This window comes from Clupea harengus, chromosome 17, assembly GCF_900700415.2.
Source record: "Clupea harengus chromosome 17, Ch_v2.0.2, whole genome shotgun sequence".
Taxonomy (NCBI): domain Eukaryota; kingdom Metazoa; phylum Chordata; class Actinopteri; order Clupeiformes; family Clupeidae; genus Clupea; species Clupea harengus.
Genome location: NC_045168.1, coordinates 26,918,243 through 26,990,331, shown reverse-complemented (window position 1 = coordinate 26,990,331; position 72,089 = coordinate 26,918,243). Strand labels below are relative to the sequence as shown.

The window sequence follows — 72,089 nt, the reverse complement described above, 5'->3', positions numbered from 1 at the left end:
GTCGGGAGCAGACGAGAAAAAGAAAAAGAAAAGGAAACTGCGGGATGACACTCTCACATCTGGTATGTTCAAAGGTATTAAAACACTGGAAAATTAGCCAACACAATGCATAAGAATGAATTAGCTAAAGAAGTTAGAAACCTAAGATCTTTTAGGATAGATTTATTGTTACAAGCCGAGTCTATGGGGCAAAAAGCTAACGCTAGCCAGCATTTAAGTTCGCGAGTCTGTGGTTTGACACATACCGACATCAGTCTCTCTTGCTTCAAATGTAACTTTAGCATCTCATCTGATCTGTCATCCTTCGTGGTATAGCGCGACTTGTAGCAGGGGCGACAGTGGTACAGGAGGTAGAGAAGTCGTTTAGTAAGCAGAAGGTTGCTAGTTCGATTCCCCGTCGAAGCGTCCTTGAGCAAGACACTGAACCCCTGATTGCTCCTGATGGGCAGTGTGCCATCAGTGTAAATGTAAAATGTGTATACATTGTAAGTCGCACATGTGTAAGTCGCTTTGGATAAAAGCGTCTGCAAAATGACTAAATGTAGCACTCCTAAACCCAACAAAGACAAAGCTCCATTTTTCTTTAAGTGAATCATCAGATACACAGTAAACAAAGAATCTTAGGATGAGCAAAATACGTTATTTGCAATTTCAACTGAATAAGGAAAAGAATATCTGTATAGCCTGTAAGGCTATATAGGCCTTTCATTTACTTTAGTTATTTGGATGAACATTCGTGTGGCTTGTTTTTTGTGTTTTATATGTGTGGATTATGTTAATTGTGCTAAGAGATTCACATAACTAAAGTTTTTTTCATAGTAAATAAGGCAATTCTGCTCAGGGCACCCAAATGGCCAGCAGCAGCCCCGATTCAGATACAGACCCCCCCCCCTCTCTCTCTCTCACTCTCTCTGTCTCTCTCTTACCTCTCGCTTCCTCTCTTTCCCATACATACGCACTTACATTGCCACATAGACACAAGAACACATCACCCCACATGGGCACACACACGCACACACGTACAAACACACACACACACACACACACACACACACACACACACACACACACACCGATGCAGAGAGCCCTTGACTAGTGCAAAGAGCTTTATGGTGGTTTTGGCTGCATTCATGCTCGCAGTCAAATGACAGGCATTAGTCTCTCCTCTTGGCCATGTTTCAAGAGCCTTGTTACCCATTCTGCATTCCAACCACTTCTTTAATTACTTGCTTTTCCTTTTTCCTTCTTCTCTTAATGATGTATATGATCATGTATTGACAGGTCCAGGTCAATCAGGATATCAGATAGAAGCCACCTTTCACATAACCGACAAATCTCATAGCCTGGGGTTACTCCTGCTTGTCCGCCCACACAGTTCCCCAAGATTGAACTGAAATCACTGTCAACATCCCTCTGGTTTAGGCTAAAAATCCCATAGAGAGACTGTTCAGTGTCCCAGACCATTTTTGAATAAATATTTTGTCACATTTTTATGAGAATTTGTTTACTGGCCATAATGACCACAAAGAGATGCTTTTCCCATTAGTAAAGTGAACACTTGGGCATCGGTCGTGTTAGTGTGTGAGTCAATTTAAATACTCCATACTGGGAATGTTCTGTGTATCAATATATTTCTATCCCAAAAGATCATTAGTAATTATACTGTTCACATGTTTGCCATGATTTACTCTGCGCCTTCCTAAACCAGACTAAGCAGACGCATGCTTCTTAAATCATTTTCCTTATTACTGGATGTATTGATAAACAGAGGGTATCTGCTGTTTGTAAAATGGAATTGTGTTGTCCACTTTCATTTGCAAGTTCCTCATAGATTTTCATTTTAGGTCAGAGGTCTGTCACAGTCTAGCGGTCAAGTGAAACGCAGACCTTGCCCAGCTCATAAACAAAAGCAGAGCGAAGAGGAAGAGGAAGAGGAAGAGCATGTATGGTCCATAGACATGAGGTTTGTGTTTAATCGTTTAATTGCCACTGCATATTTTTTTCAGTTTGCCTCTCAGGCCATGGATTTCAGTTTCCCAGTTTAGAGGTCAAAGATCGTGGAAAGCAATTTTCTCCTTCCATTTCTCCTGCTTTTCTGCTTACGGTGACTCGCAAGATTACCCTGCGATGGATCTTCCGAACAGGAGACTCCATATGGGCTCGTGCCACTCGTGAGCACTGATTTCCCCACGCGGTGGTGTGTTCCGAAGAATGTGACGTGCATCCATTCACCTCCCCCTGTCTCCTGTCCTCACATCCATACCTCGGCACGCCTTCCATTCATAGACTCTCAGAGGGCCAGGACGCCTTTCAGAAACCCTCCTGCCCTCCCTTGATTAGGTTTCTGTGGAAGTCCTGAAGTGTTTCTTGGAAAGCCCCACACAGTCTTTTGTGTGTGGGAATGGGCAGGGCGGGTATGTGGAGGTTAATCGGGGGAGAGGGGTGAGTCTCGGGGAAGAACATCTGCAGCGCTGGACGTTCGCAGATGGCCATGTCAGTACTTATGGGCCTGAATGTCTCATATGTAATCAGGTGGAGGTAGTTTTTTTTTGTAGTCCCATGGGAGGGGGGAGAAGTGTGTGTGTGTGGGTGTGTGTGCGCGCGTGTGTGTAGGTGTGTGTGTGTGTGTGGGCAGAGGTGTGCCTTTAAATGGATTTCACGGATTTGATGAGGGATTGGAGCCACTCACCTCACATCATCACCATCATCACCATCACCATCATCACCTGACACCAGCTGGCGAGGGGATGGGTGCTGGCGCTGATTAGTTTACTCTTTCATTAGACCACAGATGGAGATAGTCATTCCTACAATTTTACAAAGGTGCACTGCAAACCCTTACACTCATGCACGTATGAACAGAAACGTTTGCACATGTTTACGCACTCACACACACACACACATACACACTGTTTAATGATTATGCCATCATTGTGTGTGTGTCTGCATGATGACAGTTGCAGTTCCCATGCTGCCAACATCACCAGGCTATGGCTGGTCTGTTCTATACCTATTTGTGTTTGTAGTGATAGAGTCCTTCAGATAGTTAACCAATGGTCACAACACAAAGCTCCAAAGTCTCCGCAATTGGGTCCAAAGGTCCATGTAAGTCTCAACAGTCGTATGGACCACACGGCTCTGTCAAAGGGATTTAATAACACGGGGATCATGTGGAGAGGTGTGAATGTATTACTCTTAGATATTGGATCATGGTGGAACAATGGACCATGTGTGGAAGTGACTCATTCATATTTCACAGAGCTTATGAAATCATAAGTCATCTCTAGAATTGTATTGTGTGTGAAGAAATGTAGATGCTGGGATCTTTACTGGAAGCCAATGCAAACGAATGGGAAAAAAAACTAATTTGTTTAACTGCATTGTGTATGACATATCTACATCTTTAGGAGGGTTGGTGGGTGTTTTGTATACGTACACTCATCCATGTGCATGTGTTTCTACACACACGTCCCTTATGGTTGACCCATCTCGCACCCAGGACAAAGATCAGTGACACCATTAACCCTCCTATTATGTTTGGGGTCAATTTGACCCCATTCAATGTTTAACGTCTCTAAATAAATGTTTGACATAATTTTTTTTGCTTCATATTTAATGACTTTTCCTTATGTAATGGGGACAACTGGGTAAAGACAAAATTAACATGATGATATGTTTTCAATGTCCTGTACACATACTTTACGCATAGGTGTTGTTTGGGGTCAATTTGACCCCAGGCTGTTTTAATTGTATAAAATATATAAGAAATATCAACTTTTTTCATCACATTGTTACTTTTCTTGATACAAGAAATAGTTTTGTATTCCAAATGTTATAGATAACAACAATATGTACTTAGAAATAATATGAAGCCATAAAAACACCAGAAGGATATTTCTTTCCAATTTTAGGTCAATCAGTGAGATTTTATGGGGATCTGCATATTTCTCCATAGTCGCGTAACATGTATTCTAGATGTATAAAGGGGGTGGGTGGGGGTATGGTTTTATTTTTAAGGGCTATTTAGGTAGTCAACAAGCAAACCTAAAGTACCTGACACAAAAACTTGGGTAAAAAAAAAGAATTATGATAATTTTTTGGAGGTTTAAATTGCTGGGGTCAAATTGACCCCAAGCATAATAGATGTGGGTAAAAATTGAACATAATAGGAGGGTTAAGGCGGGAATTCTCAATGCTCTTCTAAGGAGGAGCCAAACATGAGATGCCACTCATTCAGCCTACTCTGTGCGCTCCGGGGGACCAGGCGTACATTAACCTTTGACCTCAGGCATTTCTCCCTTCCTCCTCCAGCAACATGCGAAGTAACATCAGCCTGGCGCAACTCTCGGCTGACCTTGACGAGCCTCTTCTCCTCTCCTCTCCTGTCCTCGCATCCCTCTCTCCTCTCTCCACTCCTCCTCCTGCACCAGCAGCGGCAGCAACAGCAGCGTCTCCCCTGGGCTCTGGCCAAAGCGCTGGCACTACAAAAGAAGCATTTCTCATTCGCCTTGCTGCCGCTTATGCGTGAATTGCGACTGTCGCAACACATTTCCATCAATATCGTAGCTGTTTCCTGTCCCTCTGAGATGTCCCTCTCCACTGGCCCCCCTGGCTCTTCATAACAAGGTTATTAACTACACCTAAACATCCCAGGATAGGCTGGGAGAGAAAGAAACAGCACAAACAGTACCGTACTTACAAAATAACACCAAACTAAATGTAGCAGGCTGCTGCCTCCTTTCCATCAGACCATGCGGCTTTGCTCCTCCTCGGGCAAGGCAAGCACGTGAAAGAATGAAAAATGTCCACCTCTGAGATCACAAAACGTGCCACAAATCACAGCGAGATCCTCAGCGCTGACCTGGCTCCTCTCAGTGACCCGTCTTCCACTCCTCAAAGACTGTCTAGTGCGAGGCAATGCGATGTGACGTTGAAAACTCACAGTGCCTCAGTGATGTGTTTGTTATCACCGGGAGAGGCTAAGGTGGTGGTGACACATTCAATTTCCTGCGAGCATCAATTCCGCTCAAGGTCACCATAATGAAGTGTGATTAGCCAAGGTAGTCGGGGTACATGAGGCAGAGAAGCCTTGGGATCACTGGGAGGGGAGGATTTGTCTTGTACAATCATAATTAGCTTTCCCATAGGGCTGCACATTCACTTCAGACACATACCATTATTTGCACACATGAACACAAACACACACAAACATCTTTGATTTATCATGTCAGCAATGGCACTGACTGGCTATGGACCCAGAACTATATTTAGTGCACTACTGCCACGGAATTAGATTCCGTACCAATAATTTGAATATTATTGGTCTGGAATGTTTTTTTTCCCATGTGCTGTTGTCACGGGCGAATTTTCCGTCGATTACTTTCTGTACGGTGAACTCCCACTCCGTAGCGTTAGGGAACATGGTGTTTGTGACCTAACGCAGTGCTGAGTCTCCCTCCGGGGCACACCTCACACGGTCCCATTTGAAGGTCCCAGCCGACACTTTTTTCTGTGTTGGCCACTTTGGTGGCCATTTTGTTCAGTGTGCTCTGTGTTTCTTTTGACGTGCCATGTGTTTGTTGCTCCGCCTCTCACCTTGTTTTTGTCAACTTCCTGTCATTGTTAATTTCCCGCCAATTTTGATCCTCACCTGTTCCCCATCCTGATTTGTGTTACCCTTCCTATTTACACCCCTGCTGTGTGTCCTTGTCAGATCGTCTTGTTTCATGTGCTTGTTCAGTTCATGAACCCAGTTTGTCCTGATCACAGCTTTGTCAAAGCTTCTGCCCGTTTGTTTGCGATTCTCTGTTGACCTTTGCTCATTTGACCTTTGCTCATTTGTTTTAGTTTCTTTTGCATGTTGCCGCTGTTCTGGATTCTGTGTTGGTCTGTGCTCTGTTCTGCCTGCCTGGTTTTGTACCTGTTTTCATTTCATAAGTAAAGCTGAATTATTCTGATACCTTTTGCCTTTAGTAGCAATAGTGACCTTGTCAAGCAATTTGTCACAACACAAGTTTCAGGGAGTATCCGGTACGTGGGAGGAAAGAGATCAGATTGAGAGTCTCACATGCTGAATAATCACATTGTCTTGTCCTGTGATCTTACCAGAATAATCCTCTAATCTCCTCACACCTATGTTGCATTTATTCTGATATTAACAATTGGTTTGCGTTTCATGAGGATATCCACAGAAGCAACACTGTTCTTATTGCAGCTCGGTTAATGGATGGAAGGCCAAGTTAGAGAAATCTTCTGTGGTTGGGATGTTTTCATTCAGTCAATGATGTTTCCCCTTCTTAATTCAGCTTGCCTGTGATACTGTGGCATGGGGGTGGTGTGATGTCTGTCTACGATGAGAAGGGCAGCGGGCGTGAGAGGACGGGATCCAGCTGGGCAGTGATGTGCACTGACTGATCCTCTGCCTTTGGCATGAATCCTGAATCCTTGAACGAGCACGGACACGGGTCAAAAACTGTCTACTGTCTACTGAGTGTATGGGCTGCCGGCTCAAGTATTGATCACGTGATCAATTGGTTTGTTTACATTTACATTTAGTCATTTAGCAGACGCTTTTGTCCAAAGCGACGTACAAGGGAGAGAATATTCAAGCTACGAGCAATAGAACCTGGTGTAACAATAAATAAATACTACTTTACATAAGAAATATAACAAAATGAAATAAAAAAGAAAGAAAGAAGTTTGTTGAATAGTTGACTACATATGGATCTAAAATAAGCCTATGTGATTGAAAGGATCTTAGGTTTTTACAAGCAGAAACACTTGTAGTATGTTTAAAACATATGCTAGTCTCACTCCCCTCAGGTAGACACATTTATTCATGTAACACTAAGACCTCATGTCTTACGCCTTTTTTTTTTTTTTTTACAGTACTCTTTAAATAGAGTTGTTTGAGAAATGGAGCAGAGGATTGTTATCGCACATTTTTTTTCTGTGATAAAATGAAACTCTTCCCTACTAATTTAAAATGGAGGGGACTGTTGTCAGCCCTGAACTTCTCACACAGCGGGGGGGGGAGCCAAATGAGGACTTTGTCTTCATGCGAATTTTGCCACCAGTTCTCCAGGGATATGGACTTGGACAAGTGTTGGACTACTTTAAAAATAATAATGGTGTTGAGGCGGACACAGGTCATGGAGGGGAGCCTGTGGTTATTAATCACGCTCCTCTTTGTCATGTAAAGGTGGGGTCTGTGGAGGCAGGACACTCTGCACTGGGCCCCGTCAGGGACCCGTCACACAAACCATGGCTGACACTGGCACTTCAAGACCACTTTTGGTAACTGTCTCTCTCAGCTGTATGCATGGCGTGTCTATATAGTGCATGGACAGTAGACAGTAGTGTGGGTGACACTCACACACACACACACACACACACACACACACACACACACACACACACACTGCAGGGTCACATGGCATTTCAGTGAGTGAGAGAGAGAGACCCAGAGAAGCAGCAGATTGATAAGAAGCATATACTGTAGGTGAAAAACCATATATGGTCCATGAAATATTCATCGGTGACAACAGAAGGAGTTCATTTATGACCAATCCACGCTCCTCTGCTTCTCCATGCTCAAATGTGAGATGACACATCATGCCAGGCTGCTGCAGATACTCAGCGCCTGAGTGATCTCTCAAGGCAGCCTGCTGCTCCCCTTCTCTGGAGGTCTGGAGGTGCTGGAGAGGAGAGGAGAGGGCAGACCTAGGCAACACTTCCTAGCAGTGTTAATTTTGGCAGCTATTTTAGATTTAGTCTTAGTCTTTAGACGAAAATGCATATTAGTTTTAGTCACTTTTAGTCATTTTTATCCTCCTTAGTTTTAGTCTAGTTTTCGTCGACGAAAACTCAGAACATTTTAGTCGACGAAGTCTCATTACATTTTAGTCTAGTTTTAGTCACATTTAAAAGTCCATCTTATAGCCACATTAAACTCCTTTACTTCCCTTCTCAGGCCCGGGGACCCCTTGTGTTGTGTCTACAACTGCATAATAGTCAAGCTTGCAGTACTTAAACTGTGGATGCAATTAGTCTCTAAAATACAGATCTCCTGGTATATGCCTACAGCTGAATTCCAATGAATTCAACGTAAATAATAATTTTAAGGCAATACTTAATTAACAGTATTATCATTAAAATATAAGAGAATATCAAGTCTAGATTTTGAAGATTCAAATGATGTGATAACACAATACAACTACTATGCCTACCTGGCCTTAGTTAAATCAACCACATATCCTCCATATGAATTGCTGTGCAATCTGATAACCAACATATTTAGCTAGACAGATAGTTTGAGAGTTGAAAGTAATGCCAATGATAATAACAATTGCATAAATAGACAAGGATATGTAAACCAATCACGTATTCATTTATTTTTTCTTGATTAATGTCATGCGTGGCCTGTCCTATAGTCCATTCTGCAATGCGTTTACTAGCTAGTTATCGATAGCTAGTATAACTTAGCTAGTAATCGATAGCTAGTATAACTTAGCTATGCTACCTCATAGTTAGCTAACGTTAGCTAGCTAAACGTTTTGGAACTCATTTGCCTAGCCAAACGGGAGGTTTCAATCGAAAATGACTAGCTAGTTGTACAAGCTGACACAACATATACACTCGACTGCCCTTTTGAAGTTAACTTAACGTTGGCAAATATATTCTAATAACTAGTTAACATTAGCTAATTATCATTGACAGTTACTAGCTCATTTACCTTGGCATAAATGGCAGGGTTGTCTTGTGCGCTTTCAGGTGACTCTTGTTGTGTTCCTCCCACCTATTTTGAAGCCACAAGGTTTCTCTCCGGTTATTGCGGTGCATTGTGTTTTATTTTCTGTCAAGTTATAATTAAAGACTGTCCAGATATCTATTCTTATTTTTCTTCCAGTACCGAGTGCTTGAACTTCAGCCATCATAACGTCTGTTAGGGCGTAGTGATGTGTCGTTCGTGAACGATTCGTTCATTTTGAACGAATCCTTACAAGGACTCGAGAGTAACGAGTCCTTTCAAAAAAAAGATTCGTTCATTTTCTCGTGGCCACGCATTGGGACTTGCATAGGCTCAGCCAAGGAAACAGAAATTATTCGTTGAATGCAGGTCACGTGGGAAATGATCCTTCTGCCAACCAAGTGGTACCAGTGCTGAGCCTATGCAGGTCACGTGAAAAATGAACGATGAACGATGAACGAATCATTGATCTACTCGCTACCAGTGCTGAGCCTATGCAGGTCACGTGAAAAATGAACGATGAACGATGAACGAAAGATTTACCCGAAGACTCGGTTGGCAGATGAACGAAATATTGACCCGAAGACACGGTCGGGAGGTGAACGATTCGTTCATCTGCCGGATACAGATCTTTAGATCATGTTTTTTTCAAAACAATTGTGACTTAGTCAACCACCAACATTTTCGTCTCGTCTCGTCAACGAAAGTTAAAATAGATTTAGTCATAGTTTTTATTTATAAAGATCCGTTTTCGTCTCGTCTTAGTCCCGGGAAAAAGGTCGTTAACGAATATTTTTCGTCATAGTAACACTGCTTCCTAACCACATGCTCATCCCTCTCTCGAGTGAAGATGTCCTGTTAAGCCAGAGACACACCAAACTGACATCAAAGAATTAGTGACGCCGAAGGCTGCCTGTTGCGTCGCCTGTGTGGGCTAAAATGTTGTACTTGAACACACCGCAAAGACTACAGCCAACAGCCATTGGCCAACTAGCCCATACGTTCCGCAATATTTATTTACAGCTGTGCTTCAGTGCAAAGGCGAGCTACTTCTCTCCTTGGATACATGGGAGTGTGTTAAATTAGATTATTTGCATTCACAACCAGGAACAGCATGAACACTCTAAACCGACAGAGCACTTATTTGATTTTGAGCTGTTGTTGTCTTGTTAACCAGTCCTGTTCTTGTAGAGTGTTCTTTTAAACTTGGACATTACATTGAAAACCATGTCAATTAAGAACAAGATATTTACAAACAGCAAATGTCTTTGTCTGAGGGATATAATACAATATTTCTACAATATGTCTTTATCGTACTTGTTGAACTGCCAATCAGAGGGATATCTCTCTCCATCGGGCTCCTTCACCGCAGACGCTCACCAACGGCCTAGCGTTGGCCGAAGGCACAAGGGCTTAAGAGGCCTGTGACTCATTCCTCTCGTGGAGAGTGTGCGTGTGTGTACAGTGGTGGTGGCTCATGTTTGACGTGCGGGGTCAGGGCCGGGGGCTCCGTCCGTGTCCGCGGGGCTCAGAGGAGAGCCGCTCCTGGGGAATCTGCAGGCTTAAGCGGGATTTGCTGCTGTCGCTCTCACTGGCTTCAGCAACGGTAACTGTGACAACATGGACAATATGGAAGAAAGATGTGTGCAAATGTGAGGTGAGATGTATCACAAGAAGATCACGTCATCTTTGTGGGCTTTCACTCAGGAGAGAGTGGATGCTGTTGGCAAAAGAAAACTGAACAAACTCTCTGTCAATACTCTAGCAATGTCATTGTCAAATGACAGTTTTTGTTGTCTCTACATCTCATCTTAAGTATAAGTCTACTTCTTTACAAGGGATTCAATGTCAGAGTAGTGGGGTAAAAAAGTACCCTACCCCAGAGTAGATGTTATATCCTCAAGTAGAGCAAGCACCATAATTAGTGTGTCTTGTCATTTTACTGTGAACTTTCCAGGACAGCACCAATTTACCGTCACACTGGACCTATGACTATCGTCCACAAATGAGCATATCCATGCACTGCATGCAGAGCTCTTTATACACTCTCCATAATGGATTCAGAATGCTTTCCCTGAACCCATATGCAGTAGCCAGTGCTAAACCATGAGTCAAGAGCAAAGCATTATCAATACTTCCAGGTAGACGAAACGCCATGAAAAACTGAGGTCATAAATGTAAACAAACGTACCTACCGGAATGTTCTTCTCAACTGTCAAATCTTTGTATCAGTACAAATCTCGATGAGTAACAAAAGAATTTAAATCACTGACTTTGTGCAGCTGGGAGGCCTAACAGAGTGTTACTACAGACCGTGCTATAGGCCTAAGTACAGTTGATCTATACTGGTGTTCTATACTGGTATTCTATACTGGTGTTCTGGTGTTCTATACTGGTATTCTATACTGGTGTTCTATACTGGTGATCTATACTGGTGTTCTATACTGGTGTTCTATACTGGTATTCTATACTGGTGTTCTATACTGGTGATCTATACTGGTGTTCTATACTGGTGTTCTATACTGGTGATCTATACTGGTGTTCTATACTGGTGTTCTATACTGGTGTTCTATACTGGTATTCTGCTGTTCTATACTGGTATTCTGCTGTTCTATTCTGCTGTTCTATTCTGGTGTTCTGCTGGTCTATACTGGTGTTCTGCTGTTCTATACTGGTGTTCTGCTGTTCTATACTGGTATTCTATACTGGTATTCTGGTGTTCTATACTGGTATTCTGCTGTTCTATTCTGCTGTTCTATTCTGCTGTTCTATTCTGGTGTTCTGCTGTTCTATACTGGTGTTCTGCTGTTCTATTCTGGTATTCTGGTGTTCTATACTGGTGTTCTGCTGTTCTATACTGGTGTTCTGGTATTCTATACTGGTGTTCTGCTGTTCTATACTGCTGTTGTGGTGTTCTATACAGGTATTCTATACTGGTATTCTGGTGTTCTATACTGGTGTTCTATACTGGTATTCTGCTGTTCTATACGGGTATTCTATACTGGTATTCTATACTGGTATTCTGGTGTTCTATTCTGGTGTTCTATACTGGTGTTCTATACTGGTATTCTGCTGGTCTATACTGGTATTCTGCTGAATTCCCCAATGGGGAATAGCTTAACCTTAACCTACTGTCAGTCCAAACTTTAGTAAGAGTGCCCTGGTTACAAAACAGTTTTGTTAGTCTTCAAAACAAAAAACTTTATTTTTAATTTCTACAGCTAATTAATACTTAACCGGGGCAGGGAGTTTAATCAATCCACTACAGAGTATGTCTACAAAATAAGTATGCGGTTGTGTCTATGCTTCAGTAGATTAAAAAACATATTAACTGAAGTGCAGTCCCATACAGAATACTGCAGCGATAAATATTAATACATTTTTATTTGAATTGTTTTAATAATTACTTTTGGATGGCTATATATTTAAAGACACCATAGGATAAAAATAAAATTAAAACATGCTTCAGGTTCATTTAGTGTACTTCACCACAAGGACAGACATTATACGGTTATTTAATAACCTTCTGTTTTTTTTTCTCCTGTGTTCTGTTTGCTGTTTGGTTTTCAATATTAATGTGTTCTGAAATCTCCTTTTCATCTCCCGAATCAATCAGAATAGCACCCCCACCATTCATTCAGTTGTTAAGTAACTTAAATCAAAACTCCATCAGCCAGATTGAGCAGATCTGACTGAGGAAATGGATGTGTTAAAACATCAAGGAGAAGACACCTGAGATGTCCCTGTGAGGGGGGCACCAGGACCAATAGAGATAAAAGGATTCTCTTTAGGCTTCACTGAACAACAATGTAACAACTTTCAAGTCAACATCTCACGGCATAATAAACAGATAGTTTTCCCTCTCTCTCTCTGTCTCCTTGGATTTGCGACGAGATCAGACTCTGTCTGTCTGCACAGTATCACCAGGAGGATGGTGAGCGCAACCACCCTGGCACCAGCCCAGTCTAAGCCTACGTGCCATGACTCATCAGTTTCCTTTAAAGCTCAGCCCTGTCACCCCATTGACTTCCAACTTCTCAAGGTGTTTTTGATTCATGCACTGTCACATGAATTACAATGCTATATTCTGACCCCACAACAACCCACAGGCCTTGTAAACCTTGGCACTTTGAAAGAACTCTTTCAAGGTATAAAAGTGAAGAGAGAGAGAGAGACCACAGAGGAAGGGACAACAGCGGAGAACTCGAGACTACTGAAGCAGGGGCCAAAGGGGGAGCTGAACATCCATTTTTCAACGGGAGAGGAGCTGAGTGCTCAGCCTCTCAGGGACTTGTTTAGGCTGCAGCTATGTGACTCTGTTTAGTGACACGTTAGCATCCATTTAAACAGACCATTACAGGCATCTGTCTTCATTTAGGACAGGGCTAGGGGAAGTCCCAGCAGGGAAAGTACAGCTCACAGAGGCAGGGAGAGAGAGAGAGGGAGAGAGAGAGAGAGAGAGAGGGAGAGAGAGACAGAGAATGAGAGAGAGAGAGGGAGAGAGACAGAGGGAGATAGAGAGAGAGAGGGAGAGAGAGACAGAGAACAAGAGAGAGACAGAGGGAGAGAGAGACAGAGGGAGGGAGAGAGAGAGATAGAGACAGAGAACGAGAGAGACAGAGGGAGATAGAGAGAGAGGGAGAGAGAGAGAGACAGACAGACAGACAGACAGAGGGAGAGAGAGAGGGAGAGAGAGAGAGACAGACAGACAGACAGACAGACAGAGGGAGAGAGAGAGGGAGAGAGAGAGAGACAGACAGACAGACAGACAGACAGAGGGAGATAGAGAGAGAGAAGACAACTAGTAAATATGACAGATAAAGAGAGTGAATATGACAGATAAAGAGAGTGAATATGACAGATAAAGAGAGTGAATATGACAGATAAAGAGAGTGAATATGACAGATAAAGAGAGTGAATATGACAGATAAAGAGAGTGAATATGACAGATAAAGAGAGTGAATATGGCAGATAAAGAGAGTGAATATGACAGATAAAGAGAGTGAAGGAGGAGACATTCTAAATGTACATGTAACGCACACAAGCATCATGCACGCACATTTAGGAGGTCTTTTTCTGAATCTAGGGGTTAGAGTGTTTTCATTACCAGAATCCATTTGTTCCCAACGAGCCTTCGCTCTCCCACTCACACACACACACACACACACACACACACACACGGGTTTTCACTCTTCCCCATTAGTCTCAGCAACATGTGCTCAGAACAGAAGAGCCTTTTCACACTTTGAGAATTTAGAGTCACACATACAGCAACACCAGATGATAACGTAGGTCGGTTGTTTTTTTCTGATCGAGTTTTTTTTATTTTTTTTTATTATTAAAACCAGCTGAAGAGCACTGGACAGGATGAAGTGAAGTGAAAAGAGTGAGGCACTCACACAGTAACACCCTGGGGATAGAAACACAACTCAAAATGTCCCCATTCCGCCCATAAGTATTGATGTCTATTCAGGTTTAATGGCTAGTCCAAAGCAGACACGGGAGGAGAAGGAAGGGAGTGTGAATGGAAACTTGCTGTTGTGCAAGTTTCAGCTTCACCTTGTGCAGGAATTATCCAATTTTCCACATCAAAGATGACTTTGATGGCCATTTTGACACCTATCAGAAATCTTTATGTGTAAATTAATTTTCTGCCCCCCTTGTCATTATGCGCTAATGGAGGCCAGAGAGACAGACTGGGGTTTTGTGTGAGGGGGAGCGGATGATGAGCAAATTGCAGTTATCTCTCTATGTGTGAAGATGAGCGGTTTCTTTTTTTTTTTTTTTTTTCATAAAAGTTACAAGGCAGGCATCCCTTTGAACTCAGGTCACTTTCCTATCTTAAGAAGAGCCATCTGTGGCTCTGTTTACCCCGGATTTCATGTGCGTTTGACACACACACACACACACACACTCTGTTTACCCCGGAGCTCACCGCCTGCCCCCAAACCCGAGGCAGACAGTTTGATGCCACAAATTACCTGACTGATATTAAAGGCGGACGAAAATGTCATTACTCAACCTGAACGCCCAGCAATAATGGTAGGGAGGAAGGGAGAGATGAACAGACTGACAGACAGTCACACAAAGAGAGAGAGAAATAGAGAGAGAGAGAGTGAGAGAGAGAGAGAGAGACCCAGGTAGACCTAAGAAGCCAACCTAATCCCGAAGCTTGAAGGTTGTTGAACTGTTTTTTTTTTTTTTTAGTCATTACTTTCATGGTTCATTTAATTTTGCCAAGGGCACAGGGTAGAGTGCGGAATGCAAGTCAACTAATGCTGTCCATAACACTGATCTATATGCCCAGGCTTAAAGAGTGACGGAACGAGTGAACAAAACCCCATTGGTTTGGTGACACTGGACTGCAGTCGTGTCATCTCTTCCCCTCTCCCCACTGGAGGTGACGAGGGACCACAGATTTTCTGCCCAGTTTGCAGACATCGATCTTTTCCGGTTCACCAATAAGTCAGAGCACTTTTGTCTTCTCCCGCCTCACTTCGCGTTCCTGGATATGGCCACCAGACATCTAAACAAGCTCTGGACTTCGCCACTGGGAGTTACTCTCAATGTAGTCTTGGAGAGGTAGACCCGCTGACAACGTTTTCTCATTTCTTTTTGTAAAAAAAACGAATTCCCTCTTCCACCTCTCAACATCTCTAGTAGTCACAGACTGAGAAAATAAAAAAATTGAGAAAGTGAGACACAGAGAGAATTCACATCATATTTGGGCAAGTGACGTGTACTAATACATGGTTGAATGCTTCGCAGGACACCGGGCACACAACAACAAAGACTCACCAATGTGAACAATGATGAGTAGAGTAATGCACCAGTGGATAATGGTGCACTGGTGTGCTGGAGTATGTGATGAGAGAGAGAGAGAGAGAGAGAGAGAGAGAGAGAGAGAGAGAGAGGGAGAGAGAGAGAGAGAGAGAGAGAGAGAGAGAAAGCAACAACAACAAGACGGAGGATCAGACATGTTTTTCTTTTGTTGTATCCCTGCTTCTTCTTGGCAACAAAACAGAGATGGAATTAAAGAAAAAAAGGAAACAAAATCATTTTCCTTTTGTTCTGACACCACATGATGAAGGCCTCTCATGAGAAGAACAAAGCTTAGATCATGAAATGTGTTCAGAATTATCTACTTTATTCTTTATAGTTTCCAGTTTCTATTATTAAATGGCTTTATTTTTCTTTCTTTCTTTGAATTTTCCCAGGATTCTTTTGACCTCAACTTCCACTTGAGAGAAAAAAAAGCACCAACAAGCCAAACAAAACAAATCAGCGATGCCCTTGAAATTGGTATGTCCCAGTTACACTTCCAATCTCCCACTGTGAGCGAGACGTGATGGAACACTTTGATACCATGCCGACTGGATGGACAACAGTAGAAGAGACATCGATGGAGAAAAGAAGACACAGAAAAGAATGTGAATGAAAGAGAGAGAGCGAGGCCGGGACCAAATAAAAGGCCATGGACTTTGGAATTTGGGTGTTTTTCTAGGCACCACTTCACTCCAAGGAATGACTCAGCTTTATTTTGAGGGCGATAACATGGAATGACTCAGCTTTATTTTGAGGGCGATAACATGGAATGACTCAGCTTTATTTTGAGGGCGATAACATGGTATTAAACAGTGGTATACTTGTCTGTCAGGTGTCATACTGATACACTGATACTCATGGTAGACATTTGTTAGTTATGATATTCTGCACCTCTGAAATTTCAGTGGCAGTCAAATGACTGTCATTGTGACAGTGGAATGAGGGCTCAATGTGCTTGAACAAATCCTTTTGTCTAAACCAAAGGGCTGTAATTAGTGAACGCTTGTGTTTGTTCACGGCATTCAAAGTGATGAGTGCGTGACCCTTTCTGAAAACAGATCAGGGGAGTTAACTTGGTCTGTTTTGGCAGCTGATGAATGGCCTGGTGAGGCGGCAAGAAAAAAAAGATATATATATATGTATATTGCCACAAGCGGTGGTCCTAGGGGTCCAAGCGGTGAAGCACGGTGAAGTGGCAAAGCGTTGAAGGATTTGACAGCTTCACCAGGTGAAAGAGGAAATTGGTACTGTAGGAAATGTGAGCACATGGGGTGACGTGTAAGTATACCAAACTACTGATTTTTGGCTTAATTGGGCCTTTAGGATATTGCAATTTGTCAGTTGTAGCGCCCCCTATGGATGAAAGTTTTATGAAATTTGGCATGCATTAAAAAATAGTAGTAATGGAGAGTGTCAAGTTGGGTTACATTTTGAATATTTACATGACAAGGTATTGGCCATAGAGTCATTATAGGCCACTCCTTCAGATTTGATTGACGGGTAACCTTAAAATGGTTTGACAAATCAAGATTTTGTTTTTGTAGGATGGTCTGGAGATGATGTACACCAAAATTTGTGACGACTGTGACGCTTGTTTTCCCACCCTTTTCATGAAATTGAAATGGCAGGAATACCTTGGGGCAGAAATTGGACATTTCATTTGGGAGTTTTGGAACATAGCTTGTATGTGCCATTATGAATGAGCCTATGAAGTTTCATGAAGATTGGCCATTAAATATTGGCAAATATTACTGCTGACATGTGTCAGTTGTAGCGCCCCTTATGGATGAAATGTTGCGTATTCTAATGTACTAAAAAAGTACTTCAATATCAGCAAGTACGTTTCTAGCACAATATGGTTTTTCTGCTAAATATAAGTGCAACAAATATATATTACAAATATAGTGATTACAAGTACATTTCTACCGCAGTAGGACTTCAGTATACTAATTAGCACTAATACTTTGATGTTTAGTGTATTAAGATAGAGTATACTACCTGCAAAATACACAGAAGTGTTATTATTAGTGCATTACATAATAGTGTGTTTGAATGCTTTAAATATGAGTTCAATTTAAGTGGATTGTCATATACTATTGTGAAGTTCAATTTTAGTTGATTTTCAAGAAAATATATTACAAATGTACTAATTACTACCTCAGTAGTACCTCTGTGTACTTAATATAAGTACACTAACAAGCACTAACACTTAAACTGATGTTTACTATTCAGATAAAGTATCCTACCCCAGAAATATACAGAAGTGTTTTTATTAGTTACACTCGTGTGCTTTGAATGCTTTGAATACAGCCTAAATTCAATTCAGCAGCATATACACATAGGTGATTTTAGCATTCCGAAAGTGTGTGTGGTTTCACTGCTAAATATTAGTGACTTCAGAGTAACCTTTTCTTCTCCAAAACCAGTGTCCCTACACAATGAATATTGATGAGTTAGGTTTAAACACACCTGGGACACCTGGGTCAAAGACAGTGGCTTTTAATGGCCCTGGAATGTCTTTGTGGCTCTCTAGCCCCCACACGATTTCTTGCCACGTCATGACCCAATAGCGATCACTGAATTACCCTCCCTCATCATATGAATAGCCCTCATTTGCTAATGGGCGGTCATTAAGAGCCTCACTCAGAGTCTGAAATGTGCAAGATTTTAGTTATATTCTCCTTACAAAGTGCTAATTTCTTTTTTAGTTGTATATTTGACTGTACATATTTGAAAAGTAAAAGATTCAAGGTTTGTGGGGGTGTTATTTCTATGTCTCAAGGACTAAAACCCGCAGAGCTTTAAAGGCATATCGACAAGAAGACCAAAATATTCCTCCAAAGGAATTAAGGACTCCCAAGTGCTAGCTACATTATTTTGACAACTTTTACAAAATGCAGAACTGCATTAATGTTTGGATCCTAGTAAGCCAACTTATAACTTAGCTGTCAACTATCAAGCTTTGTGTTATGTAGCACTGAACTGAAGCCAAGAAAAATCCTTGCAATTGTTCTGATTGCATGGAAACCATAACTGTTTAATATATATCAGTTATAACTCCTTAATTATGGCTCCTTATCAAAATTCAAAAAGCACAGGATGTGCAGGGTTGTGCAGGGCAAAAACTACTGTTGCAAATGTTTACTTGACTTGTTTTAGCATATCTATAGGAAGGACCAAAGATTTCATGAGTAGCAAGGGCCTACATCTCGTCATTCTGTGCATGTTTAATATTCATACGCATATATGCATGATCAAACATACATATGTTTAATATTCATACGCATATATGCATGATCAAACATACATATGTTTAATATTCATACGCATATATGCATGATACAACATACATATGTTTAATATTCATACGCATATATGCATGATACAACATACATATGTTTAATATTCATACGCATATATGCATGATCAAACATACATATGTTTAATATTCATACGCATATATGCATGATCAAACATACATATGTTTAATATTCATACGCATATATGCATGATACAACATACATATGTTTAATATTCACACGCATATATGCATGATCAAACATACATAGGTTTTATTTTCATACGCATATATGCATGATCAAACATACATATGTTTAATATTCATACGCATATTATGCATGATACAACATACATATGTTTAATATTCATACGCATATATGCATGATCAAACATACATAGGTTTTATTTTCATACGCATATATGCATGATCAAACATACATATGTTTCATTTTCATACGCATATATGCATGATACAACATACATATGTTTTATTTTCATTTAATATTCATACGCATATATGCATGATACAACATACATATGTTTTATTTTCTTCAAGAAGATTGATCTCCACTGACTCATCGCCATCCCTTTCCATTCCATTTCACATTTTGCTTTTGCCAGGTGTCTGTTCCTGGTCTGTACAACGTTCTGATCAGGCTCTATTTGGTGTCATTGAACAGATGGGGGAAGTAAGGCAAGAATAACCTCCAGGTGCCAGCCAGGTGGTCGATACAACTTCTGCACATATTCTGAACTCAACCTGTTTAATTGTTTTGGCACTTTTTATAAATTGAATTGAATTGAATGGAGGAACATTTTGAAAATTAAGCCCTTGGTGGTGACTTCTGGTACATTTCGGGGAAACAAATTGAGACTTCAAAAATGATGAGACTAACCTGACAGCCAGGTGGTTGATACAACTTCTGCACATATTCTGAACTCAACCTTGCCGAACTTTCCAGGGCTTGATAAAGTTCACTGCGTAACTCATTTAGCTGTTTCCAGCTCTGTATCTGCATCGTCAACGCTGGGCATTAGTTGTCTGTACTCCGATTTTATAGTTTCCCCATTTTAATAAATATGCGTTCATGATATATTTTTCTTCTTCTCGTGGCACTTTTTATAAATTGAATTGAATTGAATGGAGGAACATTTTGAAAATTAAGCCCTTGGTGGTGACTTCTGGTACATTTCGGGGAAACAAATTGAGACTTCAAAAATGATGAGACTAACCTTCAACAGATTCAAGGTCTCACATATTACTGCATTCAAGCATTACATGATCATGCTCCTACAGATAATTGTCACATGGCTGTAGAAAACTGGAAAAACTGCCAGCTGGTTTACTTCTGGTAAGCATCAAGATTTTCTACAGCAGTTTTCTACTTTTGATGTTTTGCTCACACCATTCTTTTTGCAGAGTCGTGTCGTGTCGTGTGAACTTGTTAAGATAGTTAGTCAAGGATACATTATACGTTTTACATTACATTAGGTGGATTATTTAATGTTTGTTAATGTCTTTGCTACAAATATATATTTAAAATTCATCTACATTGGAAGACACACCTTTTTGGAAAAGAACACGCGTCAGCCATAGGCTCCACTACGAAAATAAGAAGAGTTTTATTGGAAAACCCTACATTCATTTTTAAATAGGGTTTTTTTCCTTTGGAACCAGAAAGTGCTACAATGCTAACACTTAAAAAAACCACAAACATCTAGTCGACTTGGACACTATTGAAATCCATTCATGTGCTTCATGACAATGACATGTGCTTCATGTCATTAAATTCTGCCAGTCTGAGCCACTGTTTGTACAGCTAACTTTGTCATTTTGTCAATGCAATACGCAACAACACAGACAAGTAATCAAATGTTAAATATAACAGACACACGCAGTTTGAATCCATGCAGTTCTTTTTTTAATTTATCGAGTTTTTTTTAATAAGCATCGCTTCAGCTGCTTAAATGGACAAGCCACCCCTGGTGTTGTCCCTAGAATGCCCCTGAGCAATTCATAAGAGCCAGTGAGCCTCAGGGGCGGCATGGACAAACAACACACACACACACACACACACACACACACACACACACACACACACACACACACACACACACACACACACACACACACACACACACACACACACACACCGTCCAAATCCTTAACCACCCACCCAACAGAGGCGCTAAAGGGTGGTGACCCCCAAATGCCATTGAGTGATTAACAAGAATACGAGAGCCTAGGAATACAGCCAAACACACACACACACACACACACACACACACACACAGATCCAGACACACACACACAGGCAGGTTGCCAGCTGCACTCACTAATTAAGATCCTTCTCGTCTGTGTGGCATTTGGATCAGGCTGAGCTGATTGGCCAGCTGAAGAGGATGAGGTCTTCAGTCTGAGAACAGGAACATGGGCAGGAACACTCTGGTCGTTTGTTCCAATGGTGATGTTTTCCACTCTTCATCTCCCATGTACCGGTAAAAGCTTGCGGTCAGTGAGATCACGTGCGGTGTACATTCGCTAGGACAAATCCATTTGTTTGTTGACCTAATACATTGCAAGGGTCATCGGTAAGCTCCAGGCTTAACATTTTTCTGACCTTATTCTGACGTTTTCAAGCACATGTCTAGAACAATTTCTCCCTAATGATTTCAATTAATCAATTATGAGCAGGAGCGCAACAAAACCCAGAGGACTCTCACAGCCCGAGATCAATCACTGATAAGGTTGATTCAACCAGCCTACCGTTTCTGAATATCGACCTGACTGCAGCAGGTCATTTAAGGCTTCAAGGATCCTGGCATTCTTAGATTCAGCAGCCAGCCATGACCAAAAGAGGTCGACTTCAAAAGCTCATGCCTCCGGCTTCACGGGGATGCAGAGCAGCCGTTTTAAAGGGCCCCCGGCTAATGTGGCTCTTTAAGATTCAGAATGACACCAACGCTGAATTAGTTCAGCTCAAAAAAAATACTAAACAAAACAGCAAATACAGCAATGCAAATTTGAATTTGAAAAACAGGAGGGATGCCGATGTCTTTTATATTGTTTCCAAGATGGATACTTTTGTTCCACCCCTTCCATTTTTCTGTGTAGACCTCAGCTGAGATCATCTAAAAAGGACTAAGTATCAGATTGTTTGAAAGTGACAGGCATATCCCCTGCCCTGTTATGTAAAATCAGTTGTAGTTCTAGGTAAACACATATAGCATCATATGTAACATCATAATAAACTCCGGATAGACACGGTTTCCCAGCTTTTCCTCAAGCATCCACGTAGCACCTACCAGCTCCCCATTAGCCACCGCACCTGCAAAGACTGATGTAGGACATCAACCCAGTATATAGATGGCTATCCCACCCAAGCCATTTTTTATTACTGTACGTATCGATGGTCCGAGTCATCAGTTCATTCTTATGCGCAGCAACTTTATCACAGTTAAGCCTCCACAGAGGCCAGGAGTTCACGACTTAAGGGAGAGAAGTCACAGAGAGCGTCCATCAATCAAAGGGAAATCAATTTAACATCATGATTACCCTGACACCTAGTGGTGGCATGGCCCTCGGGGGAAAACAAATTAAAACAAATTTACAAAACAAACAAGATTTTATGACCACCTTTTGGTTTTTACCTATTTATTTTTCAAACCAAGACCAGTCCGATCAATATCAATCTTAGTTAAGAAAAAGTGAGGCAAATAGTTTCACATTTTATTTCATCGTAAATGACACTAATTGGTAAGTGAATATCTGTGGATGTCAGTTTTGATATGCCTTATCATCACTATAGAGATAAGAGCCAAACTGGGCCGATTCAGAAGAAAGAAGAGCAGCTCCTTCTGTTACAAGAGACATGATGGCTGAATGTTGATACTGTCTTTAGGACAGGGCTTTTTTTAATCCACTTTGATCCGCTCTTGTATCATCCTAACCCACTTTTATTTTGAAGGTAGCCCTGTGTATAGGAATGGTAGTCAGGGGCTTAAATCGATCAGTTCAAATCGGCTCAAATCGATCAGCTACTAGATTACCATCACCAAGAGGCCCAACTGCATCAGGGGGTCATGCATTATCAAAACATCCATTTCTAGAGCTCCGTCTGAGGCTCTTTTTCATTTCAAGGAAAAGCTATTAGGTGTTTTGTTTAGGTAGACACAAAAGCACGACCCTCAGAGAGGAAAGGTCAACTGATTTCCCGAAGTGTGTTCGGTCTGCATTGTCATGACTGACTGTGTGGGCGTGAGGCCTAAAAGGTGAGAAGAACACAAGCACAGTTTGTTTTCTAAAAGAAAAATATTTAATACAAAATATACAGAAACTGTACTTTTCATATGTGCAGCCTTGCAACTATAGTAGCATATCAAGGAAACGAAGGTTCAGTTCACCTCAGCATGAGGAAGGACATCTGGCAGATGATGATGAGGAGGATTGTAATACATAGTTTACAGATCTGCTAAAATATCTAAACAAAAACAAAAACAACATTCAAGTGACCGGAGTTTCCCAAATGGCGGAACTGAAACATTATTGCACACTTACACAGATATCCCTGGTGTCCCTTTGGGTCCCATCTAGCTAAGGGAATGGCATTCTTTCTGTTCGTGTTTCTCCGGTGGAAAAAAAAAGAAAGAAAAAGAATGTAATGTCGATTATGTTCAGACTGGAACAGTCATTGGCACACGCTTGACCAGCTCAGGTGCCGGCGGACTGAGAGATGGGTCAAGCATGGTACATCTAGCAGAGATCACAGACCACACCGCGGGGCCTCATGGGCACAACTCAGGAAATACAGTAGCACTCGGGAATGAGAAACATGATAAGGTACCGCAGTGCAAAGCTGAAGCACTATGCAGTATAACACATAGCAAACCGCTGTTGCCTCGGCATTAGCTTATTCTGAGGAACAAATCACATTAATGGTCTTTCATATTGTAAAGCTATTAATAAATACTATATTTCAAAATGACATTAAAAAAAAAAAAAAAAAAAAAAAGCAGAGGCCAGAACTATAAAAAGAACACACACAATGAAAATACACAACACATACCAGAGGTATCTTTTGATTGTGAGGATTCCTCTAACTGATATAATAAAAATATATGAATACACTTGTCATTTCTCTCTGCACCGTACGGTGTTCACACATGCTGGTAACACCATGACTAACAGCCCAGGGAAACCCAATCTAACGAGGAAGCCCTGATGTGGATACAAGTACCTCAGCAAAGCAGCCTTCCTTATAGTGCCTACTGCTATGCTAACGTTACCCTGGAAGCTCCATAAATAACATATCACATATTTGAAACACAAATAAACACAAATGACATTACACATGATTCAGATAACAACTACTGTATAAAATAAACAATATTTGGTTTCACCAACACTGCACCAAAAAGTACCAAAATGGACAAAAGATTATACAGCATTCTTAAGCTTTGAGAGTGTGCCTTTAGCCTCTCGACACAATTTTGTAGTTTAACAATTCTTAAGATCTCTTTACATCTGCAGGCAAATCTGTGTTGCCTGAGCAGAAGCCTAAAGTAAGCTATGAAGAACATCATCTTTACTTTCTGCATTGCACTGAATGATTGTGGCTATGCTGATTAATATTCCAGCAAATAGGTTCAATTCAAGAGTCCTTGAGGTTTGAATGTGGAACATGGAGAAAGCACTACTGTAGCCTATAATCTGCAGAATATGCATTGGTATTTGTCAATAATAATCCCTCATGTACATCCTATAGGGTTACACAACATGTAGTTTGCGGAGCTGTGCTAAGCAACAAAAAAAACTGAAACAAAACAAAACAAAAACAAACATTAAGGAGAGCTGTGCCTCCTACTGCTTGATCAACAGCTCTTTGCCACAAGAGAAAGTTCACTCTTGTTCCAGTGAATCAGATGGCTCATCTTCGTTTGCGCCCAGCTATCACTGCCTGCAGCATCCCAAACACATTCATATAGTATACACAGCAGCCTGTTAAGGGGATGGAGATATGGACTAGCTGGCACAAACACACTGATCGATACGTCACCAGGGCTGGACTACCTCTGCCTGGTCGGGCCGTAGGAGTCGAGCATCTGGGTGCTGGCCTGCTCCAGGTTCCAGTTGCACCTCTGCAGAGCCTCCTGGCACTCGGAGCGAGCCTTCAGACCCAGGCGGAACAACTGCTCCACCTGCAAACAGGAGAAGAGTTGGACGACTGCCCAGTCGGGAGGAGGGACCCTTCGGCCAGGCTAACAGGAGACACATTTATTACAGTCACGCCGTCCTCCTGTAATAAGGCTCCCCCTCCACAGCCCTTTAATTACAGGTGCCTGTAATCACAGTGGGATGTGAGGGAGCAACCGGTACCTTCAGGTAGCGGATGGCCTCCGGAACATTCCAGCTGTGGCTCAGCAGGGCCGCCTGACACTCCTCCACCGTCACACCGTGCACAGCCTCCTGAACCTGAGGACACACACTCAGTCAATCTGAGGCTTTTTGTCAACATGCACATCATAAATAATATTGACATTACATTTAGTCATTTGGCAGACGCTTTTATCCAAAGCGACATACAAAGGAGATAACACAGTATTATTATGGAAGCTCATGGCATTAACACATCAGTTTAGTAGCTAATGTAAATGCTACGTTATTTGTGCGGATGCCGAGCTACATAGGCATGGTAGACAACCAGGAGAAATGTCTTGGGAATGAGAGAAATGTTTTATTAAAGTTGTATTACAAGTTTCGTTTTGTCTGTGAATATATAAAGAAAAATGGCAATCTGCTTACATATTTGACAGAGTTGAGGGTAGGCGCAGTGGACTCTGATCGGTTGATGCTAACTTGGTTGGTCGTCCAGGCCAGGATTGGGGGGTTAGCTATCCCACTGCTGTTGGTGGTTGAGCTGTAGCTGGGCTTGCTAGCTGGCTTCTGCTGAATCATGGGCCTGACTGTAGCCATATTGGTGGTCTTCCTGTCCTCGCTGCTCTCCGAGTCCCTCAGGAAGCGCTCATATTTGTCCAGGTAAGCGGGCCTCTCGGGCAGCAGGTAATAGTGCGTGCTGCTGGCCTTGGTGCCGTCACACACCACCGGCAGGATGCAGGGGGCCTTGGCCTGGGCCTGGGCCGCCTCCGTGGTGGTGTACTGGGGGTCTCGCGCAAAGCTGTGGGTGGCGGGGGTGAGGGGCACAGGCTGCTTGGGCGGAGGAGCGGCGGGGGAGGGGGGCAGGCAGGGCGCGGCGGAGAGGAAGGAGCCTAGCGTGCCCACGCAGCACATGCCCTGCCCTGACCTCTGGGGGGAGCCCACGCGCAGGGGGCCCATGGGGCTGGGGGCCCGGGAGCTGGGCTGAGACAGGGCGTGGTCCCGGGGCGGGATGCGAGGCGGCCGCTCCTGGCCGCCGGCGTCGTCCGCTCGGTCGTCTCGGTCGACCTCGTCGCTCAGCGAGGCGGAGGAGCGGTAGCTGGGCGTCCGGGCGCGTCTCGAGGGCCGCATGGGCGGGATGGGGATGCGCGGCGGCACCTGGGGCTTGTCCTCGAAGGAGGAGGGCAGGATGATCTGCCGGTGCCCGGCCGGGGTGAAGGCCATGGGGATGGGGGAGGAGGGCAGCGAGCGGCCGGCCGGTGGAGCGCGCAGCTTCACCATCACCTCCCGCTGCAGCTCCTGGAAGAGCTGGGCCGTCTGGGCCGTCTGGGCCGTCTGGGCCGTCTGTGCCGTCTGGGCTTTCTGTGCTGTCTGTGCCGTCTGTGCCGCCTGTGCCAAGAAGCGCGTCTCGTCTGTGGGCAGTGGCGGCAGGAAGAGGTTGCCCTCCACGCCTGCCTTCTCAGCGCCGGAGGACTCTCTGTCTGCGGAGCCGTCTGGAGGGGGCTGCTGCTGGTGGTGGCCGGCCTGCTCCGCGCGCTGGCTGATGGAGCTCACCTCCGCGCGCTGGCTGATGGAGCTCACCTCCGCGCGCTGGCTGATGGAGCTCACCTCCGCCCGCTGGCTGATGGAGCTCACCTCCGCCCGCTGGCTGATGGAGCTCACCTCCGCCCGCTGGCTGATGGAGCTCACCTCCGCGTCCTCCTCGCCTCTCCCTGGCGCCAGCTCGTACTCCAGCGCCACCTCGTCGTAGGCCGGCAGCAACGGCAGCGGCTTGTCCCAGTCCAGCACCGGCGTGGGGTGCAGCGGGTTGGGCAGCGAGAGCGTGGGGCTGTGGGGAGGCGCGGGCGCGTCCAGGATGGAGCCCACGGGGGCGCTGGCGGGCAGCGGGGGCACTTTGGTCGGGGCCTCGGCCACGGGCGACGGCGAGGCCGAGCTGAAGCTGTCGTCGCCAAAGTCGATGAGGGAGACCTCGCTGAGGTGGTCCGTCTGCTGGGTCTCCCAGGGACGCAGGCGCAGGCCCAGGTATGTGGACGGCTTGGGCAGGGACAGCTTCTTCACACTCGTCACCATCAGGTCGTCATCGTCCATGACCGAATCATAGAATGCCTCTTCTTGAAACACAAATCACAAAAAAAATAACGTTAAAGATTTACATTTTCATTACCTGTAAGACATCCTAAAAATACACAACTCCTATGCTGTTGTTACATGTAGCAAGAGAAAGAGGCCTGTAAGGGACTGATTAAACTGAGACGAGAGGCCGAGGCGACGAGGCGACGAGACCGCAGACGGCAGAGCCCACTCACTCTTGAGCAGAATGGCAGGTTGAGGAGGCCGCGGAGGGGGCTGATCTAATGGAGGTCACAGAGTTGGAGAGGAGAAATGAGAGGGAAAAAAGAAAGAAGAAAAAGAAAAGAAAACGATTTAAAGAGAAGTAAGAGAGCAAATGGTGGTGAAAATTGGAAAGCAGTACAGAACTTTGATCTGTAAAGGACTTCAGCCGATAGGGAATATAGTGTGAGAGAGAGAGAGAGAGAGAGAGAGAGAGAGAGAGAGAGAGAGAGGGAGAGTTAATGAAAATGACCTGGGTGAACCATAGATATAGAAAAGGACAATAAAAAAAAGCCCACATACTTTTGGCTCGATTGGGGAGTTTAGTGGGCCGGTCAGCATCTGGGTCCATTCCAAAAACATCTTGAGGATCCATAGGGTTACCGAGGTATAAACTTAGAACGTACACACACACACACACACACACACACACCCACAGGCGCAGGCAGAGGGGCACACACACACACAAACACACACACAGGCATGCAGGCATAAAAAGATTAATTATGGAGAGGACAGTTTCCCCACAATCAACAATGCAGTCTAAACACAAAACTGTATAATATATAAAAACAATACAATAAGTTGTGTCCAGTCCATGAAAACATAAATCAGTTCACATATACAAACATGATTTTAATGAGTCAGAGATGGTAAACAATCAAGTTCACCAAGACACACTGGAGAAGTTATTTGCTGCCCTCTAGTGGTACGTCTGGGTACATATTTTGGTGAGTTTGAAATGTGAAAATAGGCTCTCAACTTACGAATCCTGAATCAGTATGAATACAGGGTAAAGCATATAATACATGATAAACTAGCAAACAGAGGCACTCTGCTCAGAGGCACTCTGCTCAGGTGGAACGAACTGCCTAGTACTACCAGAGCAGGGGCGTCCCTCTCTACCTTCAAGAAGCTTTTGAAGACCCAACTCTTCAGAGAGCACCTCCCTTCCTAACTGGCACCTTGACTAGCGCTTAACTTGCACTTCAGCAGTTACATTCCTGCACTTCTTTTTCCTTTCTAGGTCGTTTTTCTAATTCTTATGTAAAGTAGTATTTATTGTTACGCCATGTTCTTTATTGCTCTTAGCTTGACTGTTCTCTCCATTGTATGTCGCTTTGGACAAAAGCATCTGCTAAATGACTAAATGTAAATGTAAATGTAAATGTTTGGGTGACTGCTGGCCTTACTCATCTATCTTGTCCGGGGCGCCCCAGCTGCGGTGTGGGTCGGTGTCGCCGTGGCCCGTGTGGATGAAGCTGTTCTTGAGCGGCCTGCTGATGTCCTGAGCCGACAGCCCGGCCACCGACGTCACCACGTGCCGAGGGAACTGGCCCACTTTCAGCGTCTGCCGGTTCTGACCTCGCCACCAGTAGTTCTCGGCCCTGCAGCGCAGCACGCGGTGAGTGGATGAACATGTACTACAGTGTAGAACACAGGAGAACCGGATGTGCTTACTAGATTGGCAGGTTTTACCTTCCCTCAATGATGGTGATGACTTCATTCAAGTGGATCTGAAGTTTGTCTGCCTCATCAAAGTCCTGCAGCGCCTTCATGTCGGTGGGCATCGTCTGCGGAGAAGATGGCGGCAGGAGGGAGAAGCTCAGGCAGATGAAGACAACACTGACATGATATGTGATGGCTCTGTCCTTGAAAGGCTGAGCTCATTTGAATGGGATAAAATAACTGAACAACTAAAGATTTTCCCCAGGAATATTTCTTGGAAAATGTCTAGAAAAATGGAAATGGCTACACAACTAAGCAGAAACACAGAAACAGGCAGAGGTCATCACCATATTAGATTCAAAGTTCCAATAACAGAGCACTGTGGACACAACATCCCTTGTGTATGATCACGACACACTTACCCAAAACATCTCACATACTAAAGCATATTGTGGCTAACTCTGACTGTGTTTATGACACTCTGAAGGTCAATGAGATAACCGGGAGAGCATTAAAACCATGAATCATCACAGCTATCAGGACATCATCAGGACATTACCTCAACCAGGAAGTCCCTCAGGGCCACAAACGTGGGTCTGTCTTCAGATTTGGGAGACCAGCTCTGCAACATGACGTTGTAAATATCATGGGGACAGTCTTCAGGTCGCACCAGCCGCTCCCCCTCCTTATCAATCTTATGGAGGATCTGTAGGGCAACATGTCCATATTACACACAAAAACTCAAACAGATGGAAATCGGAAATAGCGTAGGTTCTATTTCTACACTTCTTTCAGTATTCTTATCACGTCAACTATTTATGATTGTATGTGCAGTCGGTGTACTAAACTGGTTAGTATTCACATTATTCCTTATGAATTTAGCAGATGTTGTAGTATCACAAGGTCAATTCTAATGGAACAACATTTCACATTTAATTATGAACCTGGGACCTTTGTCTTAAAATAATACTGTAACAGTTTAAAAATTAGAAATTTTAATGGATTGAGTTAATATTTTGGGTCATAGTGACTCAAAACTTCATTGTAGGACAGCAAATGTGTGTGCTTGGGTAAAATGTGCCTATGTGCACAAGAATAGAAATACTAAACCATTTTGTATTGAACTGTATAGGTACAGGGGGAGGGAGTGTGTGCACCTGTGTGTGTGTGTGTGTGTGTGTGTGTGTGTGTGTGTGTGTGTGTGTGTGTGTGTATGGGTGTGTGTGTGTGTGTGTGTGTATGGGTGTGTGTGTGTGTGTGTGTGTGTGTGTGTGTGTGTGTATGGGTGTGTGTGTTTGTGTGTATGGGTGGTGTGTGTGTGGGTGTGTGTGTGTGTGTGTGTATGGGTGTGTGTGTGTGTGTGGTGTGTGTGTGTGTGTGTGTGTGTGTGTGTGTGGTGTGTGTGTGTGGGTGTGTGTGTATGGGTGTGTGTCTTTACCTGGCTACCATTGAGGCCCAGCCATGGCTCCTGTCCGTGAGTGAACATCTCCCACAGCGTGACCCCAAACATCCACGTGTCGCTGGCGTGGGAGAAGGTCCTGGTCTTCAGGCTCTCCGGGGCACACCTGCTACATCACAGAGGAGGAGGTGAGAGACAGAGGCACAGACAGAAGGAGAGACGGAGAGAACACGCAAGGGAAAGAGACATGGCTCTATGGTTATATGAGAGAGAGCAAGACCACCCGGATGAAACGAGCCCTATGGGGAGGGGACAGGTGCACAGGATCACAGGGGACACATTAGACACGAGACCCTGCTGTGTCCGTCTCGGCTCACCAGGCGAAGGGCACTTTGTGGTGCTCCTGCATGACGTAGTGGTCGTCGTTCTGGGGCAGTGCCCTCATGAGGCCAAAGTCACCGATCTTGACCAGCTCGTTGGAGGCCAGCAGGATGTTGCGGGCAGCGAGGTCGCGGTGGATGAAGCGGCGCGACTCCAGGTAGGCCATGCCGCAGGCGATCTGCACGGTGTAGCGGCACAGCACGGAGATGAGGATGTGGCCCTGGCGCTTCCGCAGGCGGTCCAGGAGGGAGCCCAGGGGGGCCAACTCTGTCACCTGGCACACAGACAAACGGGAGCAAGTGTCACTGGTGTCTATCAGAAATATCAGTGAAGTCACCATATCAAGGAAACATATTTCCACAAAGGTATTCCTAAAGACATTCCAATATTCCTCCCCCCACAATTTGACCTCTACAAGAACTTGTCCAATAACAGGCTGATCCTATCAGCGAAGGGCAAGAAAAGCGTTTTCTAACTTGGCAACATTGATGGCAGACTGTATTGGCGTGCCAGTGATGAATTTTTCTCACCATCTTCATGGGGTGTGTCAGGACGACGCCGTAGAGCGTGATGAGGTTCTGGTGGTCCAGGGAGTGCATGGCGTTCACCTCCCGGATGAAGTCGTCCAGGCCCTCGGGCTGCTCCAGCAGGTCCGTCTTCAGGCACTTCACGGCCACGTTCAACTGCGCGGACGGAGGAGTGAGAAACACGGGAGAGCACAAAATGACTCACGCGTGGCGTCGCAGACTCCCACACATTCACTGGCGTCTCTCCTCTCAACACACGTTGGACAGATATGAACATGCCCGCCCACGATCACTGACACATCTCTCTATCCATTCAATCGCTCAGTCATTCTTCATTTTGTATCTTCTCCCACCATCCGTCCAGCTTTTCAAATCAGCCGCCTGAGTAAGACCATACTCATACATTCATTTATTGATGGCCAATGACTGTTCTCTAAAAGGAGGACACATATATTTTAACATACACACACACACACACACACACAATAATTAGCCATTCTTTTTAAGTCAATGAGACACCAGTTCAAAGGTCACAACAACAGTGTCGGTGGCGCTGAATAAAAAAGAAACGTATGACATGGACCATCAATTCCTGTCTGATAAATGCAACACTCTCGCTGTCTAGATAACCCTACATGCAGGAATACAAACAGCGTTAGAAAGCCCCCCGACCTCCTGTCCACTCACCACTCTTCCAGAAGGGGCCTGCCACTCTCCACGCTTCACCACCCCGAAGGAGCCGTCCCCCAGTTTCTCCAGCAGGGTCAGGTCCCGGTCACTGATGAGGCAGGTGAGGGCAGCCTGCTGGTCCCCGGAGGCTGGGCAGGGCGAGGGGCCCCTCAGGACCGTGGTGGCTGAAGCCTGGGACTCCGTCTCGGGACGCTTCCCTGTGAACACCTGCTGGCCCAGGTACAGCGACTACAGCTGAGAGTAATTCCACCTGGTTCCCCCCTACAGCTGGCCAAAGCTCCATAGCCACGCAGGCTGGAGTACAGTGATGGAATCCATAATGGAAGCTTTGGTTTAGTTGAGTGACAAGAACACATTTTTTGGATTGATTGATCTTTAAATATGATTGCTCGTGTAGCAGGTGCCTTTACCACAAGAAAGCCTGGGATGATGACAGAATACAGAGTACAAACGGCCTCCATTACATCTGTCACTACCTGCATCACGCTCGGTCCTGACAGAATGGCCGTATGGTGTAAAGGTGAGGCAGGCAATGGGACTGATCTCTAATAGGACAATGTTGTTGTACTCAAAGATCAGTGGCTGTTGGAGGGACCTGCCTTAAGGAACCACAGCGTACCTTGCTCATCCAATACCTGCCTTAAGGAACCACAGCGTACCTTGCTCATCCAATACCTGCCTTAAGAAACCACAGCGTACCTTGCTCATCCAAGACCTGCCTTAAGGAACCACAGCGTACTTTGCTAATCCAAGACCTGCCTTAAGAAACCACAGCGTACCTTGCTCATCCAAGACCTGCCTTAAGGAACCACAGCGTACTTTGCTCATCCAAGACCTGCCTTAAGAAAACCACAGCGTACCTTGCTCATCCAAGACCTGCCTTAAGGAACCACAGCGTACCTTGCTCATCCAAGACCTGCCTTAAGGAACCACAGCGTACCTTGCTCATCCAAGACCTGCCTTAAGAAACCACAGCGTACTTTGCTCATCCAAGACCTGCCTTAAGGAACCACAGCGTACCTTGCTCATCCAAGACTGACCTTAAGTAACCACAGCGTACCTTGCTCATCCAAGACCTGCCTTAAGAAACCACAGCGTACCTTGCTCATCCAAGACCTGCCTTAAGGAACCACAGCGTACCTTGCTCATCCAAGACCTGCCTTAAGGAACCACAGCGTACCTTGCTCATCCAAGACCTGCCTTAAGGAACCACAGCGTACCTTGCTCATCCAAGACCTGCCTTAAGGAACCACAGCGTACCTTGCTCATCCAAGACTTGCCTTAAGAAACCACAGCGTACCTTGCTCATCCAAGACCTGCCTTAAGGAACCACAGCGTACCTTGCTCATCCAAGACCTGCCTTAAGAAACCACAGTGTACCTTGCTCATCCTAGACCTGCCTTAAGGAACCACAGCGTACCTTGCTCATCCAATACCTGCCTTAAGGAACCACAGCGTACCTTGCTCATCCAAGACTTGCGTTTGCTCAGGGCTCTTCTTCTCTTCACAGCTTCCCACAGCCGCCTCTGACCTACAACACACATTTACATTACATTTACATTTACATTTACATTTAGTCATTTAGCAGACGCTTTTATCCAAAGCGACTTACATATGTGCGACTTACAATGTATACACATTTTACATTTACACTGATGGCACACTGCACATCAGGAGCAATTAGGGGTTCAGTGTCTTGCTCAAGGACGCTTCGACAGGGAATCGAACTAGCAACCTTCTGATTACTAAACGACTTCTTTACCTCCTGTACCACTGTCGCCCCACACACAAACCCAGCAAAGAGGTGACAATCGGACAACTTGACATAACAGCATTCACATGCAAACTGTTTCACACTCTTAAGTCCTCAGTCCTCAGACTCATTCAACTTTTTGTCCAGCTTTTGTGGAAAGACAAATGGAAAATGACTCATGAGTACAGAAGCCCAGAACAATGAATTTACAAAGCTGTGGTAGCCTTTCAAGATCAGCCATTTTCAAATTCCACAAGGACATTTCACTGTTCTTTGTGTGAAGTGGGTGGTAATGATTCAGAGATGACGGTAGCTGAGATAGCATTTGCCAGTATGGGTCTATTTGTTTATGTGTGCATGTGCATTGTAGTGGTGGTGGTGGTGGGGGGTTGCATCACTTACCTGGGCGTCCCATGCCAATCTTCTCCAGGGTTAGGGTTAGGGGAGTGTGTGTGTGTGTGTGTGTGTGTGTGTGTGTGTGTGAGAGGGGCGGGGGGGGGGGCATCTCTTACCTGGGCGTCCCATGCCAATCTTCTCCAGGTCCTCCGTCTTGACGTAGTCAAAGTGGGAGAGACGCGTGACGTTGAGTTCATCGCGGATACGCAGGAAGTACTGCTGGAGCTGGACATCAGTCAGCAGCTCCATGAGCCAATCAGTGCCTTCGTCTGCCTGCATGGCTTCACCTGATTACAAAACACGCCAACACTTAAACACATGGTCAAAATAAGCAACAAATAGGATATGAAGGAAGATTCTAAGCTATACAGGGGTTCAAAAAGAAGGTCCCAAGGCATGGGACATGACAACCCATCAACTCGACCACATTTATGGTCGAGATATGAATGTTCACCTCTTGTTTGGTGACTGTCCCCAGTAAGTATGCCAACTTTCAAAACTTCAAAGCTTCACTGCTTATCCCCCAATAAGAAAAGTTGGAAACACAATGGGTGCCTACCCATCGTTCTGCTTGGCCCCCAGTTAAAGGATCTAAAGAAAAGGGTTATATGGTCGGGACATTTCATTAGATGGTGATCATTTTTGACAAACATACTGTGACATAACAGGTAGAATTTCACTGGTACTATTACTATTACTATTAGTGATTTATTAGATTTGATGTAATAAATATATATATATATATATATATATATTAACCTTCCCACAAATATAATAATTATTAAGTTTGTGTTAGGCAACAGTTATTACATTTGCGGGATTATTATATTTTTAAAAATGCGCATTTTTATTAAGTTTGTGGGTGCAACACAGGGGTGAGATTAGTATGATTTTGTCAGACTATCAATCAGCTGTTTTCACGTAGACACAGTCTATAAGCTCTGAGGACTGATGAGGACCACCAACCAATCCACCGATGGGGATTCAGTTCAAGGGGATTTGGAATTCACCACCACAGGAAGAGAGTTGATGTTGATGTAGACTGGCTAAAAGCGAAATCAAACGGTTTCACATTAGAATCTGGACTCTGCCCACTATGTGCTCTTCTTACGCAGAGGAAACCCAAGAGGGACGAATGCATGAAACGAGCCACGAGTGCTGCACACACACACGGGGTGTTTATTAACCTCTCACTGATGCAGTCTGCTGAGTCACCAATGAGGAATACACAACCACAAAGTTGGGTGCCTCTGAATACAGCCTTTCCACTTCAGGTTTTGCCCAGTCTCTTCTCTACTCTTCTCTTTCAGTGTCTGCCAGTTCTTTCTACAACAAGTACATTAGCATGCCCCCCTCTCTCACACCTATCCAATGCTTTCATCCATTCCTGGGTGCCGTGCCAGTGAGAATGCAACACTGGAAATCTGGTGGTCTTCAACGCCACAAACAGGCCCAAACAGAACAGTCTCGTAACGTGACCCAACACAGGGGCAGAAGCTGGCTGAGTTGGGCAGGCTGTATCACCTACCGCTCCAGGACAGAGAGGATTAGAACCCCACCTTCCACCTGCCCTATTTCTGAACCACGACCCAGATCAGTCACCCGTCAGATGGGCGCCCACACAGGGAAGTCGTAACGGTCCTCAGCCTACCACGGACCTAAACAGTGCTTCCACATTCAGCCATTCAAAGCCAGACCATGTATCAACAACAGTTCAATCTAAACACACACACAAAAACAACAAACCTTCAGGTGACTAACAAGCACAGGTGCTAAATGGCGTGGTCTATGTATGATGACGAAAGACACTGAGAGCAGTCCCCAGGAAGTTGACACAGACAGTGTTCCTTCAAATTTGTCATTTGTCAGGAATCTAGATTGTCTGTGAGAAATGTTACCTTAGTAGGCTAGCTCCTCGGGGGATTGTCTTCTTCCCGTAAATATCCAAAGATCCAACAGAGCAGTACCGCTCGCTCTCCTTCTCACATAGAACTCTGAATCAGAGCATCCTGCTCCTCTCATTACTGCTGAATTATTCAGCTTCCATAGAGAGCAGGGAGAGAGGGTGGGTGAGTGAGAGATGGACAGAAGGTTGGGGGGGGGGGGCTTATGTACGTACATTGAATGCTCACATCTAGATACATGATTCACAAACAGCATACACTCCGTGACCACACAAGCTACATATATATATCCAGGAATGGCAGTATTTCTAGAGGCCATGAGTGTCCCCTGGCTGTGTCTGTGATAAAAGGAGGCAGAGGGAGTAGCGACAGTAATCCTGCCTAACAGAAGCCTCAGCGGGGCAAAGTGGACTGGGGACCACATGGCATGGCTAGGCCTCTTGAGGACGCCTTCTGTGCTGGCAGTCGTGAGGGTTGGATAGAGAAAGTGACACAATGAAGGAAGTGACACTCTCACACACACACACACACACACACACACAGTTAACATACACTAGAGAGGGATGGCAAGCGCTACTGAAAAGCTACACTGTCTCGCTGTTGACATGAATGAACAAAAGGAGTCATTGTACTGAGAACATTTATGAACTCTACGACTGAATATACTTCTTGGGTGTGTCCCTGGGATTGCCTGCAGGGAAAATACGCCTGAGAAAATAGGACACAGACTCACTTCAGCCTTGAATGGTGTGTGAGAGGAAAGCAAACATGGCCAAATGCTCTTTCTGAAAACCTTTCAATATTTGTATCATCAGTGCTCATTCTGGTTATACTAAACATGGTATAAATCTACAATGTATTCATCAAGGTCACTCTAGCATTGGCTTACTCAGTTTAATCAAGCTGCTTTCTCTAGCAGGTGTCATTAATTATGGACCTTATTTGTGCATTGCGGTCTAGGCCTCGACATCTGTTGTCATGTGGTTTAGCCAGAGTTTAGCACCTTGTCATTCAATGGTGGGTGAAGCACAATTAAAAGCAGGCCACCACAGTCACACGGATTTCAATAGCCTACACGTCGGACAATAGCCTACACGGCATAATCTCTAGGAGACACTCTGAGGATGCACCACCTGTCGTAGGCTACTCGAAGGGAACAGAGAAAACGGATAAATGTAAGGTAACGGGGGGTGGGAAACGACGGGAAATGTATCCGTAGAAGACAGAAGTAGTTTAAGATAAATTGGAGGCAACAGTTTTAACTTCACGAGTTGAAAATGTGATGCACGTGTCTTAGTGACATCCGCAGAGTTGCAGTCGAGCGCGGAGGCTGCGCGACGAGCGCAACCTATATTCAGCAGGCACATGATAACCACTGCATACTCGGGTGTTACCCACAACGCTAGACTGGACCGCCCAGTTATACAGTACACATGATTTCACTTTATTTATGCGTCGCATTTTGACATGGGTTACAAAGATCACGAAGAAATGCCGTCAAGATAACGTTTGTTTACATAAATAGGCATGCGAAACCCAATGGACGCAACGATGCCCGACTCGTGCGTTAAACAATATTTAGCCATAGATTAATACCATATAGAAAACCACGTTTCTATGTGATTATTTTCTATTGCAAGTGCTGTATTTGCAGTACATGTTTCCAGAGCGGATTAAAATAACGACAAACAACCTACCTGTCTGTTTACCGCAAGATGTAAACCCCGGGCCGTTACCAAGTTCTGTTGTAAAACGCGATATCAAGGCCGATACATTCTGTCTTTATAGTCCTTCACTGCAGTGTAGGATATAATTAGCCATATTCGAACATGCGACATTTCCAGCAGGATGCAGGCTCATTTATTGTACAAGCCGTCTAGCTAGCCATGGATTACAGCGTCACAGCTTCATTCCTCGCTCGATTGATCTCTATTCTCGCCCTCCACCGTCCCCATTTAAAGAGACACACACGCCAGCTACCAAACTGGGTGAAAGAGATTATGACTGTATAACAAATCAAATTCACTTGTGAGTCTGTGTATATTTATGCGCACACACAAACACGACCGCACTGAGTCGGGTCAGCATCATCTGATAGATACGCAATTAATACAACTTTATTCAAAATTGTGGAAAGGTATCAAGCGGTGCGTGACAGCAGCACAAGACACGGGGTAACAACTACAACCGAAAATCACTTTTATGAAACTAAGCGATCCACAGAAAAGGTCCCATTTATTTTTTGTAAAACCTCAAATGAATTACTTAATTTAAATGTACATTTAACACATCACAGTAATTTGTCTTCTGATGTAACCGTTTGACATTGACAAGTATAAGAGTGAGATCCAAATACCTCCATTTCAAATTGACAATCCACATTTTTCATTTTGATTCCCCCCCACTAACATGTCATAATTGCATCTAATGAGCAGACAACACACACACAGAGGCCCACATTCAGTCCACAATCAAAAGCAGCGTGCAAGGTCCAGAAACAAACTAGCAGAGAAAAGTGTGCATATGCCTAAAAGCTTACATTTGGATAGATTTGAAAGTAAATGAGAGCCTCACATAAAACCATAGCATAACCTAGTCGATGGTCATAGAAGACAAATAAAAATATATTCCAACAAAAATTGTCTTTACTACTAACAAATGGCAATCCATTTTCTGAATAGGACTGGTTGGTTCAAATCAGATATAACAAAGATGAAACCGTTAAAATCACTTAACAGGGACAGAAATATGCCTCAAGGTTAAAGACAAATTAGAGTATTTACCAAACCCATTATCAGCCCTCTTTTGGAGAGTCTGAAGCAGCTAGAAAAGCAAGTGCATAAATATCACAGCCATGTTGTCTTCCAAGTCAGAAATCATTTGGAGTGAAAATACTCTTGAGTAACCTGGCAAACATCAAAGGATGGCCAACTGGTTTGTAACTACAGGATAGACAAGTTAGCTGTAATATCACTACACATGATACAGATCTAAAGGAATACAAAAGAAAAGCACACAGCAAAACAAAGCTCAGAAAATGAACAAGAATAAATATATAAAAAACTTTGGGAAACACTGTTCCCGATAAGTTGATCCACCCTACAAGTGAAATATGAGGGACACTGCCCACGATATATACACGCCGGTAGGCAAAAACTACCTTCAACAGTTTTCACATTATGGAAGACACTGCTCCCGATAATGTTTTGGGATCAGAAATATCAATGTTCCAAAAATTGCTTGGTCACAGAAATGGCTTAATCTGTTCAGGAAAAGTATGAAACTTTTCAAATCTCCATCAAAGTTAAGATGACAACTGGCCATTTGGTATCAGATGGCACCAAATGACCTTTCAGTATGCGATATTACATTCATTTCCGCCATTCTAAAACCATTCTGAAATCGTGCACTTAGTAATAATATTTAGTACATTTCAAAACAATCCAATCTTTTTGTCATATTTCAAGATGATGGCCAAAGTGGCAGTCTAGAGTGAACCAAATGTATTTAGATCCACACATGTGTTGGGTAGACCCTCCATCATCAAGCATCCTTTACCAATTTCTAGTACCAGCTGTTGGCAACATGTATTTCCATAGCAGATGCTGCTATTATAACAGACAGTATAACCGTCACAATTATGGAAGGCACTGCTTCCGATAATTTTGCAAAATAAAATAAAAAGGTAAAAAACTATTTATAGTAAACACTGTCACTGATAAATAAATAGATAATAAATACAATTAATATGGGTGAGGGTAGGGTTGACGCATTAGAACATGGTGAAGGCAGAGCGGTCTCGCATTCATCAGGCTTGGCTTCGTGTTTTTGGGGTCTCAGACAAGTGCGAAAAGGCATACAGTAGTGGGGGTTACGAATCCCCCCCCATCAGCAGCCAGTGTCAGAAATCTCATGTACACAAAACCAACCTTCCGAATACAAAAAAAAAAAAAAAAAAAAAACATTAAAAAAAAAAGACATACAAAAACAAACTCTGATCAGATACAGCAGGTTAATGTCACAACTTCGGGTGAAGCTGCACAAAGACAGTTTAAAGTTCGACTACATCTATGGAACTTCAGTGCGGTTTTATGACTGAGGTAACAAACAATAGGGGATTCTTCTCATGAGCAAAACAGTCTTGTCAAAACCATTTTCTGTTTGAGAACCATCTCTATTACTGCATCTGCCATTACATATCAATTGAGACTAGATATTTTTCATAAAATATAAGCTCTTATTTTTTTTTTTAAGCTCTGCGCATGCCTTATCTAATTATTTGGATATTTCTTGTTTTAACAAAGCAATCCATGTTGTAAGTACTAAAATCATGAAGTATCCGTCAAAAAATTGATTACGTTACCCTACCTAAGCAATATGATGGCCGAAATCAAATGTTGTTGCCAAATTAAATATTAAGTGCTGCTTCGAGTGTGGCAAAAAACTGAAAAGTTGATTTTCTTGACCAAACTGGAGAACGAGGTTTTTTTTCTTGATTTGCCCACAAAGACACTTAGATCTCATTATTCATTTCCCAGACGGGACCGTCGAGGTCGTTGGCACAACTCTGGATGGTCCAGGTAGCCAAGGCGAATTGGTTGCGGAACAGATCGGCGTTAGACTCCGGAGCCTTTTGTTGGAGGGCACTGAGATGGTCCAGCAGGGCTTGCATTGTGTGTTCACCTGAACCGAAGAAGATGTGGCGGAAAGGCACTTCTCTCACAGTCACGTAGGGGGAAAGCAGATTGTGCTCCACCTTTTGGTTCAAAGAAAGAGAGACACACACACACACACACACACACACACACACGCACGCTGAATTTAGTGGTGTGAAAACACAGTTTGATCAATGGTGTTATGGAAAGGTAGAGTCTAAGACACTGGAAGACATTAGCTGATCCATGACAGACAGAGATTTTTCAACTGAACTACTAAATGTGAGACCACTTTCAGAACTGCCACTGTTGTACCATTAACTGAATTCGTACAGCTGATGTAGCTCATTCACCTTTATGATGCGGTCGTTGATGATGCGGCACATCTCCTTATCTTCCAGGTCGCTGTTTTCAATGGTTGTCTGGAGATTACGGTACGCACGACCATAGTCGCCATATGCACTGTTCAGCCATTTCACAGACAAAGCCTCAGACAGATCTTGATCCAAATCCGCAGTCTATGGGGAGCGACCGAAACCATATGTTTAAAAAACAGAAAACAATGTTTCACCTGAAGCACCAACATTTGTACAGATGTTAGACAAAGACATGATATGAAGATACACGTCATTCACAGACAGAAAAGTCAGGAGTGATAGAAAGCTCTGCTGGATAAACAGATTCCATTGAGAGGCTGTAAGTAATATTTGCTTCAAATCCTGTCTGAAGAAAAGAATCCAAAATTGCAGTCTACTTCTCAATTCTCCATGTCAAATGTTGAAATTTTAAAATCAAGTCAATCAATGAAATCTTCATCATCATCATATCGCAAACTTGAAATCACCTGCTTGAGTCGGCTGACGCGGCTGTTGACCTCGACCACTTGCTTCCTGATTTCCTTTCCGTAGCGCTCCACGTCCAGGGGAAGCAGGTGGTCGTGAACCAGCCGTAGGGCCATCTGTCCAGCCACCTGTGCAGCTGCCACCGCTAATTCACCAACTTTTGAGCCCGTGGCATACCGCAGGTGGTCAAGACTGTCCAAATCGGTTCCAGAGTACAGGTACTCCCCCTCGTCCTGGGTTGGGGGTGAAGGTTATGACAAATGTAAATATCAATAACCAATAAATCAACACAGCCATCAAGTATTTTCCATTAGTGTAGGGGGTTGGTGTTCTGGGTGCAGTATGAGGGACAAAATATAATCTGGAACATCTACTTCTGTTTTGTGGAAGTGGAAAAGGACACACACACACACACACACACACACACACACACACACAGTGTTTCTATTAATGCACTTTTTAGAATTGATGATGCAAACAAATGAATGCTTGGACTTACCTTACAGAAGCGGAATGAGATGGATGGGATGCCGGAAAGAGCAAGGAAGGGGTACGCAGCATCGTTCATTTTCATAGATTCAAGTCTGGTTGAAAGAAACCGTAAGTAAAGAATGAACCAACAGGCTTTACTGTATGAAGCATCTTACATCGCAATGACAGATGGCCGTAAATGAAACACACATAACCGCTTTCTAACTAACTAGCCAGTGACCGTACTCACACAGAAGCCTCCCAATCGGATCCAGCGTGCTGATCATATAGAGACTTGCCAGTGGACAATGGGTTCTTCACCTACAGGAGCACAACATATTTCCATGTAAACTGCTCAAGTTTGCTGCACTTGTAAATGTGATGAAAAAAAAAAAAACTCAATAAAATACTCAAGATTACCTGCTTCAAAGTCTTCTGGAGTAGATCATACAACAATGGACTGGCAGTGGCCTTGAACTTCTGACGACCTGAGAATAAAGCGTGCACACCCCAAAAAAAATTACCCCCATTGTCTTCATGGTATAGTTTTTGCCAGGATACTGTGATTCACCGGTAACTGGACTTCCCAGATACAGGAGTATTTATATTAGGGTTGTCAAAATAAAGTGTAAATTCCGATGAACTCTATGATTGATGCCCCTTGACCCCCAGATGTCAGCAGCGGCCATATTGAATTGATGAAGTGGCCAGTCTGCGTTGTGGTAATAGTTCTTATTTCTCCCACCGAGCGCTTTTGATGTGGAGCTAGCGTCAATGTTTTGATCTATATTGGGAGCTGGATGTTACATCTACAGCCGTTTGGAATTATTTATATAAATCACCTCGTTTAGAGTACCACATGGAGAATTCCATTCGTAAATGCTTGCACAAAAAACTACGGAAATCCCCAAAAGGTCATTTGTAAAATATTTCTAAGCACTATTCAATGTTGTAAAACGATAAAAGGGGTCACATCCAAGGGTGGTGAATACTTTCTATAGGCACGGCATATGGTTAAAAGCAGGAGACTGGGGTATGGTGGAAAGACATTCCCGAATTCATGAACTTCAAGGATTTTAATTAGGTAGGCCTAATTAAGTGGGTGTAGCTGTTACTATTAACAATGGAATATATATATATATTCTGACACCAATAGTTTTTGTTGTCAAAAATTACTTTTTTATAAAGATTTTAAAACCATTGTTTTTCACTCACCTGTGACGACTCCATCCAGGTTAATATAGGTGAAGGCTTTCATGTTGAGTGACGCCAAGTAGCCCTGTGCGCAGAATGAAACTGGGTCAGATCAGACACCCAAACACCCAGTCAAACCCTGCTAACCAGAGAGGAAATGAAAACTGAAGGAGGCGAGTTTGTGCCACTGACCTCCTGCCACTCGGTGGCGCCCACGTTTCCGTACTCGCCGGCACTCCAGCTGGCAAACACCAGGCTCCTCCTGAGGCTGACGTGGTCTGTGAGGAGAGGAAACGTCTCGGTCAGAAGACTGTGGAACTATCAAGAAGAAAGGCTGGGGGCTGACCTGTCTGTGCTGCTGCTTTACACTACCGTTTCTGATCATCTCCGAGACCGCTCTGGCCAGCTCTACCAACACGGTGGTGCCCACGGTGGACCTCGCAACACCCGGGCCCCAGGAGTCCCTTTGGGCCCCGATGACAACATAACGATCTGGGGGAGGATAACAACAACAACAACAAAAAACAGAGAGAGTCATGCCAGTGCTTCAGTTAAAAAAAAAAATAATAATAATAATAATTTTAAAAGCATGCGTTAAAACACAAAGGCAAGAGAATAATGGCCGTTATTTACCTGATTCTTCATTTCCCTTGATGACCCCAAATACATTGTGGATGGCCGTTTCAGTGAGTACACTATTGACAGTCACAGTCACCGTGTCATTGGCACTGCCCAGTTTGTAAGTAGACAATCCACTGAGTTTGCCTTGAAAGTTTGGGGGGGCAGAGTCACCTCCCATCTTCCTGTATTTGAAGGAGTTAAACAGTTATACTTTGCATCGATGGGATTTGCAATCGCAATCGCAATGACCCAAGTCTGACCAAGACAAACTCACGAAGAGCAAATGGAAACTCACTGGAAGATCTTGAGGGCCATAGATCCAGTAATCGTCTGTGCCACGACAGAAGGAAGACCTGAAGACCTGGACGGGGGAAACTGGGTGTTTTCAAAGGATGGGAACCCTGGCGTGTAGGGATCACCTGAGCCAAGATGGACCTGAGGACACACAGTTGAATTAGGATCACAAACCTGTGTACAATTCACAACACACACACGCACATCATAAACTTGCAGTGAAGTATAACTACACTCCCTTTTTTTTTTTTTTTAAATGATTATTTGATTTGACCCATTGTTCATTTCCCTGTCTGTCTGTCAGTCATCGCTAATTGATGCACTTTCACATCACTGTGATATAATTGAAGGCTTTTTTATTTGTTTTTAATCTTCTGTTGAACACTGGGACTCACGTGTCCGTAAAGTTCTGTCGAGCTCTGGAAGTCGTAGTCTGAGGGGTCAGGGTAGATCAGCACTGCCACTACACCATGTTTAGCAGCGTTGGCAACCTGGCAGGGGGGGGGGGGGGGGGGGGGTAAATAAATCAAATAAATTAATAAAATGGGTATGACCACCCATCCCTCCTCCACACTTCCAGCAGTCACACAATGGTAAATACAACTGTAGTCTTTCTGAAATGTGCTTAGTCACCTTATCTGCAAAACTGATCCGTCCAGCCCTTAGCAGCAGAACACTGCCGTTGAGGTCTACCTTCTTGTCAATACAGGCTGAGAGATCATCTCGTAACCCATAGTTACCATACACAACTCTGCCCTGTAAAACACAAAAAATAAAATGGAATTAGACACAGCAAGAGGAACTGTGTGTGTGTGTGTGTGTGTGTGTGTGTGTGTGTGTGTGTGTGTGTGTATGCATGCATGGATGAGTGTAAAAATCATTATGGCGAGAATCCTTACGGTTTTGCTTCCAACTTCACTGTAAGCCAAGAAACCTTTGGGTGCTCCAATTTCTTCAGTACCAAAGAGGACTTTGCTTGGGTTGTCACTGTATCAACAACAAGAATTTCTTAATGTCACAAAGTTACCAGCGTAAAAAAAGTACTTAGTGACAAAAATACTGTGCCTACCCAAAGTGCAATGTAGCCAGGAGGAGTCAACACAAGGGGCTTACTGTAGTAGTCAGAACTGGGTGGTGTATCAGAGCCATAAAGCTGGCTAGCAGTGCTAGAGGCAGTATCTGTGTACTGTCGCCTGCAGCAGGCAGAGGGATTCTCTCCCGTGTAATGTGTTTTCTCTAAAACTACAGTACAATGGCATTTGAATTAAACATCACTGTGGCGAAACCGTTGTGTTGCCTTGTGACGTTGACAGCAACAGCTGCAGATATATTTCAGCCCCTGGCTGTCTATTATGGCTGTCTATTATGGCTGCAGTTCCATATCTGACCACATGGGGAAATGCTGTGGGCAGAAATCTCCTCTGCCCCACATGAGTGTAGGGGAGGAAGCGAGCTATGTGCAAGGTGAACCTCACACACAAATCATTTAACACAATTTAACATTGTTTCGCAACTTATAAACATAATACTAACGAAAAAAATGCTTCACTTTTTTCAAGATCTGAGACTGAATACATTAACCATCACCTACTATGTCTATTTTAAGGATCTATGTTCTCAGGTGGAGACATGTCCATGTGGATGACCCGTGGCTGTTCGACACTTGTGCCATTACGCAAAGTCATAGTTCAATAATAACGGCTTTCCCTGCAGTCCATCAGAATCAATAAATAACTGCCTAGGACAATGGTCTGACCATTCATTAAAGTACACAGTTGCTTACTGGTGCAAAATCACACTCTCCAGTTGAATGATTATTGTCAGTTCAAGGTTTCAAAATCCCAATTTGAAGGTTTCATTCTATGAGGTGATTCTTGTTCTCCCTTTACCTGGATGGACGTGGTAGCTTGACATGATGCTCGTCGTTCCAAGACTGCATGTTTAAGTCCTTGAACACAGCCAAGACTTTGTTAGCAAGATGGTTATCTCCATCGCTTCCTGCCTCGTGGGTTTGGTCCCTGGGGAGGGAGAACTCGCTGGGAGGGAAGACAAGAGAGGAAATATTAGATAATCAATAGATATAACCATTGAAAAAAAACTCTAAACACAGAAAAAGCCAGAAGTTATGAAAGCATCTAGTGTACTGAAAAAATAAAATTAAAAATAATAAATAAGCAACATGTACCGTTGTTATTGCAACACTTAACTAGGAATGTACAGTAGGGCAAGGGGAGTTATGATGTTCCATTCCAAATGAATTGAAAAATTGTTAGAATAATGAGGAGGTTTTGGAGGCGCATTGGTTAAAATAAGAACTCTGACTAATGGTGGTGCTTAATTCAGTTCATGAGGAGTACCTGAGGAGTTTTGTAGAAAAGGCATCAGGGGACAGTTTCTGTTCCAGAAGGGTGGAGATGTCACTCCAACTCAAACCTGGTAGGTATGCAACCTTAGGCCCCTCATCCTGACCTTCTTCTTCAGGAGAGGTAATCACAGGTGCCACTGAGGGGCAGGATTCAGCCGCCGCATCTGGTTTACGATGGCTGACGTAGCCAACCAGATAACCTGGAACATTCAGAAGGGAGTACTGAGGAAAAATACTTCTATAATTAGAAACAGGAAACTCTGTTTCAAGGAACAGGCACTTATTCACAGCACCGGGTGAAGGTCAGAGCAACTTCACAGACCCAAGGCTCAGAAGGTTAAGCCTCCTCTTAAACCATGTTTATAACATCTCGTTTGCATATGGTCACGTCATCATAGTGGTCTACATGTGAACAGATCCCAAACTGGTCTTCTCTTGTTTACCAACATCAACCCACACCTGCAGGTGCTATGTCTGCTTCACATATTCGGTGCACGGTGTACCCTTTGTGGTTAAAAGATGTAGCCTCAACCCCGTGCAGCTCACCACATTCTTCTGGCAAAGCCTTTTCCCTTTTTTTTCCCCCTGCACTCGTTGCTAGGCAATGCTCTCAGGGAGCTAGACCAGCTAGATAACACATTAACAGTTTTATCAAACTATTAAAAATGTGCCCTTAGGAGCATGAATCAGATAAAAACCTAAGAGCTAAATTATGACTTCAAATATAATCCTAGTTCAAGTATTTATCTCCTAACTATCTTCCTGTCTAGCAAAATCTAAAGAGTAGTAATGTCATCAAAGCCTATTGCTCTAAGGTCAAATTGTGCCTGTTTATACCAGGCTATATCCCCCTCCCATGTGATTACGGAGTATTTACCCAAGATGAAGATCACCAACGTGCCCAGGGCCAGATAGCAGACTTTCTTGTAGTTCTGCAGAGGACTCTGCGTGTAGGTGATGGGGGCATGGCCATCTTCAGGGTTACCGACTTCATCTTCAACATCAGACGACAGCTTCATCTCCACTTGGCTGCTGTCCACATCGTTGTTCTGGGCCAAGTTGAATCGCGTGTACGAACGGGGCTCCCCATTAAACTGAAGGAAAGGAGGGCAGTGAGCACACATCACATTCAAACATTCACACATCACATTCAAAGGCAGCTTTTGTTTTTCTGCAATTCATCATGTTTGAACTTTTTTGCTAAAATCATTACAAATATCCAGCCAAAAAAATGTTTCTGTTAACCATTGCTATGAAGTTCATTTCTATGCAAAATTCTCAGAAGTCATGTCATTTCCTCCAAAACAATTGTTTGTGAAATGCATTACCTACCATTTTGGAAATGGATGTTCTTGCTTGATTGATCGCTACAGCCATTGGGGTCCTAAAACAGACATCAGCGGATGGTTTTAGATATGAATGTTAAATCTATCGTTTCAAACCTCTCCTCTCCGCCAAATCATGTGTTGGGGGTAAATGACTCTGGCCAAGTTCAATCGTTCACATTATCAAATACACACACAGCCTTGTGCTTCCACTATGATCCCAACTGACTGCAGAGCACAACCCCTCTGGCTCAGGGTTGACTTGCTTGTTTTAGTTGCCAGTGATTTGCCTAACATCAATGGCTAAATTATACAACCAAAATAAAAAAAATCAATCTTTATTCATGTCGCATTGACGAAAACGGTTCCTGGTACTGCACACTTTCTGTACCCATCGGTGTGGCCTGAGGATATGACACCTTGCCATGGTTTACTAAATAAAACAGACAAAACTAAGCCATGGTTTACAAAATAAAAGACAAAACTAAGCCATGGTTTACTAAATAAAATGTCTGACTTCAGTCATCTAATGGTGGTGCAGTACACTCCTACTGACTTCAGTCATCTAATGGTGGTGCAGTACTCTCTTTGTGTCCCAGGAGCCCAGGGCTAGATTCAGCCACTTCTGAGGCTCCGATACTCTGTGATATTTTTTACAAACTTAAGCAAGTTTAGACAGCGATTCCAAAGTCACAATTATTTATTTCTTTTTTATTCTGCACAAGTTTAGGTATGGTAATATGCAAGTTGTATTTTTCTCTAAAACCCCCATCAAAATCATCATACTGTGTACTAAACATATACTGAACTATAGGGGGCATTTAACAGACATACAGTAGCTGACATGATTGAATTGTTCCAAGTCAACTCAATTTAGGCAGTCTACCTAAATAAGAGTTGAGCTGTCAGATAGAAGTTAGCTACATCATCTCCTGCATCTCGACCAATCAGAGTAAGGTTCGGGCCACCTAACCCCAATTTGATTGGACGTGATATTCAAAGCCGGAAGAGCGCTTCCTTCTCAGTCAATCGTTTATTCATTTACAAAGTTGAGTAGCCTAACCTGACGGACCAGATATAAGCCAGCTATAGGCATTGTTCACATTGGATAGCAAGCCATAACCTGCCCGAGTCATGCAACATAACCAGGGCAAGTTCAGTCTTGGGGCCAATCAACGGAGTCAGAATGACAACGATCAAATGTATTACAATCGTGTTGCTTGTTCAGTCTCCCCCTACTTGATCAAGCAACCATTGCACAATTTTATTAGCCCAAATCTTAATCAGAGACCTGATTTTGTGCTGACCAGTTCCTACAAATCTCCATTGTTTTATTATCTGTTAAGGTTATTTGGTAACGTGTAGTTTTTTTTTATATTGACTAGTTAACTTCTTTTGGCGCTGAACCTCTCTCCCCGGACTCCGCTATAACCCTGCCTTTCACCTTGACATGCCTCAAGCACCAGTTAGCCTTGCTTGGCCCAAGGGTAATCATCGGGCCAAAAGCCCTGAGAAGGCACAATCAGGCCCACAACTGGCCTTGGCACACACTAGCGTGCTGCCGGATTCTGTGCTGTAACCCCTATTCTAATATGCACTATGCCAAAATGATATTGCTCAAATCGATGTGTGGCCTAGTAAACTTCATCCGAACAAATATCAGCTGTCCAGGGCCCATTCCCCCTCTTATGCATTAAGAAAACCAACATGCTCACTTGTGAATGTAATACTGAATAAGAATTGTATTGCTGATGCTGAAACATGCACAACTGAATAGACAGAAATAATAGTTAGACAAAAAGGAAGGTCACGAGGCAGAGAGTCTCCAGGCCTCCTCTGAAAGGTAACCAGATTTCTCTGAAAAGCTACCAGACAGAGAGACTTGATACCAAAAAAGGCAAGACACCTGTTATAACAGGAAGCAGTCAGCAGTATGCAAACCGTGCAGTTTTCAAACCGTTAAAAAAAACAGATGGAACAAGAGAGTTTCAATTCTGACTGGGTCAACGAGGGCAGCGGTACAGGGAAGAAGAGAGGTGGCACGGAGGAGGCGTCATCCTGAGTTAGTCTGCCTGATCGCTCTTGCCTTAAACTTAAGAGTTTTTGAGATGCTCCATGGACCAGCTCAGCAGCAGTTAACTACTCTGAAATAGACCCTTCAGTATCTTCACACCGGTTTGCCTCGAGAAGTTTCTTGAGAAGCTTTTATTAATTTCCACGACACTTGCCATCGCAGTTATCCGACATCAAACACATATTTTAAACCAGGAAGATGACTTTGCTTCTCCATACTGCTATTGTTGCGTGCCAGCAGCATTGTTCTTTTTTTTTTTTTTCTTCTTCCTTCCTCATCTATTGTCTTTGGTTCAAACTATTGTATGAATGTAAACATTTCCTCATACATGTAAAAATCCAGTAAGTGCAGACAGTTCATAAGAACTGTACAGAGCGGTTAAACTACAATCTTTCATCATTTCCCAAAAGGAAGTTCGACACAGACAGGCTGGTCCACTGACTTCACAACAATATATTAACTTGCAGAAGTCATAGAAATGATTTAACCCCTGTGCTCTTTTCCAAGAAGTTATTTCTATTAGATATGACCCTTCCAGACACAAAAGGAAGAATAAACCCCTTTCAGGGAATCAAGGGTGAACGCTTACTCTTGGCTCCTGACAAAGCCCATCATGTGAGACAAAGAATGTTCTGCAGGGAGGCCAGAGATGAGTCTGCTCAGCTGGAAATGACACAAACATGGAGTTCCAAGCAGTCCTATTCATCTAAAAACCAAGAGGGATTATATTTCCTTATCTTGGTGTCAGAGGGAGAGAACCTCGTGGCCACACAGATGATGACTAATCAATGCGTTGCAGAGTAAAGCATAACACTTCCGAGACACATAATCCTTCAGTTTGTTCACATCTATCTGAACTATCACACTCAATTAATGCTAATCTGAGAATGTAGTAATGTTACATAAGGGGCTTACAGGTTCTAGCATCAAATCCAAGGTCAGGAGCTAACTAGCTATGCTACGTGACATTAATAGCAGACTCCCTCATGTGCCCAAGACGGAAGTGGGCTAGCTAGCTAAATTAGCCAGCAAACCGGCATTCTTCCTTAAAATCGACATCAGACAGCCGACAATCACAACGACACTTTTGTTATAAGGATAACATAACTATCCTCGCTACATATTTTGCTCTGGTTTTTTTAACACTGGGACTAAGGTGGCCTTGAGGAGAATTAGTGAATTGGCTAAAGCTAACTTCAATACGTACCCCCAGTGTATACAACCTCGTGGATTGAACTTAATCGTTCTGCCAGTTTAATTAGCTGGCTGACATAACCAGCATGGGTTGCTCTGGCAGTCAAAACGATTGTGTGTATTATTGCAAATGTTAACATGGGTAACTGCAAATGTGTATATTTGAAGTAGACATTTCACATATGTCCTGCTTAATGTTTGCCTTGCTAACCACAATGTCTCATCTCTTCCCACAATCCAGCCACAACGGTAAAGTTAATGTTAAACAAGCCGTCATGTCATGCATCAACATTGGTTACTGTTGGTTAATAAGGTATCGGTACAGTTAAGGATGGAGCTGAATGACACTGTCTAGTTATAGCATAAGTAGGAAACGAAACATTAAAAGCTAACAAAATCGCAGAATTAAGTTACATTTTCAAGGTTTTCAGCATTATGCACTTGGTGTTCGTGGCCTTAAGTAGGGTAAATGTTCTCACCTTTCAGGAGGGCGTTTTGATTGCTACGCTTGATTTGCCCTCTTCACACGCAGTCGCTCTGTAATTTGCAGCGGTGTCCTTTGCCGTTGTGATGGCTAACAACCTGTCCCTGTGCCTTCACTACCCTCTAACGCACGCCTCAGGAAGAGTCGTCTATCGGTGAACCGCCCATGTGCTGTATGCGGTCACTTCCTGCAGCACGTAGGCAGTTATAGAGGACAAGGGAGTGTGAAAATGACGCCAATGAAACATAATTTGAACATAAAATGAGCATAAAAGCATATAAACCAACCAACGGATGAACAGACAACCGAACAAAATTATGAATTTATATAGAAACATAAATTAACAAATAAATAAATTATACCGTTTCTCATTAATAAGGGAGGAAACACATAATAGCCTATACTAAATAGTAACAATATTTCCAAAATGTCTAACTGTTAACCTTCTATGTGTGGTAGTGACCCTCGTCATTTTGTATGCATGCATGTATTAGCATCTTTGGCAGTTCCGGTTTTAAAAACAAAATCCCTAGGAGAGAATAGAAACATTGACAAGATAACACCCGCTGTAATTAAATAACAGCTTAAGAGACTTTTTAATAAAAGTGCTGAGTAAAATGTTGCATTGTCTATTGGGGTGGAGGACAGCTTTAAATCATCCATACAATGACATTTTTCCAATATTGCGTAGATGAAAGAATTATGTCTGATATCTGTTTTATGTGTGAGTGAAATACGTTAGTGGTCCTCCTGGTTGATAATTACACCAAGGTTTTTGATGCTAGTGTTGGTTGTTAATGAGACCATCAAGTGTGGGTAGATGGCTAGATAGTGCCATTCTCAATTGTTTAGGGCCTACAAGCATAACCTCAGTTTTATCTGAGATAAGGAGCAGGAAGTTTTACAAGGAAGCTTGTATCGCGAAGGTGAAGCACTTCCAGGCGGAGCTTCGTATCGAGGCTTGTATTGTTCTGGCGAAATGACGTCACTGGTGACCTCCGAAGCCTCGTTTGAGTCAAGTGCTTCACGAAGTGGTTCGTTCGTTCACTTTTGGCGGGACGCTTCAACTATTTGATGTCCCAATTCCCATATCGTACTCGGGGGTTTGTTGTTAGTTGTCCAAAAGCACTCTCACTACCCTTTGTTTTACAAAACTGCTGACCAGTTATCCAAAAGCACTTTAACAGTGTTGTCACAGTCCTGTCACAGTCAATTGCTCAATTTTCACCACAATATGAATGATTTTGTTGTAATAAAAAAGTCATGAATAAATAATAAGTTATTGCAATAGTTAGTTGTTATAATAATAAATAAGTGATTCACAAGATAAATTCATCGTGAATACACAAAATAAATTCGTTTTTGTTAATAAATATTGTGTATTTATTTATATACTGAAGACTACATAACATATAACAAATACGTTGTCTATAAATACTTATATGCACAACATCCCTCAAAACCAACATTTCCCGGATTTTGCTTCTTAAATGTTGGCAGGTATGCTATGCTCTCTATTATCAGAGCAGTATCATTATCTTAAGTGCCGTAATATTTTGTTTAATTTTGAATTTTCTGGTTCCGTCACTGCTAAACGTTCTATCAGGATGACATGTTTGAACATTCTACTTTGACACTGAACACCATAGAAACAAGCAAACATTCCAATACTTCTCTTGCATTCTACTTTGATAAAGCAACTTGCAAACAAACTTCTGGTTCATTTTCGACGTTGAATTCATCAAATATAAAATTTTACGACCATCTACTGATTCAAAGGTGAGCAACAATAAGCGCTTTAACTGGACTCTAGTCTGCATCGTTTTCAAGAGCGATCTAAAAAAAACTGTCGAGTGAAAATGATTGACTGTGAGCATAGGAGACGATGCCCGCTATATAGCCCTAATACATTCAAAGTGGAGTGCATGAAGGTGTATTCTCCCCTTGGCTAATGAGAAGTAAAAACGAGAAAGTCTTGCTTATTTTGTTCTGTTTTATTTGTATTTATCTAAGTAAATAAATATTTAAGTAAACAAATAATTAAGTTAAGATTAAATATTCCACTCTGTCTCTGACTACAGATATCTTCATGGATAGAGAAATGAATAATCTGAGTGAGATGAAACCGCACCACCCTTCCGAACTCTTGATTGAGCAGGCTCTTTTGAAGATTAGAGAGAGGCTGGGGAGAGATGGTGCTGAGGTGAACACCCATGTGAACTTCATCAGCAATGGCATCCAGTCTGACATTGAAGGAACTCTGTCAAAGATCAGAAGGTGTTTGGATGATGAGAGAGTTGAGGCGAAGAGTGATGTGGCGGACATGAAGGAGGAGGTCACCCTGAAACAGGTGGAGTTGAAGGACAGGGCCTCTGATCTGAGGGAGATAGGGGAGTATTTCACAGCTCTTGACAAGGAACGGAGGAACCTGGAGCAGCTCCTGCAAGAGAACAGAGAAGAGCACGAGATGGAGGTGAGGGCTGTTGAGAGGGAGCTAGTGCAGGAGAGAGCAGAGTGGCAGAGAGAGAAGATGGAGAGAGAGGAGGCCCTGCAGTCGGCTGCTCTGATGTCTGTGGTTGTCAACAGAGAAAAGCTCATGAAGGAGCTCAGGACACAGACAGACAGACTGGTGGTGAGACATGTGACTACACCACTGATAGCATCACTCAACAGTGGCCACCAATTGAAAGTGTCTAGAAAGCTTCCACATCTCTTTAACATTTCCATGTCTGTGTGTTGTGTCCTTCAGAGTACCACACACCTGGGAGGAACTGCAGTGAGCAGGGAAATGAAATCCAGGAAATGGCGGTGTTTGAAGAAACATCACGCCATCCCTGATGTTGCTCCTCAGGTACTTGTCTTTGTTATTTTCCCAGCACTACTTTCTTTTCTACGGCCCAGTGCTGATTTGTTTAAGGACAAGGCAACTGTAAATGAGAGATTGATTTTCCTGACTAAACTGTTTGAAAGCTTCCCATGTCTGAAAGATTATTTTCAAAAGATTCATGATCTTCTTTGTTTTTTGATCATGTTTTTCTTTCAGCTTGCTCACAACAGCAGTGCCTCTCAAGTCGACCTGAAGGAGATCGCGGAGCTGGAGAACCGGGTCAGGAAGGCTGAGGAGAAGAAACAGATGAAAGCCCTTGCCAAGGCTGAAAAGAAGGCAAGGAAGACGGAGAGAAGCAGTGGGAAGAAAGAGGGAAAGAAAACCACGAGAGATGACAAAGTGAAGGACATCAAACTGAAGCGATCCTGGCACTGCTACCTTCTGACCATGGGTTGTGCCACTTCACCCGTTGAAGACTGGCCAAGCCAGCTAAGCCTCTGACCAGACTGTGAAGGAGGCTTTAACGTTATAGTTATAATACTTTTCTTATTCACATTAATATATATTAAATCTATAATTTCACATGATTCAATGCCACGTTTCGTCTGTCTTTTAGATTTTGTACACATGGTATGGTAAATGATATGTGTGTATAAGTATATGGATGTCTATGACCACCACAACAGCCACAAATGTAAAAGACAAAGTGCCTTCAAAAGGCTGGATTTACCTACATACCCCAAATGAGTGATAGCATAGCTCTGAAAAGGTCACAGAAACATGCTTCCTTATAAAACCATGTTTCCTTAAGAAGAGATATATATTTTTTAAAACATGGTGTCTGCATACGAGTCATAGCTAACACTGAATGCGCTTCTCACTTCTCACTTCTACTTCTTCTGTCGCGCCTGAGCGTTCCCGGTTCAGTCGTTTCTGCGCTGTCCAGACGTGCTAAGCAGGACCTTTGCCCTTCTCTTTGTGTATGCGGCCCTTAGGTGCTATAAAACGGAAGCATGGCATTGACTTCATTTGATATGCTGATGACACCCACCTATACCTATCCATGAAACCTGATGAAATTAAACCACTACTTAAGTTAGCCTGAAAGATGTCAAAGCATGGATGATGAACAATTTCCTGCCCCTTAACAGAGATGAAACTGAGATTACGATTGTTGGCCCTAAACATGAGATTGATACTGTCCAGCCATCCACCCACACTCAATGGCATCTCATTTAACATCCAACACAAGTGTCAAACATCTTTCTTTCCATCACTTATAGGTTAGTTATAGGGTAGTTATAGGCTACTATACTTGACCTGTGGTTGTTTAGGTTTGCCCACGCCCCCTTTGCTGTAACTCTGTGCACCTCCACTAGGGGGCTCGCCCCCCACTTTGGGAACCACTGTCTGATTTAATGACATGTACTACACAGTATCAACCATATATATAGTGCCCAGCTAACATTCCTGCTGCATCCGATATTATCTCCCTAGTTATATGTCCTGATTTAAATGTCTCTATTTCAGACACGTTTGTGTGCCATGTTTCTTATGCATTACCAACTTTCAAGTCATCTGTTTTCTTGCTTTGTGACCAACCATTCAGATAAAATGTGGTCTTCCACAATCCTCAATTGCGCAGTCATTCTCTGAACCATAGCTACATTCGTTACAAGAATCTCTTGTCATAAGTGACGCTTCTGTTAAGTACTTACTTTGATGTGGCCCACCAGGTCCTGGGTCAGTTTAGCAGCAAGGCACTGGGTTGTGGCCTTTTCTTCATAAGGAAGACAGCTACGTGGCAATCAAGCAAAAATATTTTTTACAGGCACATGAACAGAAATAATGTATACCAATCAATATATATCTTTACAAGGGCTTGAATCTTGGAGGACTACATTCACAAGCATCCAACTTGATTCAGTCCAATTGGAGTGGTTTTCATATGAAAGGACAATACATGAATATTTGCAGAGTAGGCCATTGGTTGTCATGTGTGTGCCTGTTTGGTTGTCATGTGTGTGCCTGTTTGGTTGTCATGTGTGTGCCTGTTTGGTTGTCATGTGTGTGCCTGTTTGGTTGTCATGTGTTTGCCTGTTTGGTTGTCATGTGTGTGCCTGTTTGGTTGTCATGTGTTTGCCTGTTTGGTTGTCATGTGTGTGCCTGTTTGGTTGTCATGTGTGTGCCTGTTTGGTTGTCATGTGTTTGCCTGTTTGGTTGTCATGTGTGTGCCTGTTTGGTTGTCATGTGTTTGCCTGTTTGGTTGTCATGTGTGTGCCTGTTTGGTTGTCATGTGTTTGCCTGTTTGGTGTGCTCTTGTCACGGCCCCCCATATTTAGGTTCTGTGTTTGTCAGCATATCTCACTCTGTTCTGTTCTCGCCTGTTTTTCTGTGAGTAGTTCAACGTTTTTTGAAATCTGCCTGGTGTTTTATGTCTCACAGATGTTGCTATGTCTGCCTGCTTGTTTGCAGGTACCTGTGTTTTGATTTTGCCCATCTCAGCTTTATTTGGTTTTAAATTTTTGTCCTGTTTTCCTGGACCGTTTGTAAATAAATGGTTGGTTGCATCTGCTATCATGTAACATTTACATTTAGTCTTTTAGCAGACGCTTTTATCCAAAGCGACTTAGAATGTATACACATTTTACATTTACACTGATGGCACAATGCACATCAGGAGCAATTAGGGGTTCAGTGCCTTGCTCAAGGACACTTCGACAGGGAATCGAACTAGCAACCTTCTGATTACTAAAGGACTTCTTTACCTCCTGTACCACTGCCGCCCCTATGTAATGCATTTAGTTGTCCTCTCCTCTGTGATACCTGACAGGACGCCTGCTGTCAGTGATGTCAATCAACTAGATTAGTGACCCATGCACTGGGTAACCACAGTTTCATGACAAAAAATAGCTCATCATCAAACTTATTTTCATTTTGATTCAGAGATGATTCAGAACAAATGTTCATTGAGAAGGAGGAATGTCAGGAGAGGACTGGGTTCTATTGAGGGCTGTAGACATCGCTGGTACACTCCAGTTCAGGAGCAAGTGAGCTGGGGAGTAATTCTGTATCATTTATAACAATGAATCTGTGCAACCGGTTGCTTTTCATCTGTTACTGGAATAGAGAAGGATATTCATTTGTTAGTAAAGACTCACATTTGACATTCTGACACATCATATGCATTTCCTCTTTATATCCACTAGAGGGCGTTAGTTTGCTTCAATTAATGTCCCACCTCATGATAGAATGCCTATAACATGACTAGGCTACACCTTTTCATGTGATCATTCTATTAAGTGGTTATTGTCACATGTTATACAGTTTTATGCAAAAGTTTGGGCATCCCTGATAATTATCATTATTTCAGATTATAATCTGCTGGTCTTTCAAAGCAGCAATTTAATTTGGACATAATTTATACCTTACCTTAACTTTTCAGATCTGTAATAACATTTATTGAATTGACAGAAACAATGCAGTGTGCATCATAACAATAACCAATATCTACAAAAATGTGGGCACCCCAGTGGAATAATCACATCAATATTTGGTAGAGCCTCCCTTTGCTGAAATAACAGCCTTAAGACACTTATTATAGTCACTGATGAGTCCCTGAATTTAGGCTGCAGATATTTTTGGACCATTCCTCCTTACAAAATGTCTCCAGTTGAGTCAGGTCTGAAGGCTGCTGAGCGTGGACAGCCTGCTTCAGATCAGTCCATACATTTTCAATGATGTTCAAGTCTGGGGACTGGGATGGCCATTCTAACACATTGTATCTGTGCCTCTGCATGAATTCCTTGGTAGATTTTGATCAATGCTTTGGATCGCTGTGCTGCAGAAACAACCCACCACGGCATTTTCCCTGACTGAGTTTTGAACATTGTTCCCAAGAATCTGCTGATACTGGGTAGAATCCATGCGTCCCTCAACTTGGACAAGGTTTCCAGCCACACAGCCCCATAGCATGACGGACCCTCCACCAAATTTGACAGAGGGCAGCAAATTATTTTTCTGCCATGCAAAGCGCTTATGGTTGTGACCAAATAACTCTTATCTTAGTTCCATCTGTCCACAGCACTTTATTCCAAAATGATTCTAGCTTTTTCAGATGAGCCTTTGCATACCTCAAGCGACTCTGCTTGAGGTGAGTACGCAGAAAAGTCTTTTTATGCATTACCCTTCCATTGAGCTGTCCTTATGCTAAGTGTGCTGGACTATGGAACGATGTACAATGTCTGTGGTTTGTCTGAGACTATTCTAACCATTCTTTGTCTTTGCCTCTCAGATATTTTTCTCGGCCAACCACATCTTTCCTCCACAAGGACTGTTTCTGTGGCACCTCAAACCTTTTTGATAACTTTTTAAATCTCTCTCCTAATTCATATTGACGAATCATCTTAGTTTTTAGGTCATTGGGGAGTTCTTTTGAGGTCATCATGTTGCTACTTTCTAACAGAGAATGAAGGAGAAGCACATCTAGCTATTAGCTATGTTAAATGAGCTTTCTCATGATTGGTTGCAACTTTGTTTGCAGTTTAAGGTTAAATCAGCTAATCAAAAGAATTTTGTGTTTCAATCAATCAGCATTAAGTGACCACAGGTATTCAAATCAACACACTTAAAAGGGTGCCCAAATTTTTGCACAACCTATTTTTCACATTCGATTTTATTTCATACAACTAAATACTGCTCAATCCAGCTTTCTCTAGAAAATGAATGACATATTGCTAGGATACTTTCTTATAAAGACCATTTAACAAAAGACAAAAGAGCAAATTAACATGCAACCTCAGAGCGGTGCCCATTCTTTTGCATCAAACTGTAGATTCAGCTGACATCTGATCTGGTCCGGAAATATTCATTCAGGTCTTACAAAAAAAAAGTGACAAAGAAAATTAAACAAATAAAACAGATATGCCGACACTGACATAATCAGGGTAGCTTGGTCATTTTGAGATAAACAATGCAACAACAGAATAAATGGTCACCTGCACTGCAATACTAACCTCACAGTTGTATTTAATAATGCCAATTCCAAAGCCAATACATGTATTGTAAATGGGCTTGTTATGCAGCCTAAAGTAGGAGTCATCACTACCTCTTTGTAGAGCTGCCAGGACCCTAAATAGCCTGTCACACTACTGATTAATATAACTTTCAGTTTGTCATGACAACTTCACATTATATGGTATGGTACCATGGCACTACAGCATGAATCACAAATACATCTTTATATGAAAGTTTGAAGAATTGAAAAATAAAAATACATATTATAAAATGTTTTTTCCTACTTGTAGGATACATATAAAATGCTTTTTTTACTATGGCATACACTTTCTGTTCATAGAAAAGAACAAACACATTTATAAAGAACAAACACATTTCAATGTGATACGCATATGAATGTTGGAAAAGACTGATATTGAGGAGTCCTTGCCCCGGGCCATTTTCATCCTTGTGCACGGGTGAAGGTGTTGATGGGGTAAAGATACAGATCTCTAGGCCTTGATCGGTATTTCATCTCTTCTGCACCCTCACACTGGCAATGCAATGACAGGTGGATTAACAAGTTCTTATTTCTTTTTGGCAATTAATGATGAGGACATTCTTGCTGCCTTATCCCTGAGAAAAGAATGTTTGTACACAATCAGAGAAAACATCCTAAATGGTAAAACCACTGTGTGGTTTTTCAATCATTGTGCAAAGTTATCAATATAGCTACTCTAGAGAGACAGTGGACTGACACTGACACTTCATATACTTTTATACATACATTTGTATACATTACTTTTATACATATACTTTTATACATTACTTTTATGAATTCATTGTTCAGTACAATATATATATACAGGCTGACTAAGTTAGCCATTGAACTTAGTTGGCTTTTTTTTCTTTTCTAGTTTGTATTCATTACAGACAGCAGAGGTTAAAGAATAACTACTCACTTCAAACACTGTATTCTGTGATGAGTCCATTCTCGAGCAGGGTCGGCACAAATGAACCTTTCTCCGACCGTATGAAAACTGCAAGGAGAAACAACAACGTGTTTCAGGGTGTACAGATTTTATTCTAAAGTACAATCCCTCCAGGGTGTACAGATGCGTAGGCGGAGATCCCGGGGGGAACAGGGGGGACGTGTCCCCCCCTATCATAAAGTTGCCCCCCCCCCCCAACAATCATTGTAACACAAATAAATAATTTTGAATAATATAGTAATACTAGATAAAAGCACAACAACACAAGCGGTGCTAATTATAAAAGTAAAAAAAAAGATTCGTTTTTTAAGTGTTGAAAAATCATGATCCCCCTATTCCTCAAAGTGGTTTGGTTCACATGCTGTTTCCAACAGGTGGGGCTACCGGCAGCTCCGTGTTTCAGTGAATCAGCCAGATTGTGAGGAAACCAACCACACCAGTAAAACAAACCCTACAAGTAAAAGCCAGTAAGTAATTTATCACACCACTTGTTCAACAAGCACAAGCTTGTAACATGAAAAGTGACATTTCTCCTGCTTTGTCCAAAATCTCAAACTTGAGCTTGTTAACAATCATTAGCTAGTAGCTTAACCAGCGTGCTAATTAAAAAGAGGCCGATTTTGGACAAAGCACACACATACACTCCTCTCTCCCCTGTCACTGCCGCTATGCTACACGATATGTAAAGAGGTTGACAGACATTGGACCTCATTCTCGAACGCAGTTAAGAACAAATGGCATTGAATAAATAAATAAGCACTAAACTCAATCGCGTGGATATAGCCGTGGTGGAATAGAATAGACACATCTACATTCTGCAACAGTACTTCCACCTCTGCACCGGTGAAGTTAGGTTACATGTTGAAAGTCGCTCCGGTAAAGTTCAAGCAAAACCCACGCTGACCGTGTGAGAGTAGTATTTTAAAATGCACTACACGGCATAACAGACCGGTGTTCGCTTTCCGTTTTGACATGATGTGAGGCAAGTTGCAAAGGAGTGTACGGGAGAGAGAGAGGGAGATAGGGCCAGACCGCAATTTTCTAATGTCCCGCCCCCCCCCCCCCCCCCAGGAATTACTCTCTGAAATTTGACTGTTTATTGTCCCCCCCGACAATGAAATGGGATCTCCGCCCCTGTACAGATGTTATTATATGTGCTGTTGCAGTCTGACTATATAACACATACTTACATGATGGCTTTAATATCACAGGAGGTGGTTATATCTTGCATGGTATATCCTTTCAGCTTCTGGCACCGAATTGGCCTTCTGGAGTAGGAGAGGCAACAACTGGCTGCATCGAGGAAACAGAACCAAAAGGCGTTCAGTGGACATGTACAATTGTACATACATACACACACACACACACACACACACACACACACACACGCACGCAGGCACGCACACACACACACACACACACACACACACACACACACACATACACACACACGCACGCACGCACGCACGCACACACACACACACACACACACACGCACACACGCACGCAGGCACGCACGCACACACACACACACACACACAGACACACAGACACACACACACACACACACACACACGCACGCACACACACACACACACACACACACACACACACAGACACACACACACACACACACACACACATATATATATATATATACATACATGCATACACACACACGCACACACACAGACATGAACATATAAGTATTTAAATGTATAAGTAAGGTCATTTTACTATAAAGATCTACCTGATTCTGTTGATAAAATGGAAGTGTTGAGGATCAGAATGATGAACAGTAGGGTTAGAGTGCAGCACCGAAGCCTTTCCATGTCTTAAGCTTAAGTCCGGTGGCTAGAGAACCCAGATGCAAGAGTGATGTGACAGACCTGCAAGAGCTTACTGTGAAAGGATTACTTACAGATCCCGCCTTTTATATTGTTATCACAGGGGCTTTCCCTTTTCTTTTTTAACTTCCTTGTTCATTTTCAAGGCAGTGTGGTGCACTAGTTAACCTGATATGACACCTAATCCTCCCCATGTTTCGGGTGAGTGGGTGGGTGTGACATATTGTGAGTACAATAGTTTCCTCGTTCCTCACAGGCTACAGCATAGTCTTCTCACACGGCTGTCAAAATATCTGTAGTTTATCACTTAATAAACACAAACAAAAGATACAAGATTACAACTCAAACGATGTATGAACAATGAAAGATCATCTGTCACACACTGGCCTGATCCTATATCTGTACATTATGATCATGCACTGAGAACACCCAAACACTTAACAAGAGTGGTGACATATGAAAGCATGTCACTGAACATGAAACTTTCTTCTAGGTGACATTCCTACATAGCAGAGTCATCCATAGCATTCAGTCTCTCATTTTCTGCTCTATCCGCATACCTGTTTGTGTCAGCATATATGTATTTAATAGCCTTACATGTAGATAAGCTCTAACTGTGGGGATGATGAGGGTGGAAAACGTTGTTTATTTACCAGAGGAAGGTCAAATAGTACGTCACATTGGCGGCAGAACTTCACTTGAAATCTTTACTGTGCTGATGCAATGGAACAAACGGGGCAAAGAATCCTGAGAATGCAACAGTGTTAATGAATCACCGCTTCTATCAACCGAAGGTTACTTAATAATCTTTTTTGTGCAATAGGCTGGAAATGCCCTGTCCATCAGTGATTGGACAGCTTGGTGAAACACTCCTGACCATGTGGTGCCAATTTAGCTTACCATCCTAATACTGATATAATATAAAAAAAATGTACATAGAAACCCCTTGAGGAAAAGTGCACTGTTAAAAAAGTTAGTCACATGTTGTCCTATAATGAAATGAGTAGCCTACATTGCACTTGACTTTACCAAACAGCATGATAGGAAAGATGTCAAAAGTCTAGATATTTAAATCTAAACATTATTCACTGGGCAGTGCTACTCTACAAATGAGCTAGGGTCAACGTTCCTAATTTTTGGCGAAACAGTTGTCGAGCTAAGACCCAAAAAGGTTTTTGAGCCCACGCTACTTCAGGGGACTCTATAGCACAACGGGACACACCCACCTATGGGCTAAAACCTTATATTCCATATCAGTCATGTGGGGCTTAAACCTTTTATAAAACAATTGGGTTCTATTGAATCATTTAGCTGTTTCTGATTGGACGAGAGACGTTCCATGAGTTGGAATATCCCAGGACATCCCAACTCGGACTTTTCACAGCTAATAATAAATCACTCCGCGATGAAACATTCTATAGCACGTTAATACAATTAAGCAATATAGTACGAGTGCGAGTGGGGTAGGTAAGGGATATTCCCACGGGTGGTGTTCGGCCGTAGCCACGAGGCCGGAGGCCGAGTGGCGCAGGCAACAACACCCGTGGGAATATCCCTTACCTACCCCACTCGCACGAGTACTATATTGCTTTTATAAAACAATTTTATAGTCAACCAATTCACATTTAAACACGAAGTTATTGATTAAGAAATGTTTATTTCGCCCTTGTTTCTCCGCAACAAAAAAATAGTTCCATTGTCAACGTCTTTTGGAATTATAAGAACTTTGAATTAACGGTTATCCTTAATTGTATCAACGTGCAATGTTTCATCGCGGAGTGATTTATTATTAGCTGTGAAAAGTCTGAGTTGAGATGTCCTGGGATATTCCAACTCATGGGACGTTTCCACCGCCCCATAGTGCTTTGCGCGAATTGTGGGCTTCACTTCCGGTTGCTAAGAGACCGATGTAAATAATCACCGTCTGTCATTCATTCATTCATTCTACAATGTGGGAACATAACCTCACCGAGTTAAAAAACGGCAATATAAATATACCTTTGCCCTCTGCAGTAACTGGATGGGAAGACGAAGTAAAAAAAATGGCCTAGGATAACATACAGCAGCATTTTTTCGTACGTTGTTGAGTCTGTGTCTTGCGATGGTAAGGCAATGATGAACCTAAAAAGCTCTGAAGCTTACCAGTATTTACACAGCAAGAAAGTCGGGCGAGTGTGGCTAAAAGAGATCACAGAAGACCTAGTCTACTTGAAAGCTGAAATAGAGCCAAGTCAGAGTCTTAAAACAACCCATCATAAGGCCTGGGTATTGGTATCAAAGACAGGTGTGATACAGACAGCAGGCTGTTCGTGTATTGCAGGGCCAGGACGCTCCTGTAGTCATGCAGTAGCAATACTGTGGAAGGTTAGTAATGATAGTGCTAACGAGAGTAACATGATCTTGAAAATGTGTAAAAGTGTCAGGTTTGTAAATGCCGGAAAGTCTACTTAAAGCATAGAAGTCGGTTTAGCATGTGATTACAAAATGTGAAACCATTCCTTCTTGTAGGTTGAGAATGCAGTCAGGCAAGGTGAGACAGGGACAGCATGTACTGATGTGCAAAGGAAATGGAATAGTGGTGCAAAGAAGAATGTAGGTCTGGTAAAGGCAAAGCATATTAATTTTAGGCGCCACAGACCCCAGGACACATATCCCCACCCATCAAGAGAACAAATCAATTCCACACCATCTCCCCGACTCTTCAGAAACCATGAGGATTTCAAAACACACATCAACTCCTCAGTAATGGCCCCACTCTATCAGCTCCAAACTAATGGTCTTATCCAGCTTGCTTACAGAGCGGATGTAGAGAACAACACTGAGCCAAACCAAAATTCAGAATTGAGAATTGAAAATCACACTGATCATAGTACACGTCTGACATGTAGGAAGTGTTCAGTGTTTTACCAATCCTACATTGCTTTATCCCCCGATCAAATGTCTGCATTGGAAATTGAAACAAAGACCCAGAGTAGGTCACAGGTGTGGCATGATGCTAGGAGACTGCGTCTTACTGCAAGCACAGTGAAACGAGTCCCCAAACGACACTCCACAGACCCCCAAAAATTCCTTAATGAGCACCTGTACCCCACCTTCACCGGGAACGCAGCCACAAAATATGGCTCTGAAAATGAAGTGAGGGTCATCACACTCCTTGAGAGCAGAGGGCATGTTGTGCACAACAGAGGCCTTGTGGTGCATCCTGACCACCCCTGGTTGGCAGCCAGTCCAGATGGGATCCTTGATGGGACAAAACTACTCGAGATCAAGTGCCCCTTCAAGAGTCAGATGTCTCTTGAAGAACTTCTCACCCGGCCAAACGCTGACATCAAAATCTTGGATGATGGAAAGTACCTCATTTGTCCAAATGGAAGAGCTGGATACTACCTTCAGGTAAGCTGGACTGTTTTCAAGGGCAAGATATACTAGCTGCATTATTACAAGAGATAAACAATATAATGTGAGCTAATATTCATAATTTGGTGCCAATTACATGTATTTTCTATTCTTTTAGACACAAGTGGCTATGATGTGCCTAGGTCTACAGAGCTGCAAACTGGTTGTCTGGACACCAAAGGAACATTTAGAATTGGACATTCCATTCGACAAAGATTACACTGACAAACAAGTAGAGCAACTGGACATTTTTTATTTTCGACATATGCTTCCCAGGTTGGCTGATGATTTTGGAGGAAAGAAACTACATCTCTGCCCCAAGTACCTCGAACTGTTGTAATTAACCCACATATCAGTTGGCAATGTAAGTCTCACTCTGTGAGATGCAAACAAATGGTTCAAATACATTTGTATAAATAAAACTTTATTTAGGTATTTTACAATTCAAAAATAGGAATAAATAAATATATTCATAAATATACAAGATGTTGTATATACAAGATTATGTAAGACATTACAGATTACATTTTGTAAGACATTACTTGCTGGAGATAAGCTCTCCTCTCAGATTTATGAGAGCTGCACAAATCTGAAGTATTTTATCAATTTTAGGAACTAAGCTTATTGGCACGGTTTGTGACAGGATCTTGTACACTTTGAGACGCCTTATAGCCCGTTCCACATGAATGCGTACATTTGCTATCCGTCTCATCTGAGTCACTTGTTCATTTGTTAATTGGCTTTGTTTGCGTGTAAACGCAGGTATGACTAGCCTTACCCTCCTCTCCTCAACAAGATCTCTAATTGTGAACCCACGGTCCCCCATCACCAAATCACCAGGACGTAAACAATCAAGAAACCCTGAGTTCTGTGTAATATATCTGTCACTACACTTTCCACCAAAAGCCTCTGAAATAAACATCACCATCCCTGATGGGGCAATGGCAACAAGGTACTTCACAGTGTTACTTGCATAGTAATGGCTGTAAGACTCTGAGCGCGAGTCTAAGTTTTTGGCTTTTTGCAGAACACTCTCTGTGCAGTCAATGATACACGTTACATCAGGGAAATGTTGCAGAAAAACCTGTGGCATGGTTGATATGATTGTGTCACAGGGCAGCCATGGAATGAGGTCCTTGGTGTGCTCAGCAAGGACATCTATCCAATGCTTAATTGTTTTACTGACCTGACTGGCTGATATTATAAAGCGCCTCGCTAAGTCAGCCAGAACAAAGTTCTGTCTGAGCTTCATGATTGTCAACAAAACTTGGTCTTGAACTGGCATTGTTGATGACTGGGGCGCAAAACCTTGTACACAGGAGACAAGAGTGTTGAACACTAGTAGAGGAATCCCTGTGTAAAGCAGACAGTCTTTATCACCTTTCAGTGTAACCTCTGCAATGGACAGTGAGATCTCAGGGGCAGGTGTGATGGGCATGTTATATATAATGATGGATCCTTTAGAGTAGGTATGGTCCTCCACAGCTGGATCCATCCACTGGGTTTGGGCATCCTTGAAGGTCTGAGGTTGCTCGAACACCATCACATCAGCTTGGTCTGCAGGTAATAAGATGGAGACATATCATAGATGGAGATACCATTGCATTGGTACAGCACAGATTTAGTCAATGTTTTTAATCCCTGTGTCCCCTGTGTAAGTATAACTTAAGACATGTTTAGGCGCAGAAAATCAAGGATGCCTTTAACACCGTGAGTATACTGTATGCTAACGTAATTTTTCATTAAAAAATCTTGCGTCAATACCAAATTTAGCCGTCAAGCCTACCTGTTGCGACTTGACTGTCAACGATCATCCTGACGACTCTTCGGCGTTTCTTCTCAGGTGGCTTCTCATAACCCAGATAAAGCGTTGGGTAAGGGTTTTCCTCAGTTGGCGTTTTGTCCACAAAATGAAAAGAACAGACGTAACAATATTTCGGAGGATGTTTTAAGTTTAGGTTTTTCAGCCAATTTCTTTTAGCCTCGTCGTCGTCATTCGGCAGTTGATGGAAGCTGTACCATTTCGGGCACGAACACTCTATTTTCTTTTTTGGCTTGTGGTCAAAACACTCCGATTTCAACCAATGGTTTAGTTTTGTCCGGTTGTAAGTACACCCGCGAACGGCACACGTTGTTCCCGAACTTTTTAAAGCCATAATATTGTAGCGATCTCAGGCACTACTCAGAGGGGACAGGTCGCTACAATATTAACCAGCCACAGTAGCGATGTGATTAGCCTCTGCCGGAAGTACTCCACCAGAAGTTTCGCCCACAAACGATTGCCCAGCAACCACCCCAGGAAACTTGTGAATAAAACCTTATATTCCATATCAGTCATGTGGGGCTAAAATCTTATATTCCATATCAGTCATGTGGGGCTAAAATCGTGCAAAGTTTGATGCGGATCAGTGAAGGTATTGTCGACTAAAAATAGTCTAGTTCTAAAAATAGCCTTTCTAAAAATAGCTTTTAAAAAGGCGTGGGCACTTCCATGTAATACATATCATGACACCAACAAAGGTGTAGGAACCCAAGATATTTTAATCTGTCTTTTGGTTGGCTGTTTACAGAACTAGGAAAGAGCTAAAAATAGTAACAAACCAAGTATAAAGAGTTGACCTCAGAGCTGCATGCTCAGTGCAGTGTCACAACCCCTTTGGAATCACTTCAAGGCATTTGATGGATTGTAATGAATCCCTAAGAAATATTTCTGTCTAGAATGAACGTAATTAAATTAGGTTTCTATTATTGACACATACATAATTGTACACTCCAATAGTCAGCCTTGCTTAAACTACCACAGCTGACTGCTGACTGCTGACTGATGCTAACATGTACCTGTCTCCTCTCCTGCTTGCTCTTTCTCCAGTGCAGCCATCTCAACTGTCACCTCACCACCATAACAGACTGCTCTCTCTCGCCTTCATAAGGCTGACCTCTCCTAGCACCTTTCAGTTGCTCTATGTTCCTAGACATATCCAAACCCTCCTCTTTAGTGTCTACTTTCATATCAGTGTCAAACTCTGGAAGATTAAACACATAAAAAATCGGGATCAGAGCCTTGGTTTCACACAGACAGATAAGAAGTGGAGATAAGAAAGATACAAGAGCACCTTTATCATTGTTTTATGACTTCCATACAACTCAACACTCACTCACTATCAGATTGAACTCTCCTGTCAGACAAAAAGTGGCCAGCCAGAAGGTTCCATCCGGGTTCTTTTCAGAATCACAATGAATCTAATGGGCCTGGAGTTGTTGCTACACAAAACGAATATAATGCATTTAGGCTTTTTTTTTACAAACATGAAAAATATTCACTCTCAAAACAACTGTTCAATGTGAACAAAAGTGCCTCCAAAGTCTGAATGTGTCAGATCTGTTATCTTTTTCGTGTCTGTTTCTTTCTTTGACATCTTAAAATAGAAGGGTTAACCTAGTTTACAAGTGGAGGTATATAATGAAATTAAACAAAATGTTGGGGATGTAAGATGTTCCCTTTCCTGGTACCTCACTGTTGATGGTTGTAATCAGGCGATTCATAGCTTGATTTTCCTTTTCCAATGGATAAAATAAAAATTAAGAATCGGCAAACTTATGAATTTCATATCAGTACATGTTTTATTCTTATGGTAACGTAGCTATCTCTCAAAAAATATTTTGACTGTCACTGCAAAATGGCTATAATCAATGACTTCTCAACTATAGTTGGATATATTTTATACTCACCTGCTTTTTGATGTTGGTGTTAAGGCTATGGGTGGCTATCTCATTCTCAATACATGCTGCACGAATGTCATCCATTTCACACACTAACTGCTCTGCATCCTGAATAGACTTCTTCATACTACAGAATCAAATCAAATACAGGATTTCATTATATTACTGCTACTCAGATAAACCATTTGACTGTATACAGTGGTATTGATGGACCAGGCACCTTTTCTGGAAACAGAATAATGATCTTAATCCGTGAATTACCTGTCCACCTGATCCTTCAAAACATTTTTTCTCAATTTCCAAATCAGCCTTTGAGTCCTCACTCAAGTCCGCACCTCACTCGTGTGTTGAGAGCCTTCTACAGATTAACATTAACATGTCTTCATCAGGTGTTTCTTGCGGTGCAGCAACTCCACCATGTCTGCAATCTCCTCCATTCATCATCTAAGGTCCTGCACACGTTTCATAACAGCGGCTTTTGCCAATCTGCCCTTGGACATGACCTTTATTTAATACAGAGCTCTTCTTTCACAAGTCTGAAGAGTTCCAGATTTCGTCTTCCTCTGCAGCTTACAGCTAATTATACCCCTCTGATATTTCATCTTTTCCCACTGACCTGCATGAATGACACAATAAATGTGGATAGAGTCTAAGGTCTCAGATATAGAATGTATCAGTGATGGCGAAGCATATGACAATATGGAGAAGCTAGCATTCAGTGGTTCACACTACCTGTGGTGGTTCACACTACCTGTGGTGGTCCATGAGGGCAGGTCCATAGTCTTCACCAAATAGTGTAAATAGGGAAACATGTCAAAGTTAAGGTTAGGCCGTGTGTATAATTGAAATATCAGGCATAAATGTGTCTACAAGCATAAGAGTTTTCCTTAAACTGTAGGCAGAGATCCCAGGGGGGACCCTACCATAAAGTTGTCCCCCCCAACAGTCATTGTAAATACAAATAAATCAGTATAGTAGCTAATTAGGGTGACCAGACGTCCTCTTTTTGAGACCTAAAACAATGCGTCCGGCAGGGATTCCAAAATCGGCCGTGGATTTTGTTTTGTCGGATATTTGTGTTCCTCTGTGTATTTTAAAAACGAGTTATTATGTCCCTGCATGTGAAAAAGATGGCAAAACTTTGTCGCAGAGGGAGGGGGCGGGGTCATCTGCATTTTTCCTGTGTCCCCCCCCCCCCAGGAATTACTCTCTGAAATTTGACTGTGTATTGTCCCCCCCTACAACGAAATGGGATCTCCACCCCTGGTACCGTCATGTCCATGCCAGCGACTGTCGTCATGTCTGGGTAAATAGGTGTGTAGTCGTTATCAAGTAGGCCTATCAGTCTTGAACAGTAGGTAGGCTATTCGACGGAGCAGGCAGTGATGCAACTTTCACTGGGAATGTCTAGCAGGTGAAACGGATGCAGACCAAAGGGCTGTGAGCAGCCAACACACAATGTTAATGAGAATCTGAATCACAAATTCTGTTTCTATATTCTATCAGAAAAAAATAGGCCTAAGTGCAAGTGGCCCAAAGAGCATCTCAAGAGTTCTCCATTAAAACTGCAACATACATACATGCAACTGCATTTGAGAATGGGCAACCACACCTCCTCCTCACTGACCCTGAGAACCGGGGCCCCCCAGGGCTGCGTACTCAGTCCCCTCCTGTACTCCCTGTACACACAGGACTGTGTGGCAACACACAGTTCTAACATCATCCTGAAGTTTGCAGACGACACTACCATCCTGGGACTCATCTCTAACAACGATGAGACCGCCTATAGAGATGAGGTAAGGGGCTTGGCAGCATGGTGCCAAGACAACAACCTGTCTCTCAACGTCTGCAAAACCAAGGAGATGATCGTGGATTTCAGGAAGCTGCAGAGGGGGGGTCACGACTCCATACACATCGAGGGAGCTGCAGTGGAGAGAGTCTCCAACTTAAAATTCCTCTGTGTGTACATCAATGATGACCTTACCTGGTCCGTGCAAGCAGGCTCGGCAGTCAAAACTACCCAAAAGCGGTTATACTTCTTGAGGAAACTCAAGAAGTTTGGCATGTCTGCTAAAACTCAAAAAAACTTCTATAGATGCACCATCGAGAGCATCCTCTCAGGCTGCATCACTGCCTGGTATGGTAGCTGCTCCGCTGCTGATCGCAAGGCCCTGCAGAGGGTGGTGAAGACAGCGGAGCGTATCACCGGCAGCCATCTTCCCTCCGTAACACTAGATGCCTGAGAAAAGGACCACAGCCACCCAGGCTATGGAATATTCACATTGCTGTCGTCTGATAGACGCTACCGGAGCATCCGAACACGGACTATCAGACTTACAATCAGCTTTTTCCCCCAGGATGTAAGGCTTCTGAATCAGCAACATTGATCCACTGAACAGTCGCCATCACCATTTACTTTCTGCTCCCCCACTCATACAACTACACTTCCTTCATATATTTGCACAATTTTTAATTTAATTTAATATTCCTCACTTCTTCACACTTTAAACACTTTCAGCCCTTCTTGTACCTAAAATTGTTGTTACTTGTTAATGTTATATGTTATAGTGTTATATGTTATGCTATAGTGTTATATGTTATTTTTGGTATATGTTACTTTGTTATCTGTACATTTTGCCGTCTACTGCGTAGATGTTGCTGGCCAAGTCTAAGAATTTCGCTGCGCTAAAGCAATTTGGTGCATGCGACAATAAAC

At 42.9% G+C, this 72,089-nt stretch overlaps 4 protein-coding genes across 4 annotated transcripts; all 4 read right to left on the bottom strand.

Moving 5' to 3' along the window:
- Positions 1–23,171: 23,171 nt before the first annotated feature.
- tnk2a (tyrosine kinase, non-receptor, 2a) lies at positions 23,172–38,078 on the bottom strand. The gene is made up of 16 exons (XM_031583733.2): positions 37,775–38,078; positions 34,733–34,764; positions 34,290–34,460; positions 33,485–33,555; positions 32,022–32,231; positions 31,338–31,490; positions 30,804–31,081; positions 30,466–30,592; positions 29,587–29,733; positions 29,058–29,152; positions 28,772–28,966; positions 27,882–27,973; positions 27,554–27,598; positions 25,677–27,358; positions 25,251–25,346; positions 23,172–25,072 (listed from the first exon to the last, which is right to left on the bottom strand). The coding sequence occupies exons 2-16, from the start codon at positions 34,734–34,736 to the stop codon at positions 24,941–24,943; spliced, it is 3,498 nt and encodes a 1,165-aa protein (XP_031439593.1). The 5' UTR covers positions 34,737–34,764; positions 37,775–38,078; the 3' UTR covers positions 23,172–24,940.
- A 91-nt stretch (positions 38,079–38,169) lies between these two features.
- On the bottom strand, positions 38,170–51,789 carry tfr1b (transferrin receptor 1b). The gene is made up of 19 exons (XM_031583505.2): positions 51,592–51,789; positions 47,852–47,903; positions 47,397–47,613; positions 46,512–46,719; positions 46,044–46,190; positions 45,054–45,141; positions 44,788–44,910; positions 44,550–44,645; positions 44,156–44,295; positions 43,873–44,042; positions 43,612–43,731; positions 43,432–43,517; positions 43,261–43,324; positions 42,466–42,533; positions 42,296–42,366; positions 42,074–42,158; positions 41,577–41,807; positions 41,086–41,250; positions 38,170–40,833 (listed from the first exon to the last, which is right to left on the bottom strand). The coding sequence occupies exons 2-19, from the start codon at positions 47,894–47,896 to the stop codon at positions 40,591–40,593; spliced, it is 2,367 nt and encodes a 788-aa protein (XP_031439365.1). The 5' UTR covers positions 47,897–47,903; positions 51,592–51,789; the 3' UTR covers positions 38,170–40,590.
- A 7,278-nt stretch (positions 51,790–59,067) lies between these two features.
- On the bottom strand, positions 59,068–62,303 carry ccl20b (chemokine (C-C motif) ligand 20b). The gene is made up of 4 exons (XM_031583968.2): positions 62,161–62,303; positions 61,601–61,703; positions 60,381–60,458; positions 59,068–60,054 (listed from the first exon to the last, which is right to left on the bottom strand). Exons 1-4 carry the CDS (start codon positions 62,240–62,242, stop codon positions 60,006–60,008), a joined length of 312 nt encoding a protein of 103 aa, XP_031439828.1. The 5' UTR covers positions 62,243–62,303; the 3' UTR covers positions 59,068–60,005.
- A 3,806-nt stretch (positions 62,304–66,109) lies between these two features.
- Positions 66,110–67,881, bottom strand: LOC105901349. The gene is made up of 2 exons (XM_031584069.2): positions 67,440–67,881; positions 66,110–67,210 (listed from the first exon to the last, which is right to left on the bottom strand). Exons 1-2 carry the CDS (start codon positions 67,807–67,809, stop codon positions 66,192–66,194), a joined length of 1,389 nt encoding a protein of 462 aa, XP_031439929.1. The 5' UTR covers positions 67,810–67,881; the 3' UTR covers positions 66,110–66,191.
- Between the last annotated feature and the right edge of the window lie 4,208 nt (positions 67,882–72,089).

Coding starts and splice junctions, on each gene's coding strand:
- tnk2a (XM_031583733.2), bottom strand. Junction 31,082..31,337: donor TGACACACCCCATGAAGATG/GTGAGAAAAATT, acceptor TCTGTGTGCCAG/GTGACAGAGTTGGCCCCCCT. Junction 30,593..30,803: donor CACAAAGTGCCCTTCGCCTG/GTGAGCCGAGAC, acceptor GTGATGTAGCAG/GTGTGCCCCGGAGAGCCTGA.
- tfr1b (XM_031583505.2), bottom strand. CDS start 47,896: ATGGCTGTAGCGATCAATCAAGCAAGAACATCCATTTCCAAAATG. Junction 44,646..44,787: donor GGATCAGTTTTGCAGATAAG/GTGACTAAGCAC, acceptor CCCCCCTGCCAG/GTTGCCAACGCTGCTAAACA. Junction 43,325..43,431: donor GCGCCACCGAGTGGCAGGAG/GTCAGTGGCACA, acceptor TTCTGCGCACAG/GGCTACTTGGCGTCACTCAA.
- ccl20b (XM_031583968.2), bottom strand. CDS start 62,242: ATGGAAAGGCTTCGGTGCTGCACTCTAACCCTACTGTTCATCATTCTG. Junction 61,704..62,160: donor CATTTTATCAACAGAATCAG/GTAGATCTTTAT, acceptor TCCTCGATGCAG/CCAGTTGTTGCCTCTCCTAC. Junction 60,055..60,380: donor CACAGAATACAGTGTTTGAA/GTGAGTAGTTAT, acceptor TTCTTTTCTCAG/GGATAAGGCAGCAAGAATGT.
- LOC105901349 (XM_031584069.2), bottom strand. CDS start 67,809: ATGGCTTTAAAAAGTTCGGGAACAACGTGTGCCGTTCGCGGGTGTACT. Junction 67,211..67,439: donor TGACAGTCAAGTCGCAACAG/GTAGGCTTGACG, acceptor TATTACCTGCAG/ACCAAGCTGATGTGATGGTG.